At 51.5% G+C, this 70,000-nt stretch overlaps 1 protein-coding gene and 2 long non-coding RNA genes across 9 annotated transcripts; 1 reads left to right on the forward strand and 2 right to left on the reverse strand.

The window, feature by feature from the left end:
• Positions 1–15,000: 15,000 nt before the first annotated feature.
• LOC125108126 (uncharacterized) lies at positions 15,001–23,961 on the reverse strand. The gene is made up of 3 exons (XR_007129811.1): positions 23,816–23,961; positions 15,316–15,443; positions 15,001–15,123 (listed from the first exon to the last, which is right to left on the reverse strand). It is a non-coding gene; the product is annotated as an uncharacterized LOC125108126 (long non-coding RNA).
• A 55-nt stretch (positions 23,962–24,016) lies between these two features.
• On the forward strand, positions 24,017–46,700 carry HDAC11 (histone deacetylase 11). Of its 7 annotated transcripts, none has more exons than XM_047743606.1 (11): positions 24,017–24,151; positions 25,149–25,297; positions 27,508–27,638; positions 38,594–38,710; positions 39,666–39,708; positions 41,446–41,522; positions 42,568–42,630; positions 43,669–43,765; positions 44,627–44,805; positions 44,938–45,144; positions 45,514–46,700. In XM_047743606.1, coding segments are annotated over exons 1-11 (1,098 nt in total). In that variant the 5' UTR covers positions 24,017–24,149; the 3' UTR covers positions 45,547–46,700. The 7 variants fall into 7 exon arrangements, with proteins under 7 accessions (XP_047599562.1, XP_047599567.1, XP_047599568.1 ...); XM_047743611.1 differs by lacking the exon at positions 24,017–24,151 and adding an exon at positions 24,162–24,266; XM_047743609.1 differs by lacking the exon at positions 24,017–24,151 and adding an exon at positions 24,252–24,350.
• Positions 46,701–53,451: 6,751 nt separating this feature from the next.
• On the reverse strand, positions 53,452–55,868 carry LOC125087513 (uncharacterized). The gene is made up of 3 exons (XR_007123451.1): positions 55,793–55,868; positions 55,227–55,473; positions 53,452–55,035 (listed from the first exon to the last, which is right to left on the reverse strand). It is a non-coding gene; the product is annotated as an uncharacterized LOC125087513 (long non-coding RNA).
• Between the last annotated feature and the right edge of the window lie 14,132 nt (positions 55,869–70,000).

Consider the following 70,000-nt stretch of genomic DNA (forward strand, 5'->3'; position numbering starts at 1 on the left):
TGGGATCGAGCCCCGCATCGGGCTCTCTGCTCAGCAGGGAGCCTGCCTCCACCTCTCTCTCTGCCTGCCTCTCTGCCTACTTGTGATCTCTGTCTGTCAAATAAATAAATAAATTCTTAAAAAAAAAAAACTAATTCTCATCACAAGGAGAAATTGTTTTTTCCCCCATCTCTTTGTATTATATCTATATCAGGGGATGGATGTTAGCTACACTTACTGCGGTGATCGTTTCAAAATATATGTAAGTCAGACCTTTATACTGCACCCCTGAAACTGATAGGGTGATGCATGTCCACTGCATCTCAATAAAACTTGGGTGGGGGGCGGGGGGGAGATTGGTGCTCCAAAAGAGTCCTTCCCGCTAGATGGCAGAGAAAGAGTTGGTCTGCTTTCTTCCAGGAATTAGGTGGAAGTTTCACCTGTCCTAAAGCAGTAAGAGTCCGTGGAATGCAGAGGATAAGACCCTGGGGCAGGAGCTGGGACAGTGATGTATGGGTAAGCAATCGTTCCATAACAAGCCATTCCCAAACATGGAGGCTTAAAAAAAATACAGTCACTTAAAAAAAAAAAATTACTTACTGAAGACTTAGCCATGATGCCAGGTCCGCTGGGTGGTTCGGAGCTGAGCCAGGCTTGGCTGATCCTAGCTGCAGTCACGTGGCAGTTCGGCTGGGCCGGCAGGTCTGGCCTGACAGCTCTTGGGGGACGGGAGTAACTGGGCCACGTGTCTCTCATCCTCCAGAGGGCTAGCCTCAGCTTGTTCACACAGTAGCTGGGTTTCAACAATCAGAGATGCTTGCCGGGCCTCTTTTGGCCAAGGCTGGCAACTGGCAGCAGCATCGTAACCACCAAAGTAAGGTGTAAACCAGCACAGACGCCACTCTTGATGGGAGGGTAGGCCCCTCACACCACAAGAGGCACAGATATTAGAGAAATGCAGATCAAAGCCGCAGTGAGATGGGACCTCACATGAATCGGGACGATACTATCAAAATGACAGGAAATAACCAGTGTTGGCATGAATGCGAAGACATTGGAGCCCTCCCACAGGGAGGCTGGCGGGAATGTAAAACCGCGCAGTTGCTGGGGAAAACCGTAGGGTATTTCCTCCCTCCACAAATTAAGTATAGAATTACCGTATGACCCCGCAATTCCACTTCTGGGTATGTACTCCGAACACAAGAAAGCAAGGTCTTGAAGAGACACCTTCAAGGTATCCTCCCTCACGCTCATAGCAGCATTCACAATAGCAAAAGGTAGAAGCAAATCAAGAGTCCATTGACAGATGAATGGATAAACAAAATGTGGCCTATAAATACAGTGGAATATTATTCAGCCCTAAAAAAGGGAAGCTGGCACATAGTATAACATGGAGGAACCCTGAGAAGATTATCTCCTGTCTTTTGGTGATGGCTATTCTAACAGGTGTGAAGTGCTATCCCTTCTGGTTTATTTTAGACAGAAAGAGAGAGAGAACGTGCGTGTCCACACGCACAAGCAGTGGGGAGGGGCAGAGGGAGAAGCAGGCTCCCCACTGAGCAGGGAGCCTGACTGCAGTCTCCATCCCAGGCCCCCGGGCTCATGACCTGCACTCTGGCAGATGCTTAAGTGACTGACTGAACCACCCATCCTCCCTGGTTTTGATTTGCATTTCCCTGACAGCTAGCAGCGTTGAGCATCTTTTCATGTCCCTGTTGATCATTCATATATCTTCTTTGGAAAAATGTCTATTCAGGTTCTTTTTTTACCCTGTCCCTGATCACTCCATATAAAGTACTCCCAGTTCACTCAGTTTCAACATTACCTTATTTAATCTCTTCCAGAGCTTATTTACCTGCTCTGTGTCTCTCTCACCCAGAACAATACTCCTGGAGCGCAGGAAGCAGTCTGGGTTTTGTTGTTGTTGCCCATTTCTGTATCTCCAGTAGCTACGAGATGCTCACCAAGTATTTGTGGAATGAAGGAATTTGACCCTCAAAGCCCTGCGAGATAGGGATCATCACCTTCATTTAATAAATGAAAAAACTGAGGCTCAGAGAGGCCAAGTGATTTACTGGAATCACAAAGCAGGTAAATGAAAAATTTGAGGTCGAAAGGCAGAACATCTGATACAGTATGCCATAGCTAGCTGGTGGAGAAATCTCAACTTGATTCTTTGTGGCGAGGGGATATATTACCAATGATCCAATCTCACAAATTTAGATAAGCATGAAGAGTGTGATTCACTTGCAGAAAGATCAGGGTGAGCATTGCCCAGTAACATGCCCTGACTCTGAGACACCTATGTGGTTCCTTCTTGTTCCCCACTCCTGCGCTGTGTTACACCCAGTAAGTCACTTTCCCTCTCTGGGCAATTCCTCTACCTGTACAATGAGGAGCCAAGGGAAGGAATGGACAGGGTCTGAAGGTGCTCTGTGAGGTCTGTCTCGGAAGCCCCATTTTCTTTTGCTTTACCCAGGGACCAGCTTCCTCCTTATCTGTAAGTGAGCAACACCTGAGGGCAAACCACTTCCTGACTTGGAAGGTCATCTCCCTGACTCCAGGGCAAGGCTGCATTCCACAGCTCCCTGGGCCTCAGAGTAGGAGCAAGAGGTGCCCTGATGATCTTGGCCAAATTCTACCCTAACGAGGACTGGTGCCTCACTACTCACTTTTGATTACACTGACTTGGGGCAGCACAGGAAACGGGTCTTGTTGGGGATGGGGGGGCATTCTGTCCTTGTTGGGTGTAGTAAGGCAAAATGTGCTCCCCACAGACCAGATGCAGATCCCTGGGAAGGGGCAAGCCCATGAGCTGTTGTTAGAAAACCCCTGCCCAAGAGTCTACTTCGAGGGAGGGCAACCTCAGTAGGAAGGCCTGGAGGGGTATGTGATTATCAGATAGGGCATAGTTCGGGATTTTTTAAACCAGAAAGTGAGCAAAACCTATGAGATCTATCTAAAGGATGGGGAGACCCAAGTCCCTAGAGCTGGTGGGAAAGGGGCAGTTGTGAGAAAGAATAAAGCCGTTTCCTGTTTATATCCCACCTGCTAGGCCCCACAATGTGTTCAAAAATCCAGTCGCGCCCTGACATTCTTCCAACCCATCTTAGAGCTGGACACGATTAGAGGATTTGGGGTTGCAAAGACCAAAAACTGACTCTGGCTGACTTAATCCCAAAGCGGGGCTTTTCTAAGGATTCTAGGAGTTCTAGCAGGTCTGGGAGCCTGGAGGAGCAAGCTTGCAAATGGGCTAGAACCCAGGGTATGGTCGGGCAGTGGGATCTTTAGCGGAGGTCCTGCTGCAGGAGTGGGCCACTCTGCCTGTCCCCATGCTGGGACAGTCAGCATAGCCTCTATCCGTAATCGCTGCTTCCCGCTGAAGGATCCAATCCTGGGTGACAGCATTGGGTTGGCCAAACCTAATCCCGTGCCCTTCTATGCTCTCCTGGCTGGGTTGGTGGGAAAGGAGGAGAATGTAATGAGTGCTACAGCTCCAGAGCTCCCCCCGCCACCTGGTCCCCAATCCTGGCGTCCCTTGAGGGTTTTTTGGCAACTGTGAGGCAGCTGTATTTCTCCCAACAGCCAATACTGCTCCCTTCAATCCCTGATGCCCTCCCGGGTATTGCTCCCCAAGGCACTCCCGAATAACCTGCACACAAACATGCCTCTCAGAGACTGTTTCCCTGGGAACCACCTGCAACAGCCAATGTGGCTCTTCATCTTCACTGGGGGCGGCTCCATGTACTCTCATCAAAAACCCGCTTCCCAGGCGTGGTAGGAAGGACCCTTCATTCCCCAATGCCCTTCTACTCTTCCCGCCTTTGTTACAACATCTAGGTATTTTAGCCCTGCAGGCTGGGACCCAGCTAAACGCATATTCCAGAATCGTTTGCAGCTGTGGCCATGTGATTAAGTTCTGGGCAACACTATGTAAGTAGAGTCACGTGATCTGCTCCTGGCCAAGAGTGTATAACAGAGTCACGTGAGCCGCTCCTGGCCAATAGTGTGTAAGCAGAGTCACGTGAGCCATTCCTGGCCAATAATGTGTAAGCAGAGTCATGTGCATTGCTCCTGGCCAATAGTGTGTAAGCAGAGTCATGTGCACGGCTCCTGGCCAATAGTGTGTAAACAGAGTCACGTGAGCCACTCCTGGCCAATGGTGTATAAGCAGAGTCATGTGCCCCGCTCCTGGCCAATAGTGTGTAAGCAGAGTCATGTGCCCCACTCGGGCCAATAGTGTGTAAGCAGAGTCATGTGCCCCACTCCTGGCCAATAGTGTGTAAGCAGAGTCATGTGCACTGTCCTGGCCAATAGTGTGTAAGCAGAGTCACGTGAGCCACTCCTGGCCAATAGTGTGTAAACAGAGTCACGTGAGCCACTCCTGGCCAATAGTGTGTAAGCAGAGTCATGTGCCCCGCTCCTGGCCAATAGTGTGTAAGCAGAGTCACGTGAGCCTCTCCTGGCCAATGGTGTGTAAGCAGAGTCATGTGCCCTGCTCCTGGCCAATAGTGTGTAAGCAGAGTCACGTGAGCCACTCCTGGCCAATAGTGTGTAAGCAGAGTCATGTGCCCCACTCCTGGCCAATAGTGTGTAAGCAGAGTCATGTGCCCCACTCCTGGCCAATAGTGTGTAAGCAGAGTCATGTGCCCCGCTCCTGGCCAATAGTGTGTAAGCAGAGTCATGTGCCCCGCTCCTGGCCAATAGTGTGTAAGCAGAGTCACGTGAGCCTCTCCTGGCCAATGGTGTGTAAGCAGAGTCATGTGCCCTGCTCCTGGCCAATAGTGTGTAAGCAGAGTCACGTGAGCCACTCCTGGCCAATAGTGTGTAAGCAGAGTCACGTGAGCCACTCCTGGCCAATAGTGTGTAAGCAGAGTCATGTGCCCCGCTCCTGGCCAATAGTGTGTAAGCAGAGTCATGTGCCCCGCTCCTGGCCAATAGTGTGTAAGCAGAGTCATGTGCCCCGCTCCTGGCCAATAGTGTGTAAGCAGAGTCATGTGCCCCGCTCCTGGCCAATAAAGCAGAGTCACATGAGCCACTCCTGGCCAATAGTGTATAAGCAGAGTCATGTGCCCTGTTCCTGTCCAATGGTGTGTAAGCAGAGTCATGTGAGCCACTCCTGGCCAATAGTGTGTAAGCAGAGTCATGTGCCCCGCTTCTGGCCAATAGTGTGTAAGCAGAGTCATGTGCACGGCTCCTGGCCAATAGTATACAAGTAAAGTCTGTGAGCGCTTTCTGGTCTATGCCCTTAGAGCCAGGGTGCTTACCTTCTTCTTGCATTTTTCCGTTTCCACAGTCTGGAGGGAAGGGATGCTGAGGGAAGTGGGAGCGTCTGTCTTAGACCCAAAGAGCCATGCATGGAGGATGCTAGAGCAACAATTAGAGCCTGCATTGTCCCTGAGCTGGGTTACCTGTGCTGGACCAACCCCACCCCCGCTTCCCAACAGACTTTTATGAGAGAGGGAAGTAAAAGTCTAGCTAGTTTAAGCTGTTACTTCTGGTGTCTCTGTTATGGGCCAATATTTTACACTAATCGATATAGAGGATTCAGCAAAAGGAAGATTGGGTATTAGAAGGGTCTGATTCAGGTTCTGATACCCGAAACAACATGGACTGGGCCCTTTGAGGACGTCCCTTCCCTGCCAGCCCCCAATCTTGAGTTTCCTTCGCCCTGCACGAAGTTCCAGCACAAGCAAGGCTTCCTAGGAAACCGAACCGCGATTAGAGGGAATTCAGATGTATTGACAAAGTGATCAACTTGACAGTCCTGGATGGATGCTGAGGCTGGGGAAAAATTGGAATTAATTACCTTAGATGCCTGCTTGGCCTAGTTTACCGTTTCCATTTCAAGTGGGAGGTAATTAAACCTTATCCCAACAATCAAACATGTGTTTACAGGCACAGCCGCAGACCTAGGAGCAAACAAGAAAAGGAAAAGAGAAACCTCAGGTAGGGACTGGTGGGATATCATTGAAAAGACAATTTAACAACAAAATTAAGGCTAACTTGTGATTAATATAGCAGTTTGGGAATACAAATGAGGTTCCCCTCTAATTTTTCACATTTAAACAGACTTGAGTCTGCATATTCCTAGATAAGTTGTTTCTCTTCCTGAATTGTTGGAAAACTGAGTGATTAATTACTCAGTCTAGCAATTCGAAGGAATTTCCCCCTCCAGCCCACTCCCCCTCCAGCAAAGGAACTCTTGAAAAGAGAGCTGGACCAAGCCTGTGGCAGGGCCCAGTTTTTAGCTGGTATTATTTCTACCCCTGCCACAGGGTGTTTCTGTTGAACCTGATCCTCTGCTGATGTTCTCACTGGTCTGGATCCTCGAACTGGCCACAGTGCTGTCCTACACTGTTCAAGGCTGTGGCAGATACTCTTGTGGTCAGCCACTGTCCTCAATTCATGCTCAGCATGCCAGGGTTCCTAGTTTTGGTGCAATTCAAGGCTTCCCTCCACCAACACAAGACAGATCAGGCATTGAGTCACTATGCCCCATGGTGTGTTCTTCCTGTCCATTCTTGCAAGGGGGTCTTTAGACAGAACACCCACTCTGCCAGACAGGTTTCCTACAGTGGAATCTCTAGATTCCCTTTTCCTGGTGTTCATCACCAGGACTGAGGCCTTGGGACTAGCCCCCAGCGTCCTAGATCCAAAGGTTTGGTGGAGGAGGCGGCTGGAGGACATAAAGGAACTTTGCCTTATGTGGCGGTTAGGTTCCAAAGCCTATATGTAAGACTCAAAATGCAGGGGCGCCTGGGTGGCTCAGTGGGTTAAAGCCTCTGCCTTCGGCTCAGGTCATGATCCCAGGGTCCTGGGATCGAGCCCCGCATCGGGCTCTCTGCTCGGCGGAGAGCCTGCTTCCTCCTATCTCTCTCTGCCTGCTTCTCTGCCTACTTGTGATCTCTGTCAAATAAATAAATAAAATCTAAAAAAAAAAAAAAAAAAGACTCAAAATGCATTGTAGTCAATTTACCCTTGAAAATTCCTGAAATTAACAGAATTTAGGGCCCTTGGAAGTTCCAATCTAATCATTAACTTTTTCTCTTTTCCTTTTGGCCATGGTCTTATTTTCTTTGGGATGATGGAGACCAAAGACTAATTTGAATGGGTGGGAAGTGGGGAAGTGGTAAGGAGTTCAGAAGAGCTCTTTCTCTTATGTTTGATTTATTGCAAGTAAAAGTGCATATGATGTAACTCCTGCATGTAAATGGTAATGTACAGTGGGCTATGTAGTCATGGATGGCTTGTGTTAATTTCACAATAACTAGATGAGGTCCATAGTATTATTTCCCATGCACTCTTCATAGATGTGGGAACTGAAGCTCGGAGAGGGCTCATAGGTAGCCGCCAGTCTCGAAAATGGCCACTTGGTGTCTCTTCCTTAGCTCTGTTGGCTTATCAGATGGGTCTGGACCCCTCTGAACCCAGGGCAAGCTCAGCATAGGCTCAGGCTGGGACTCCTACAAAGAGTGCTCTTTGCTCCAGGTTCAGAGCAGGGGCTCTTGGAGGCTGTCAGATGGGGCTAAGTAGCAATCAGGGGGACAGAAATCAGGGACATGTCTCTGAGGGGGTGGCAATGTGCTGTTGTTTCTGTAGATACTCAACAAGTGAAAAATGGGGATAAACAGGGCAGAAAGGCACACCAGGCAGAAGGAACAGGAAGAGAAAAAGTGTAGAGGCTGGGAAGCAGAGCCTTTTTCCTGGGTGTTAGAGTGTGGCTGAAGTCAAATGGGTGGGGGAATGTTGTGGGCTAGAGAGCTAGGAGGGGGTCAAATGAGGGTTTGACTTGAGTGCCAGCATGAGGGATGAGCTTGGTGGGGGAGGGCATGGAATACAGCTCACATTTCTTTTTTTTTTTAAGATTTTTTTAAAAATTTATTTATTTGGCAGACAGAGATCACAAGTAGGCAGAGGCAGGCAGAGAGAGAGAGAGGAGGAAGCAGGCTCCCTCCCGAGGTGAGAGCCCGATGTGGGGCCCAATCCCAGGACCCTGGGACCATGACCCGAGCCGAAGGCAGAGGCCTTAACCCACTGAGCCACCCAGGCACCCCTACAGCTCACATTTCTAAGGTCCTGCTCAGGTTGCCCATGGAGTGTGGCTATTGGATCCCAAACACTGATGAGAATTGTCCGTCTTGAGGTTTGCCTGTTTAAGGCATCAGGGAGCAGGCACTCAATATGTAGGAAGTGCGCGTGAATCCATCAGAGATGTCCGGCTGAGCCACTGGAGGCTTTTGTCTTCATTTGAAGCCTCTCTCTGCGTGTCTTAGCAGATTGGAGCAACACATCCATCAGTGGCAGGTGACAGAAAATCTAGCTCAGACCAGCACAAAGGGAGTTTAGAGAGTGGGAGAACTGGCTTCAGGCATGGTTCAAACCATCTGGGGTCTCGTCTCCCTGTCTCTGCACTAGGCTTCCTGATGAGGTCTCACTCTCAGCTAGGCTCTTCAGAATTGGTGGCAAAGCATTCACCCACAGCTCCTGATGTACGTTCCTTATACCCTGACTTAGCAGCCTCCCGTGAAGAAGCTCCTTTTTCTAAGAGATCCAGCAACAGTCCCAGGAAGGGATCTAGGTGGCCCAGCTCAAGTCACATACCTGTGCCTGACCAACCACTGACTCCCCATTCCCCCTTTCCAAGCCCCAGGCAGCCACCATCCGATTTCCTACTACATGATCCAGCAATTCCACCTGTCTCTGTTTGACTCCTCTAGGGACCTCATGTAAGTGCCATTGTACAATATCCGTCCTTCATGTCTGGCTTATTTCACTTTGTACAAAGTCTACAAGTTTCATCCTTGTTGTGATAGGTGTCAGAATATCCTTCCCTGTTAATACCGATGAATACAGGGTGCCTTGGTGGCTCAGTTGGTTAAGTTAAGCAGCTGACTCTTGATTTTGGCTCAGGTCATGTCCAGGTTCTGGTATTTGACTCTCCACTCGGCGGGCGGGGAGTGTGCTTGAGATTCTCTCTCCCTCTCTCTCCACCCTTCTGCCTGCTCAAGTTCTCTCTCTCAAATAAATAAAATCCTTAAAAAAAAAAAGACCGAATAATAATACTTCATTGTATGGATATACCCCATTTTGTTTATCAATTCATCTGTCAACGGACTTTTGGGTTGTTTCCACCTTTTGGCCATTGTCATAATGATATGAACAGGAGTGTACAGTCATCTCTTCAAGACCCTGCTTTTTCAGTTGTTTTGGGTCATATCCATGGGTGGAATTGCTGGATCATGTAGTAGTTTTATGTTTAATTTTTCTGAGGAACTGCACTACTGTTTTCCATAGACACTGCACCACTTTACATTCCCACCAGAAGTGCCTGAGGTTGCAAGGTCACCACACCCTCATGGACACCTGTCATTTTCTGGCTTGTTGTCATTGTTGTTTTAATTATAGCCATCCTAATGGCTGTGAGGTGGTATCTCATTGTAGTTTGATTTGTATTTCCCTAATGGTTAGCAGTGTTGACCATCTTTTTGTATGTTTTGTGGCCATCTGTATATCTTCTATGGAGAAATAACTATTCAAATCCTTTTCCCAGTGTGAATTTGTTTTTTGGGTTGTAGGGGTTCTTTATATATTCTGGAAACAAATCCCTTATCATATATGATTTGCAAATATTTTCTCCCATACTCTGGGTGGCTGGGATAGATTCTCTAAACAAGAAGCTTTGCTAGGCAGGCAATTCCATGGACATCCATCCCCCCAGTGCAGGCTTCTAGAAGGTAGGAGTCAAATGCAGCCAGGAGACACATAGAGCCCAAAGGCACGATGGGAAAGATCCCATCCAAACTGATACATGTGATTACCTGGATTAGTTAGGTCCCCTCCCAAGTGGGAATCTGAAAGCCCAGCTTGTCCAAAGAAGCACTCCAGCTCTTTCTGGAACCAAGCCCAGACATGACTCTTTCTTGGTACTTTGCAGATTTTTTTCCCCTAAAGGATCTAATTCCTTATCAGTTTATAGCAGGCAGAATTGAGATTCCAGATGAAAATTTCACTTTGTGGAAGAATTCTGAAAAAACAGGCAGCCTCAGGCATTTTGTTTCTTACACAGATGTCTTCCCAACTGCACTGCCATCACTATTTCTCATATTTCGTGATGTCACATACAGTAGGTTTTTAATAATTGTTCAACTTTGTGCCACATTTTGCAGTCTGTAAGGGAATTCTAATGATATCTTTTTATTTGTGCTCACCTAGTCTTCAGAGAAAACCAATCACGGATTAGCACATCCATTTTATCATTTAGGAACCTGGGGCTCAGAAAGGGGAAGTGACTTATCCAAGTTCACAAAAGCAGATCTGGGATTCACACCTGGGTCTGCCTCACCCTGAGCCTCTGCTCGGAGTGCTGCCTCTAGCTGCTTCTGTAGAGCAGAATGGAAAAGAACTGTCTATTTGGGGGTAGAGCTGTCAGACAAAATATAAGATGCTCGGTTAAATTTGAATTTCAGTAAAACAACCACCGAAGACTTTAGTATAAGTACGACCATACTGCATGCATATACTCATACTAAAAAAGTATTATTTACTAAAATTCAAATGTAAATGAGCATTTTGTTTTTATTTACTACATCTGGTAACTTTAACGTGGGGAAGACTTTTAGTGGTCACTGAGACTCAGAGAGGGACCAAGATTTACCCAAGATCACACAGGAAGTTAGTGGGGAACCTTGGACTGGGTCCAATCTGCCTGATCCTCCTGGGGAGGTTGGGAAGTGCTTGGAAGTCCCTGGAGCAGGGGGTGGTGGTGAGAACAGCTGTGCTCTCTCAGAAGACGGCTTGCTTGCAAGCCCCGTCCCCTCCCCAGAATCCTACTGGGCAAAACCATGAAGCAAATCCCTGTGTGGAGGACATGAGAAGAGCGAGGTCACACCAATTTAGAGATGATGATGTTGATTGAGATTTCCAAACAGGGAGCACAGGCTGCTCGGGAAGCAGCTAATTAAGCAGGAGACTCCAATTAAGAAGCAATTTGAGTGTTTGCAGCAAAGCCCAGCAGCAGCCCAGCGTAGCAGAGGGAAGCAGAGGCACGGGTTCTTCCCTCCTGCATGATTAGCTCACTGTGAGATCTCAGATGGGTTATTTAACTTCCCTGGGCTTCTGTTTCCTGGGCTATGAAATGAGGGGATGATGCTGGTTGACATGTAGGGAACCTGCTGGCCCCCAAACTGGCAATTCCGAGGGAGTAGGAGTCTTCGTTCCAACACTGCACACTAGCACTCTTGTGTCTTACTGGCCTCTCTCCATTCTACCCAAGGCCAATTCTTTTCTCATCTCTTGTGGATGAGAAACTCAGAAGTGGGAGAATTGTACTTTTATTTTTTGTATTCTAACTTAATTTTTCTTTCCAGATCTCATTCCTCAAGGGTGGTGAATCAAGCATTCCCCTCTTCCTATTCCCATGGTGCACCTATATTCCAGGAGGATTAAATGCGATGTCCAGTATGTACTGGGGGCAGGTCAGCAGCCTCCACTAAGATGTTGTCTTGGTACCTTCTGGGCCTTAGGAGTAGTCCTTGCTGGTTGCTATGGTGATCATATTCCCATCTGCCGAGGATGCAACTACAATCGATTGATTGCAATAAGGGCCCCGATTTTTCCTGCTTCCTGCTTCCATCCTTCAGTAGGGCCGTCCCATGCTGGCCATAGGCTTCCCCATGGAAGAAGGGGGAGATTCGCTTTGGCAAATGGAATGGAGGGAGATTTAGTACACGCAGAAGCTTGACAAAGCCCTTGATCATCATGGCTTTGTCTCTTGGTATCCTGCCACTGCCCCGAGGATGTACCCAGGCAAGCTGGTTGGAAGGAGATAAGAGATACACTTTATGAGTTCACAGCAGACTAACTCAGAAGGCTGAGTCATCCCAGCCAAGGCATCCTAAGCTGAGCTTAGCCAAGATCACCAAAACTTGACCCAAATTAGCAGAACCACCAAAGTGATCCACCAGCTCACAAGAAATAATGAATATTTGTTGTTTCAAGCTTTTAAGTTTTGGGGTGATTTGTAAGACAATGATAGCTAATGGATGCATGGCTTTTCCCTATACTTCTATGCCTGCACCCTGGAAATGAGCCCTTCTTCCCAGGCCCACTGGGAATGTTGGCATTTTATGTCATAGATAGGAGCAGTTCTCCTATCAGTTAAGGAGCCTTATAATCCAAGGCACAGGAGGTCCTATCCTGTAACAGTAGGCAAGGTCCTCCTCTGAGGGTCTGGGGAGATAAATAGGTTTAGTATTTATACAATGTAATTTGATCATGTATACCAGGGACCTTTTTTTTTTAATTTTTCAGTGTTCCAAAATTCATTGTTTATGCACCACACCCAGTGCTCCATGCAATGCGTGCCCTCCATAATACCCACCATCAGGCTCATCCAACCCCCCACCCGCCTCCCCTCCAAAACCCTCAGTTTGTTTCTCAGAGTCCACAGTTCATCTTCCCCTCCAATTTCCCCCAACTCGCTTCTCCTTCTCAGTGTCCTATGTGTTATTCCTTATGCTCCACAAGTAAGTGAAACCATGTGATAATTGACTCTTTCTGCTTGACATATTTCACTCAGTATAATCTCCTCCAGTCCCATCCATGTTGATACAAAAGTTGGGTATTCATCCTTTCTGATAGATGCGTAATATTAAAAAATGTATATGTGGACCATATCTTCTTTATCCATATAAAGGACCTTATAAGGACCATATAAAGGTCCTTATACCAAGGACCTTGAAATTGTCCATACCTTGGGTTCAATTTAGCTAAAGAAGTAATCTGAAAATAGGTGTGGGGGGGAGGGAGAACCCTATATACAAATGGATTTTAATTATAATGTTATACTAGCAAAAACAAAAACCCCATCTAAATGTCCAACAATATATTACATTCAGGTAATGATATATTATGGATAGCCATTCAAAACCATGTTCACAATGAATTCATAAACAACATGGGGAAATCATGTACTATGCTGCCAGCTAAAAAAAGCAGATTATAAAATTACACAGGATACAGTATCACATATTCAAGAAACATGGAGAATGGTAATAGTGCTAAAATTTTAGTAGTAGGATTATGGCTGATTTTTATTTCATTTGTATATGTTTCTGGATTTTCTGTATTTTGCACAATGAATACATACCACTTTTATGATCTGAAAAAAATTTTTTTTTCTCCATCAGTGTATATATGAGCCTCGGTATAGCCAGCAAGACACAAACCAGAGGGAACTGGTTCCTCGGGTAATGGAGGAGTTGGAAGTGAAATAGGTGACAGTGAGGTATCCCATCGGTTAGCCCAGGAGGAAGTCAGTATCATTCCTCTGGATAAAGAGAGGCATCAGTGTTCTGGGTTACGTGGGAGCTTGGATTGTCTGGAAGGAGCTAGAATCATGGGAGGAGCCTTCCTGGTAGGAGCAAGGGCCACAAAAAGCTACAGAGGAGAACCACCCCCCCACGTTGTCAGAGATGTCGCAGGGGATGAAGAAAAGGAGAAATACTTTGGCTTCTCTTTTCTTCCTACCTTCACTGTACTCCCACGGCTTCCACTGGCGACCTGTGAGGCCAAAAGGCAAGAGAAGGGAAAAAATGGATGTGAGCACACATGGGAAACTGACCAACGCAGTATAAATAGCTCATACGCAGTCAGTGTTTATTTATACATGGGCCATGCATAAATAGAAAACTCCTAGAAAAAAAGATCGCGGGAAATCTTCATGACAATGGATTTGGCAATGATTTTTTGGATATGACACCAAAAGCTCCAGCAGCAAAGGCAAAATAGATAAATGGGACCACAGCAAACTTAAAAACTTCTGCACATCAAAGGACACAGTCAACAGAATAGAAAGGCAACCTATAGAATGGGAAAAAAAGTATTTTCAAATGGTATACCTGATAAGGGGATAATATCCAGAATATATATAAGGATCTCCTACAACTCAACAATAACCAATTTAAAAAATGGGCAAAGGACATAATTGACATTTCTCCAAAGACATACAAATGGCCAACAAGCACATGAAAAGATGCTTAATATCACTCATCATTAGAGAAAAATAAATTGAAACCACAATGAGATATCACTTCATGTCCGTTACAATGGCCACTATCAAAAACACACAAACCAACCAAGTGTTGGCAAAGATGTAGAGAAATTGGAACCGCTGTGCACTCTTGGGGAATGTAAACATTGCAAGCCCTGTGGAACTTCCTCAAAATATTAAACACAGAATTGCCATATGACCCATCAAATTTCACTTCTGGGTATATATCCAGAAGAACTGAAAGCAGGATGTTAAAGAGGTATTTTAGTAACAGCATTACTTGTAGTACCCAAGAGGTGGGCACAACACAGATGTCCATCAGTGGAAGAATGAATAAAGAAAATAGGGTATATACATATGATGGAATATTATCTGGACCTAAAAAAACAAGGAAATCCTATCACATGCTACAACACGGATGAGCCTTGAAGACATAATGCTCAGTGAAATAAGCCAGTCACAAAAGGACAAATACCATATTATTCCATTTCCATGAGGTCCCTGGTGTGATCAAATTCATCTACACAGAAGGTAAAATGGTGGTTTACCAGGCATATGGGAGAGGGAGAATGGGGAGTTGTTTTTTGCTGGGTAGAGAGTTTTGGATTTATAAGATAAAAAGTTCTGGAGTTCTGTTGTATGACAATGTGAATATATTTAACACTACTGACCTGTAAACTTCAAAATAGTTATAATTTAGTTATTTTTTTAACCACAATTAAAAGAAAAATTGAGATGCTGGTGACCAAACCTTGTTCAGTTTTAGAATGCTTCCCTCACCCTCCTCTGTTGCCAAGTCACTGCTACTTTTTAAATTGAACTTGCCAGTGTTAAGACATGGACATAGATGGGTTATTTCTACCAAATCTTTGGTGTCAGTTGTATCAGTTAGGAATGCTTTTCAGGCAGAAATAACAAAAAGTTCATTACTCGATGGCTTAAAGACAAGGGTTTATTTTCTTCATGCTACTAGAGATAAACACTTGCTGGCAATGAGTCAGCTCTTCTTATCTTTGAATGGCCATTTAATCCTTAGTAATCCTGCAGACTTCAGCGTAGGCCTCCTTGGCCAGGACTGTGTGCAGTAGAGCCTGGAGAAATGAAGGAGTCACCTGGGCAAGGCTCATTGCTGCCCTGAACAAAGCTGGGGTATTGTCAGCAAGGGGCAGGAGAAGGGAAAGGTGAGGAGAGCACTGCCAGGTCTGCCTCATAGGACCAGAGATATCATATAGGCTAGACTCAAATGTCACCTCCTCAGAGAATTTTTCCTTGACCCCACTCACACATTGATTGTCTGTCCTTCCCGATAGTGGGTTATTAGGTCTTGAAGGCAGAGATTCTTATCTATCTTGTTGACTCCTGTATTCCCCAGTGCCTGGCATGTAGTAGATGCTCAATAAATATCTGTTGGCTGAAAATAAGATCAGCATTGGGAGAAAAGAAGAAATAGCCTGAGAAGTCAGTGGAGGGCTGTCAAGTGGTGGTTCCTGAACCTGGCTCCACATTAGAACCCCCATCCCCTAAAGTGCTTCTAAGAAAAAAAAAAGATGAATAAAACAAAGCAATACTTGGGCCCTACCCTCCAGAGATTCTGATCCGATGGGTGGGATCTGGATATTGGTGTTTTCTTAAATGCCTCTTGATGATTCCAGTGTGCAACCAGGATTGAGAGCCACAGTGCTATAGGGTCGCAAAGCAGTTTCGAGGACAACACTGGAACATGAAAGTTATGGTAAAGTAGTAAGAAGCAAATTTATGGAAAGAAATTTCATACGGGTGGTGACAAAGATGGGTTCTTCAATTAAAGACGTTGAGGTGATTGCTTGACCATCTGGAAAGAACACTGGATCTTTATTCCTGGTACCAGAATAAAACCCACAAGGATCCAAATTTTAAACATTATAAAACAAGACGGAGGAAGGGTGAAAATCGTGAAGTTACGGATAAATTTATAATTGTGGTGGGAAAGACCTTACTTAGCTGGTTATAAGCCTAAAAAGAAAAGGTTAGTAATTTTGAAAACATAAACTTGATGTCTGAATGTCATGGAAGACCATAAATGAAGTCAAAATACAAGGAACAAACTGGGAAAAAATGTTTACAACATGCGTGCCACAAAATGGACTACATTTTCTTAGCAAAGAACCCAAATCAATAGTATGATTCTGACACCAGTTCTAATTCTGCTCATCAATTCCAGCATATGGGTGTTTTCCCCACACCACTAAGCAATTCGGAGACACCAGATGTGTGTCCTACAATTCAACTTAATTCTGACACTCACCCAGAGAAAGCCTCAGATCCCACAGGTGAAAGGCTCAGTCTGACAAGACTGCCGGCACTTCAGATGCCAATTCCAAGTCCAGGCTGTCACCTGCCTTCTGATAGACTAGCTATAAATCTGAGGTTCCCATGACCCCTCCTTGTGTTTGATTGATTTGCTAGAGCAGTTCACAGAACTCAGGAAAATTTCCTTACTAGGTTAATGGGTTATTCTAAAAGGACATAACTCAGAAAAAACCAAATGGAAGAGATGCACAGGGGAAGGGATGGGGGAGGGGCAAGGTGTTTCCATATCCTCCTCTCCAGGTGCCTTTCCCCCCAAATCTCCATGTGTTTGTGTGCCCAGAAACCCTACAAACCTCATCCTTATGGGCTTTTATGGAAGCTTCATTATCTAGGCATGATTGATTAAATCTTTGTTCATTGGTGACTGAATCCAATCTCTGGCCCCTTTCTCCTCCTTAGAGGTCAGAGGTGGGCCTAAAAGTTGCAGCCCTCTAATCACAGGGGTCCCTTGGTAACCAGCTCCCACCCACAGGTACTTTCCAAAAGTACCCTCAATAACATAACAAAAGACATCTTTAATGGTCCTCATTGCTTAGGAAATTCCAAGGGTTTTAGGAGCTTGATGCCAGGAAAGGGATGAAGACCAAATATATAAAAATATACCTATTTTTTCACAGCACCACAAATAGAAAACCTGCAAACAACCTAACAGTAAAATGGGCAATGGGTTTCAACAGACAACTCTGGGAGATGTTCACCTGCACTTGAAATGAAAAGAAACTCCTGTTAAAACAACAGAGTCCTATGAACCATGAGAGACTATGGACTCTGAAAAACAATCTGAGAATTTTGAAGGGGTGGGGGGTGGGAGGTGGTGGCACCAGGTGGTGGGTATTGTAGAGGGCACGGACGGATTGCATGGAGCACTGGGTGTGGTGCAAAAATAATGAATACTGTTATGCTGAAAAAATAAAAAATTATTAAAAAAAAAAAAACAACAGAGTCCTAAGTATGTATCCAAGAGAAATGAAATCGTACCTGCACACAGAAACGTGTACATTCATGTTCACAGCAGCATTATTCCCAAGAGCCAAAAAGTGGAAAGGACCCAAGTATCCATCCTCTGGAGAATGGATAAGCAAAATGGGGTCTATCTCCATGATGGAATGTTTTGCCATAAAAAAAGAAGTGCTGACACAGGCTACAGCATGGAAAACCCTTGCAAACATTACGCTAAGTGAAGTAAGGCAGACACAAAAGCCCATAGAGGGTAGGATTTCCTTTTTGCAAAATGGCCCCAGTAGGCAAATCTATCCATGCAGGGAGTGGATTGGTGGCTGCTAGGGGCTGGGGGAGGAGGAAATGGGACAGTGACGGTTAAGGGTACCAGGTTTCTTTCTGGAGTGATGGAAATGCTCTCAAATTGATGCTGCTGATGGTGGCCCAACTCTAAGTACACTAAAAACTATTTGAGTGTTCACTCTAAGTGGATGGATTGTAGAGCATGGGAATTATATTTCAATGAAGTTGTTGAAAAACACCGAGATAGGACTTTTCACTCCTCCGTTTTGACAAAATTAGGGACTGTGTAGGAGGACAGACTCTTTCATATATTGTTGAGACACGTGTAAATTAATGCCATCCTTTTGAAGGGCGTTTTGGCGATTTCTACCAGAATTAAAAATTCATATATCTGGGGTGCCTGGGTGGCTCAGTGGGTTAAGCCTCTGCCCTTGGCTCAGGTCATGATCTCAGGGTCTTGGGATCGAGCCCCACATCCGGCTCTCTGCTCAGCGGGGAGCCTGCTTCCCCCCACCCCACCCCGGCTGTCTCTCTGCCTACTTGTGATCTCTCTTCATCAAATAAATAAATCTTTTTAAAAAATGTGTGTATCCTCTGACAGAGTGCTTCCACGCTAACTGGCCCTACGGAAATATCTATAGTGTGACTCGGGCTCACCAAGGAGCTGCTGGGCCACAGTTAAGAGGCAAGAAACTGGAAAGTGATATACATCGACAGAGAATGCACTCAGACAATGGAAAGAAGCATGGCCATTAAAAAGGCGGCAGTAGCTTAGGCGATGTTGATGCGGAAAGCTCTGCAGAGATGTGTTTTAGGTGGGAAACTGGCAAGGCGCGAAAACAGTGGGCAGAGTGATTCTGTTTTTATCAGTCAAAGCCAGTCTACCAAAGTATTCAGGAAAGAAATGCAAAGAGCGATCACATCCAGGGAGAGGGACTGAGATAGAAGAGCAGGTTTTAGTTTTCATTTGGTAATCTTTCGGGACTGTCTGAATTTTCTAAATGTGGGCCTGCATTAGCTTTATTTTTAAAACGCCACCAGGATTATCTGTGTGGCCATATTTCGAGTCGTTTTCATTTTCTTTGTGCTTTACAGTCTTGAGAATCTTTTGTAATCTTTGGCATTCCAGAGTTGTGTGTGATGGGTGTGTGTGTGTGTGTGTGACACACTGCTCTTCCCCCAAGAGGACCCACACAGAGCTCAGGACTTCCTCCCACCCTCAGGAAAGGCAGTAAGATGGGTGGGGAGGGGCATTTCAGTAAGCTTTGGCCAAGCCTCTCTGCAGAGACAGCTCCCACCTCCTCCTCAGCCTGCCCCTGTGATAGGAAGCCAGCTCACAGTGAGGGGACAGGTTCAGGTGAGGAGGCAGGGACAGAGAACAGAGTCTACTCCTCTCAAACAGCAAAGTGCACACATGGGAATGGGTCCAACAGGACGCCCAGTGGATGTGGAAGGAGCTGGACCAGGGCCTAAATTCTAAATGAGGGCTGCAGGGGCCTCTGAAGCCTGGTGTCCAGAGGGCCCAGATCCTGAGAGCCACGGAGGGCTGGAGCCATGCGTGTGTGTGTACCCATGTGCATACGTGTCTGGGAGGAAGGGGTTCCAGGGTCTGTGTTCCTACATGCATTCGTGGGCTACCCGTCTGTGTTTCATGCATGTGGCAGAAGCAGATTTACTCTGCAACTCCGGGTCCCTTGCTTACACAGGCCTCCTCCAAGCCTCTGTCTCTAATTTATATTCAGAGTTTTGGTCTTCCTTTTTGAAAACCAGTCCCCACCCCCCCACCCCCACATATAAACATGGGGCCCAACAAAATGGGGATCTGCCCTGGCATATTTATTTCGTACTGTCCCATGTTCATCATGACTATGTTTCTGTCTCCCTTCCTTTGTCCCCCTCCTTCTTGCTTTCCCTCTTTCCTTTCCTCCTTCTGTATTTGTGCTCTAGAAACTTCCCCTTCTGTGACAGAGGGACAGAGATGAAGGAGACAATCCATTCCAGGGAGGTTCAGGGGTCTACAGGAGCGTATCGTGGGCCATCCCCCTTCCTCCTTGGACCATCAGGAAAACGGAGAGTGGAAGAACCGAAGAATCAGCAGGGTGGCCAGACGCAGGCTGGGCCATGGGGGAATGCGCTGTGGGACCATGTCTGTCTGTAAGCATCTGTGTCTGCACCTATCTGTGCATTTGTGTGTGATGCTGTGGGTGTGTGCCTGTGGCTGTGGGGTATGTGTTTCCCTCCATGTGTGCCGCTGAGGGAGAACCTGCATGCCCACGTGCTGTTTGTTGTTGGCCTCATGTGCCTTCGAGGGAGAGAGTCCAGGCAGCACTGTGGGCTAATGAGTTCTCATGGCTGTGCAACTCCCTCAGGGCCAGTCCTCACTGGCAAAGCAAACCACCCTTAGGAGCCCAGAGATGGGAGCAATGATTTCATCCTTCCCCAGGGTGTCCAAACATCTCTACCGATCTCAAGGGGCCCTGCCAACCTGACCTGGCTGAGCCCAAGGCCAGGGGCTCTAACAGATGCAATGATTTCTCAATGTTTGGGCATCACCTGGTCACTTGGCTGGACCAGCTCCTTGACTTGTGTTTTGGATGGTAGACGCAGGTAGCCAAGCCTGGGTATCAGGTTGCCATGGCGACTGCCCTACTAAGTACTCAAGACCATCAAGATGCTTACAGGCAATACTGGCAAGAAGGGTACTTTTCAAGCCCAACCCATTTCTGTTTCAGAGTTGGCTCAGAGAGGGCTGGAGAAATCTTTAAGGTCATCTAGAATACCTGTGGTTATTCTCTGCCTAGGCTCCACCTCTCAGATCCCTTAGCCACGGTTTTCACCTGTTCTGTGTTCCCCCAGCAAGGCCAATCCCTGTGGATGCCATCACCTGGGCTTCCTTGGTTTTTGGCTCCCAGTTGGGTTCAGCCAGTGGGAGGCACTGATGAGCATCAGAGGGTGGGAGGAGAGAAAAGTTGGGGTATTTCCCCTGACCTACTCCCAGTTTTGGCAGTGACTGTGTCTCTAGCCACAGCTTTTCTCGGGGTACCCGTCACCCAACACTAAGGCTCTTGCCGCTTCCAGGAAACCACTCCTCTCCTCCTCACTTCAGGTTTAGGGGGTAAAGCCTCCCCTCAGCTGCCAGCCCAGACACTGTACCATCCCACTGATTTCCTTATGACAGTGCCCCCCAACCCCACCATACACTTGGGGTAAATTACCCCTTTGCTAAATTCTTTTCATGAAACCCTATTGACTGGGTCCTGCCTCTTCTGTTGGGACACTGCTTGGTACACATTTTCCCATTGTGGTAGGAATAAAACATACACTACATTCTCCTGCTCCATCTGGCGTCTAGTCTTCAAACTTGGGGTTTCCTCTGCTCATTTAAGAACCATTTATTTCTTCATCAATAAAACAAGTAATGAAACACATTGTATATGGTTAGCATGCTTGGCACTCTTAAGGCTTTAAAAAACACTAGCCAGTAACATTATTATTCTTGCCAAGTCCTGGAATGCAAATAGCAGTGCTTTCTTATTAAGGGGCCTGGTTTTAATACTGTGTCAACTTAATATTAACTAATATTAAATATTGGATCTGTGCCATTTATTAGTCATCTTTGGTGCATTTCTGCAGTTAATGTTGTCACTGTATGCCTGCATTTTTAAAAAAGGAGTGTTAATGTTCATTCACTTGAAGATGAAACATATTCTAAGATTGCACAAAAGGGGGAAAATTATAAGTATATAATGTTCGATAAATCAGTGTCTTGTTATATCACATTTTTAAAAAGATTTTATTTATTTATTTGACAGAGACACCGCAAGAGAGGGAACATAAGCAGGGGGAGTGGGAGAGGGAGAAGCAGGTTTCCCGCTGAGCTGGGGGCCCAATGCGGGGCTGGAACCCAGGACCCTGGGATCATGACCTGAGCCAAAGGCAGACACTTAATAACTGAGCCACCCAGGTATCCCTCACAACAACATTTTAAAATAAGATTTACAGGGGCGCCTGGGTGGCTCAGTGGGTTAAAGCCTCTGCCTTCAGCTCAGGTCATGATCCCAGAGTCCTGGGATGGAGCCCCGCATTGGGCTCTCTGCTCAGCAGGGAGCCTGCTTCTCCCTCTCTCTGCCTGCCTCTCTGCCTACTTGTGATCTTGTCTGTCAAATAAATAAATAAAATCTTTAAAAAAATAAGATTTACAGGATTAAAAAGTGGAAAACAGGGGCAGCTGGGTGGCTCAGTTGGGTAAGCGGCTGCCTTCAGCTCAGGTCATGATCCCAGGGTCCTGGGATCAAGCCCTGCATCGGGCTCCTTGCTCATCGGGGAGCCTGCTTCTCCCCTGCCTGCCGTTCCCCCTGCTTGTGATTGCTTCTCTGTCTCTCACTTGCTTGCTCTCTCCACGTCAAATAAATTAAAAAAAAAAAAAAGTAGAAAACAACTATCTCTTCCAAGATGCCTTCATGACCAGTGTCTAAATCGGGGGGCACCATCACTCTCACCCACCTCTCAGCCTGTGCCTTTCACAACACTTATATTTTGCAATTTATGATCACTTCCTAGTTTGAGATTTGTCTCTCTCACTCCACCATGAGCTTGACTAAGACATTCAGATCTTGCCTATTGGGTTCACAGCTGTGTCCCAGTGCATGTCTTGGTGAGTGGCCATTCTAAGATGCTGTAACAAAGAGGCCCCAAACAATAGGAATAACCTAGTTAATTTCTCCCACAGGTGATGGTGTAGGTCAGTGGCCCAGGCTGGTATGGTGGTTTGAAGGTGTTCCTAAGCCCCTGGAGCTCCTCAGACCACCTCACTTCTGAGCCACACAGGGGACAACTTAAAAAACCCTCTTACCCAGAGCAATCAATCCTACTCTGTTTGGTTGTGGCTTCCCGAGTCCAGCCTGCCCTAGACCCTTGTTCTCCCAACAACAGGCTTATCTGTGGGGTGTTTCAAACCACAGAGCACGTTGCCTGAGATGAACTTCTCACGGTGAAACAGGTTTGCTACGCACAGGTTCTTGCCTGTTGTTATTAAAGATTACTTTTTTTCCTTCTGTGGCTACAGTTTACAACTGTCCACATCCCTGACCCTAGGCAGAGTTATTTCACCACTCTGTGCCTCAGTTTCTTCCTCTGTAGAATGGGGAGAACCGTTGTTCACCTCCTAGGCTTGTTACAAGGATGAAGTGATCATAAAGCTCTTAGAATTGAACCCAGCAGACAGGAGGTGCTCTTTAAATAGTCATCAGCATTACTATCTCTTTAGATGGTCTCAACTTCCCCACGAGGTAGGTGAGAAGGCATCACCTCATTTTCAGATGCAGAAACGAAGGACCAAGGATCTAAAGCAAACTTGCCCAAGGCCATGGTGCTGACAGGTGGCCTTGTCTAGGTTTAACCCAGACCTGCACCTCAGCTCAACTCATGAAAAAATCGGGGTGACAGCAACCCCTCCTAGGAATTGATTGCGAGAATCCAATGCCATCATAAAATCAAGTGATAGGCACTTGGAGGGCACCGTTCAAACGTCTGTGCCCTTCTCCTTCACGGTGGCCCACTCTGTCACGCACACGAGCGCCCTCACGGAGCCACCAGGGATCCCAGCTACCCTGTTCCTGGCAGCCCTCGGGTCAGCTGCTTGTTTGGCTGGAGGGGGCAGCTGGGCCAACAGAGGGGCCCATTGTCTCTGTCTTCTGGGGCTCTGTTGTTGCAGCCTAGTCCCAGGGTCCAGCCCCAAGGCACTCCCAGCTGTCGCTTGGGCTTGTTTGATCGGGGTGGAAGGGACAGGGAGCGAGCTCGGATACCCGGCTGTACCCTTAAGACTGGATCTCCAGACCGGCTCTGCTGACGAGGAAACTGAGGCTCAGAGAACCCAAATGACGTGTGGGTAGTTAGTCTCATCTTGGGGTCGCCAAAGAGGGGGAGGGGAGGGCACATGTGTGGCCTCAAGTCGGAGAAGTCATGGATTTCATTAGGTCACAGACTGCAGGGCCAGAGCACCCCATCCCATCTTACTGGAAACGGAGGCCCCAGAGCGGGGACGCTTGCCCAAGGTCACACAGCGCTCCTGCCGCAGAATCAGCGGGGAAACCGGGCCTCAGCCCTGAAAGAGAGCAGGGGCGCGGGTCGACGGGGGGCGGGATAGTGGGTGGCCCCCTCCCCCGGGGCGGAGCGATTCCGCACGTTCCAAACCTCCGTGACGAGCCTGGTGAAAACTCGGGCGGCCCACCCCCTAGGGGGCGTGGCTTTCCGAGTCAGCTGAGATTCCATTGGGCCTTTGTCTGCGAAGGCGGGACTTCGCGCTTGATGGCCGTTGGAGGCGTGGCCTCCTAACTGCGGGCGCGCTCACTGCGGGACTCCATCCTTCTGTGACGCTGGCGAGAGCGCGGGCGGGGCGGAGTCAAGCCCGCCGGAGCTCCGCCCCCAGCGGAGACGGCCGAGGTCGGGGGCGTGTCCTGGGCGGGGCCGTGCCCCGCCCCGCCCGGTCGCGGAGCAGTGGCCAGCGCAGGGAGGGCCCGGCCCCGGGATGTGAGTGAGGCAGGGGTGGGGGCGCGGGGTTGGGCGCCAATCCAGGCCCCCGGGGTTCCCAGGGGTCCCCGTGGGCGGGAGCGCTAGTGCGCGGGCTACCCGGCGGGCTCGTCAGGTGCGTGCCCAGGTACGGCCGGCGAGGGGCCGCTCAGGCCGAGTGAGTCCAGGCCGGCCCCGCGCCACTTCTCTGCGGTGCGAGGTGCGGGCCACCGGGCTCCGACCTGGCCTCCGTCCCGCAGGCGACATGCGCGGGTCTGACGTCTGTCTTATCCCGGGCTCCGCCGGCTGTGCGGAGGCCCCTCGCCCTGGCAGCAGCTGGAGCCCGGTTTCTGGTCCCGGTGCGGCGGTGGCTGCAGAGGTGTAATGGGTTGAGAGTCGGGGCGGGTGGTGAGCTGCGCGGCAAGGCCGAGGTGATCTCCATCCCTGGCTGCGGGTTGGGCCACAGCCTGAATGAACCCGGACTTGCTGTTTCTGGGAACCGTCACCCCCACCACCAGTTCTAAGGGATAGGGCGCTTTCTGTGCTCAGCTGTTTGGATGCATTATCTCGCGACAGCCCCATATTTTACGGTTAAGGAAACTGAGGTCTAGGGCCACGAGGCTGTTTAGCGTGATTGTTATAATGTGGAAGTGAGATGCGGAGCTTTTGCAGCCAGGTGGACCTGGGTGAACTTTGGCTGCTGCACAGATCTGCAGTGTGACCTTGGGCACGCCTGGTTCCCTCTCCAAGCCTCTGTTGCGATGGTGGTGCCTACCTCCCAGAGCTCCAGCGAGGTTTGGGTTGGATAGTGCTGGGAAAGAGCCAGTGCTCAGTAAGGAGCTGCTCTCATGACTGTTGTTACCGTTGCTAAATGGCGCTCTTCCTGCCACCAAGGGAGAGGCAGCTAGTGGTACTGGGTCAGGGCTGTGGGGTTAGTACAGTGGGGCGGCAGGGAGGAGGAGGATGCTTTCCACACTGAGATTGCCCCTCTCTGTGTCTGTCCCTGTGCACATGGAAGGCCTCACGCAACTCAGCTGTACCAGCATGTGCCGGAGTCGCGCTGGCCCATCGTGTATTCCCCACGCTACAACATAACCTTCATGGGCCTGGAGAAACTACACCCCTTTGACGCAGGAAAATGGGGCAAAGTGATCAGCTTCCTAAAAGGTATGCAAGGCCTTATGAGACCCTACATGTGTTTCTTCCAACCCACCTCCCCCACCCCAGTCCCCGGCCCCTCCCGGTGTCCTCCTTTCACAAGCTGCCATCTCCCTGGTCCAGGCTCAGTCCTCATACTGCCTTCCACCCATGGTGGCAAAGGGGCTTTTGAACACAGGCTTGTCCTGTCTCTGTCCGTGGAGGCCCATAGAAGGGGAGCTGATGAAGGATGGACACAGGGAAGCTGAAGTTTAGAGGAATCCAGTGCTTGGAGAATCCAAGAGGTAGAGAACCTTTGCTCCAACCCTGCTGATTACAGATGGAGGAAATTAGAGCCCAGAAAGGTTAGGGAACATGCCCAAAGTCACACAGCTGCTAAGTGGCAGAGTGGGGTCTGGAATTCAGAGCTCTAGGCTCTCACCTTTCACAGCTCATTCCACTGAGTAAGGTGGTACTCTGGAGTATGGTTTCAACTTCGGTTTGTAATCCAGGGGTCTGGTTTAGGTGGGAAATTCGGGCATCACAGTAGGCTAGTGAAAGAATATTCTCCCTTTCTCCTGCATTAGGGGTTCTTTAATTGACAGAAGTAGAGAATGTTACCTGGCATAGGATAAGGCATGGGGAATCTTTAAATCACACAATCCTGATCGCACCGTGGAGAAAGTTTCACTTTGGGGCTAAACTGTCTTTACTGAAGCCCATCTCCCCTTTTAACAAATCTAGAGCAAGCCACAGCCTCTGCACATCACAGAAAATAGAATCAAATGATAGATTAATAACGGTTTGTTTCTATCATACATGTATTCTATTTTTGGTTAACTTCTATTTATGGCAACTGATACTGATTTTCCATTTACAACTGTGACCAGAATGAGTATTCAAAGAAAACTCTTTAAGTAGAAAAGAATACAAGTGGGGAGCTAGGACTGTGAGAACCCCGGCAAGGTGAGTGGGGCCAGCCTGCTGCTCATCTAGCTGGTCTCTTGCGTTCTTGACTGTAGTCCTTCATGCTCTGTTTCCAGCAGACACGGCCTGAGTCACTGTCCCCATTGCCCTTTCTCGGGATCCTGTATTACCCAGCAGCTCAACATAGGGTTCCTTGTCTCCCTCCTCTCTGAGCTGACAGTCCTCCTGAGTTATTTCCTTTCTCCTCTGAGGATGTGGGTGGAAAGGAGGCAGGGGCCACATGGTGAAGGCCTTGGGAGCTACCAAGAAAAGAGCTGGCCCTTTGCCCGAAAGCGATGGGGAGCCATGGAATGTTACTGGGGCGAGGAGAGTAGTGAGTGCCTTCTGTCTGTGGAGCTATATTGGGTAATGTATGGAACTAGTTGGCTTCTACCGGTTACACATTAACACAGTTTCCTTAGATAATGACCTTGTCCTTTTGATTTCCCTAGAACCTGGAGCTGGATGGTCCTGTTTTCACTGTGCCCTAGAGCACTTCCTGCTCTTGGCTTCAGTGTCTTCTTTTGCAAAACAGAGCAAATCTTGTCTGGTGGTTGTGAGGGGTGATAAAATACTGCAGTGTTTCCCAAACATCAGTTATTTGCAAACGGCTATTGGGACCTTGCCATTTCCTCATACCACCTGCTCCGTTATTTACTTCATATATATATATATATATACACACATATGTGTGTGTGTGTGTGTGTGTATACACACACACTTTTTTTTAATCGACTTAGCCTGTGCTTAAAAAAAAAAAACTTAAATGAACTTGTTTTAAAAGGAAACATTATATCATCTAAATGGGAAAAGCCAGTTTCACTTGCCATAAATAGGAAGTCATGGTTAAAAAGTAAATGCAGGAAAACTGTAATTCACTTCAGGCTGCTTCCTGTTGCCTGGCAGTCTGCGAGATTGCTGCTTTTTGGGTTAAAAACAGGGAGATGAGCAAGGGTTTAGGCAAGCCTTAAAGACAGGCCACACCACACGGAGCCTCCCATGATGTCACCAGAAGATGCAGGGAGAATCCGGAGAATCAAAGTGAGAGCCAACATTACCGGTCCGTGTGTGCCACCTACCTCGACTGCTACGCGCCCAATGTCTGACGCTCTTGGGCCCTCAGGCCTGGTGTTGTCCACCCTGGCCCAGGAGGCGACCCATTCTCGCAAGCCAGAGGTTGCCCACTGCCTCCCAAGGCAGGACTATAGCAGAGACTACGTCTGCAGCCCTGTTGGAGGAGTGGTCTGGAGCCAGGTCCACCTTCCAGTCATCAGGGAAGCATGGTGCCCACTCTGTGGTTTCAGAAGAGAAGCTTCTGTCAGATGGCATGCTGGTGGAGGCGCGGGAGGCTTCGGATGAAGACCTGCTGGTGGTGCACACAAGGCGCTATCTCAACGAACTGAAGGTACAGGGGGCCTGGGGTGAGGGGTGGCCAGAGCAGAAAGGCAGCTCAGCCTGGGGAAGCACAGCCTCAAGGGGCCCCATTCCTGCCCCTCGTGCAGGGGGGGAGCATGAGAGTCTGTGGTCCCCAAGAGAAGGAGAGAGTGTCATAATAAAACAGATACCAGGATGGGCTAGGCTGCTCCAGGCAGTAGTGAGCTCCCTGTCCCTGGGGATATGGGATCAGAGATGCTCATTTGGTGGGGTTTGAACCTTCATAGGTGTTTTGGGCCTCTACCTTAGTGCCTTTGAATCTGTGTCCTTTATTTTTATTTATTTTTTTAAATTTATTTGACAGAGAGGGAGAGAGAGAGAGACAAGCAGGCAGAGGGAGAGGGAGAAGCAGACTTCCCACCGAGCAGGGAGCCTGATGTGGGGCTTGATTCCAGGACTCTGGGTCATGACCTGAGCCGAAGGCAGATGCTTACCCAACTGAGCCACCCAGGCGCCCCTCAATCTGTGTTCTGTGAACAAGCCTCAGAGACCCTTGCTGACATGCTGGGTTGAGGGGACCCCCAGTCCCTTGTCCTATCCAACCAAAGCTGTCCCATTTAGGTCTATTTTTATATTGCGCTGAAGTATAAGACTCTGCTGTACGAACTTCTACTGCTAAAGATTTGTTGAAAACTGTTGGGCTAAAAACTCGTGTGAAACTCCCTGGAACCAAGTAAGGAGTGTAAACAAGTTGTCAGACAGGTGGTGGCGGTGTGTGGGGGTCAGCTGGGGAGCTCCTGCCCCTTCCCAAGTGGGCGGCTTGCTACTCAGCTCCACTGTGGGCCCAGCGTGGCCAGGGTCCTGGCTTTCGAAGAGAAGTTCGAAATTCAGGTTAATAAAGCAGCAGTCCCAGGTTTCTTAATGTGGCCACTCTCTGAGAATTTTCAGTACCCCCTGCATACCAAACCAGGCATATAGACTACCTGCTTGTGACTTCTTTCTAGAAGAGCTCACAAAGCTTTAATGAGTGCTTGTGAATCTGAGGCCCCTAGGTGGGGTGCTCCCCTGGAGGGGAAGCTAGGCTGGGGGGGTTGCATCAGAACCTGGTACTGCCAGCCCACTCTGGCAGGGGGATGGTCACAGATGCCACAGGTTCTCTGCCAACATTGTGGGATCCCAGATCCCTGACCCCCAGCTCATCCTAGACTCAGTAGACGTCAGAAGTCACCAACCGCTCCCCGTGCGCCCCCTCCCTCCCTCTCATAGGTGGAAAAGCCTAGGCCCAGAAAGAGGCTCCACCTGCTCAAGATCACCCAGGAAGTCCAACAGCCAGCCCTCAGGGAGACCCCAGGCTGGGCATCTAGTCAGTCTTCCTGGTTCCTGGTCACAGTTGCTACCTACCCTCCTCCCTAGCTCTGGCCTGAGCTGTGAGAATTCTAGATGGAGCTGTGACAGTGTCAGCTCATGAAAGATTACCAGGAAGAGGTTGAAACCTGGCTCCTGGGAAAGAGAGGTGTGCAAGACCTTGGCAGGAAGCCCAGTTCTTGGCTGCCCTGGTTTTCTAGGGCCCAGACATGCGTGGTCACAGTCCACAACCCAGGAGCTGGACCAGGAAGACACACCTGCCAGAGTCCAGAGGGTGAGGCTGTGGAGCAGGGACAGATGGCAATGGGGCAGGGCAGGGAGAGACCAGAACAGAAGGGCGCCAGGGTGGATGGCATGTGAATGTACCAGGATAAGGCTGGGGGTAGGGGGGAATAGACTCCAGGACCCCATCTCTTTGAGGAGCCTTCAGGAGAACCGTGCAGGGCTCCCTCTGTGCTTGGCCTGGGGCCCCCCAAAAGCCTAAGGCAGCTTACTGTGTATAAATAATAATAAAGTGTCAACAGCTGGAGACCCAAGTAGAAAATTGAGTCAAGGGCAGGAGGAGAAGTCAGATATGTCAACTGAGAGGATTAGCCAAGATGCTATGATTGAGCTCCTGGATTTGCCTTGGAGCTCCCTGGCAGCAAAAGCAAATGGAGAAACATGAGGATTCCCACAGCACTTACTAAGGAGAAGTACTCAGTCATTCAACACATCTATATCAAATACTGACTGTGTGCTGGGTACAAAACGAAAAATAAGCAAGTTCCCCTCGTCACATGGATTTGTATTTTTGTTGTGGAAGACTGAGAATAAAGAAATAACCGCACAAGAGCATTTCACAGAGCCCCAAGGGCTGGGAAGGAAAGAAAATGGAGGGTAGCTGAGTGAAGGGTGAGGGTGACCGGCTGGTCTGGGAAGGCCTCACAGAGGTGAGGTTTGAGCTGAGACAAAAGAATGAGGAGTAGGTGACACTGTTGTGGAGCTTTGAAGGAAGAATATTCCAGAGCCACACACCAGGAGGGGGAGGGGACTTTGCCTGCTAAAGGGGAGAAGAGTGCTTGAAGTGGCATGATGTGGTCAGGGAAGCCAGAAATGTCAGGCTACATGGGGTCTTGTGAGCTGTGGCAAGAGTTTGGATTTTGTTCCCGGCACTGTGGGAGAATGATACAGTGTGAGGTACCCTTGGTGAGCACGTGGACCCAGCCCATTTCAGGCATTTTGGCCTTTAGGGACCGTGGCTCAGGAACATCCCCCTTGCCCCCACTCATCCCCTGCCCCCCCCCCCCCATCTGCAGTGTTTCTTTTCTTTTTTTCTCTGCTGTGGGCACCTGGGATAGTGCCTTGGAGAGTTCCTGCGGGTTTCCCCAGTTGTTTTGTGTGTGCTGTGGGACGTAACCCTCTCCCCTGCCCCACCTCACTCTGCCCCTCTGTTCCAGGGCTCATGCCTGGCCCTGTCCTGGCGTGGCCTTCAGGGCTTAATAATTCAGGCATTGAAGGAGATGCAGTAGCCTGATGTTTGGCAGGTGATGTCCGTTTAGGGAAAGAAACATTTATTGAGCACCTACTGTGTGCAAGGCCCAGAATTGGCCCCATTGAGGGTGGTGGTTGGATTGGGCCAGTGCCGGGTTTTTTGCCTTCCGCTAACCCCAGTGACAGTCTGCCTGGGGTGTGGGGTAGCTTGATGTGAATCCGACTTTGTGCAGTGCTTGGAATACATTTATCCAGCAAGTATTTTTTTTTTTTTTAAATCAAGTAAGTATTTAATGAGCACTGTGCTATGTTCCAGCGAAGACAGGCTAGAACTAAAGAGATGGAGTCCCTCTCCTTAGGGAGCTGGCATTTAGGTGGGGAGAGTCAGTCCATACACACGATAACAATCAAAGCAATGATACAGTGTGTTACAAGGCTCTCAGTGCTGTGGGCAAAAGTACAGCAGGAAAGGGGGTGGTGGGGACAGCAGTTTGAAATAGGGAGGCTTACTGTCATGTGATCATGGACTGAGAGCAGTGAGGGAGTGAGCTATGTGGGCATGTGGAGGGAGGGCATTCCAGGTAGAAGCATGAGCAAGTGCAAGGGCCCTGGGGCCAGGGTATCTCCAATGTGTTCTGAAACACTATGTACCATGGGGATGGGAGGAAGTGGAAGTGGAGGGGAGACTGGCAAGGAATGGGGTCAGAAGACAATCAGGGGCCAGACCACACTGGGCCCTTTGTACCGCTGTGGCTTTGCTCTGAGGGATGTGGGAGCCAAGGAATGTTTTAGGCAGAGGGAGATGATCTGATCTAGGTTTTAGCAGGGTTGCTAGGCAGCCTGAGATGAGGCTATCAAGACAAATGCAGGGAGATCAGTGAGGAAGGAGGTTTCCACAGTAATCTGGTGAGAGGCCCTGTGCTCTCAGACTAGGCTAGAAGCAGCAGCGATGGATTTTGAGGGAGTTGTAAGATACGCAGTTTGTTATGAAGTTGAAACAATAGAATTTTCTGTTATTCACACTGGGTATAAGGCATGCAAGAGAAAGAGAAGCCAAGGACACCTGAGCCTCAGGAAGTCTGGGCACCTCTTGGGCCTAGAACATGACCTCACAGCCCTCAGAGTCCTGTCCGGAGGGAGACAGACCTTAGCAGCAGAGCATTGGGGAGGAGGGAGGGGCTGAAGTCTCAGAGAGTCTCTGGGGAAGTGCTCCCCAACCCTGCTGCTGCCTCTGATTTTTTTCTCTCTTATCTCTTCCTCCCTAAGGGGACTCTTTTCTCCTTATTTATGGTAAAATTCAGATAGCTAACCATTTTAAAGTGTAAAATTCAGTGGTCCCTGGGTGGCTCAGTTGTTAGGCATCTGCCTTCAACTTAGGTCATGATCCCAGGGTCCTGGGATCCAGCCCTGCATCAGGCTCCCTGCTCAGTGGGAAGTCTGCTTCTCCCTCCCTGACCCCCATTTGTGTTCCCTTTCTTGCTGTGTCTCTCCCTCCGTGTCAAATAATTCAAGAAAATCTTTAAAAAAAAAGTATAAAATTCAGTGACATTTAGTATATTTACAGTGTGGTGCGAACATTGCCTCTAGGTCCAAAACATTTTCTTCACTTTGTCTATTTCATCTTTTGTTGCTTGTGCTTTTGGCGTCACATGTAAGAATCCATTGCCAAATCCAAGGTCATGAAGATGGACCCATTTGTTTTCTTCTAAGAGATTCAGTTTGTGTTTAGGTCTTTGATCCATTTTAAGTTAATTATTGTATATGGTATGAGGTAAGGGTTCAACTGTAGTTTTTTGCATGTGGCTCTCTGGTTTTCCCAACAATCATTTGTTGTTCCCCATTGACTAGCCTTTGTACCCTTGTAGAAAATCAACTGGCCATAGATTAGTATAGATTTATTTCTGGACTCTCTATTCTATTCCATTGATGCATATGTCTGTCCTATGGCATTGTCACATTGTTTTGATGACTGAAGATTTGTAGTAACTTTTGAAATTTCAAGTCCTCCAACTTTGTTCTTTTTCAGGTTTGTTTGTTTTTTATTTTTATTTTTTTTTAAGATTTTATTCATTCATTTGACAGAGAGAGAGATCACAAGTAGGCAGAGAGGCAGGCAGAGAGAGGGGGAAGCAGGCTCACCGCCGAGCAGAGAGCCCGATGCGGGGCTCGATCCCAGGACCCTGAGATCATGACCTGAGCCGAAAGCAGAGGCTTAACCCACTGAGCCACCCAGGTGCCCTGTTTTTGTTTTTTAAAGATCCCTTGAGATTCCCTATGAATTATAGGATCAGCTTCTCTATTTCTGCAAAAAAGACCATTGGGATTTTGATAGGGATTGTGTTGGATCTGTAGATGAGTTTAGAGAATATTGCCATCTTTAAAATATTAGTTCTTGCAACTCAGGAACATGAGATATTTTTTCATTTATTTAGACCTTTAAGTTTTTTCAGCAGTGATTTGTAGTTTTTAGGGTACCAGTCTTGGACCTCCTTAAATTTAAAGTTAAATTTATTCCCAAGTATTTTATTATTTTGATGTTATTATAAATGGGATTACTTTAAAAATATTTTATTTATTTATTTGAGAGAGATTGAGCACTAGCGGGGGAAGGGTAGAGGGACAAGCAGACTCCCTGCTGAGCGGGGAGCCTGATGCAGGACTTGATCCCAGGACCCCAGATCATGACCTGAGCTGAAGTCAGATGCTTAACCAACTGAGCCATCCAGGTGCCTCTAAATACTTTTTAAATTTCCTTTTTGGATTATTTATTGCTAAGGTATTGAAATACAACTGATTTTTGTGTGTTGATCTTAGATCCTGCAACTTTGCTGAATTCACTTCTTTAGTTTAATAGGTGTGTGTGTGTGTGTGTGTGTGTGTGTGTGTGTGTGTGTGTGTGGTCTTTAGGGCCTTCTGTCGCTAACATTGAGCCATCTGTGAATAGGCATAGTTTTACTTCTTGCTTTCCAATTTTTCTTTCCTAATTGCTCTGGCTGGAACTTCCAGTGTGAGGTTGAATAGAAGTGGCAAAAATGGGCATCCTGTCCTGATCCTGATCTTAGGCTGAAGATTTTCCATTTTTTAGTACAGTGTATGAGGTTAGCTATGGGATTGTGTGTGTGTGTGTGTGTGTGTGTGTGTGTGTGTGTGTGTTTGTGCACGCATGCATGTGTATATGATAAATGCCCTCTACCAGGCTGAGGGAGTTCCTTTCTATTCCTGGTTTGTTGATTAACTTTTCATGAAAGGGTGTTGGATTTTGGCAAAGGCTTCTTCTTCATCAACTGAAATGATCATGTGGCTTTTCCCCCTTCTCTCCTTTTGCTCCCGCTTTCACTGATGGAAAGTTCTGACCCAAATGAAGCAGTTGGGGCTCCAAATGGGGTTGTAGCCATCTCTCCCCTGAGAGCAATTCCTGGCTTGGATTTCTGAGGGTAGTGTCCACCTGAGGAAATCAGGCAGCTGAAGAATAAAGTCTTGCAGAGCTGAGAGTATGGAGCGGACTGGGGGGGTGGGCCCCAGGGATGTCGTCAACCTCAGGTATGTCCTGCTATCTGTGGGGTCCCCAAAAGGCTGGCTGGGCATGGAGGCCATGGTACCTGGCCAGGCCCTGAGATGTGGAAGCTTGTAGGCCATGTCTTTTGGTGGGCAGGGGCCATTAGGCTAGGGCAGACCTCCCTTGTTCATGTCATTCATTCATTCATTCATTCAACATGGAGGGGGACAAGTTCTTTAGAGCAGTGGTTCTGAAACTTGCTTAAGCCTTGGAATCCACTGGAGGGCTTGTCATAACATGGATCACTGGCCCCACTTCCAAAGTTTCTGAATTAGGAGGTCAGGAGAGGAGCCTGAGAATCTGCATTTTTCTAAAGATTTTATTTATTTGAGAGAGAGTTTGCATGAGCGGGTGGGGGGAGGAACAGAGGGAGAGAGAGAATCTCCAGCAGACTCCCCGCTGAGCAGAGTCTAACAATGGGGCTTGATGTCATGACCCTGAGACCATGACCCAAGCTGAAACCTAGAGTCAAACACTTAACCCACTGAGCCACCCAGGTGCCTCAGCAGTCTATGTTTCTGGCAAGTTCTCAAGTGCTGGTGCTGCTGGTCCAGGAACTACACCTCGGAGAGTCACTCCCTAGAAGCTGGGGCCACCAGGGAAGGGGGTGCAAGGGATTCCCGAAGGGCCAGCTTGGTGGTGAAACCTGTAAGAGCAGGTGGGGGGCAGAGAGGGCAGGGGAAGCTGGGGGTGCCCGTGGGGGTTCAGCAGAAGCGTGGCCTCGCCTGACTCCAGGAGGGATCCCCTTTCCTTGTGCCATCTCAGGACAGAGGGCTGGGCTGTTCTAGCCTCTTATCTGCCGGTTATTATTTGGGGCTCTCCTGGGTGGCAGGGTGAGGTGGCCTCCTCCGCGGAGTGTGAAGGTAGGGAAGGTAGCGAACTGGGCATTGTCTGGATGGCAGGAATGGGTGTTTGCCTGCCCTTCCTGGCCCTGGCCCCCTTCTGGAAGAGACTGGTAACAACAGAGACATACTGTGATGTCAGGTAGAGACAGGTGTTCTTCAGAAAGATGAGGCAAGGCTGGGGGCTGTGGGGGGAGCCCAGATGGGGGTACTTCAGATGGGGAGACAAGGGTAGGCCTGGTGGATGGGAAAAGTCCTCCTTTTAGGTCTGGTGGGGAGGCACTCCTGGTTCATGGATGAGGAGGTAGGAGGGAAGTAAAGGGCCATGTCCCAATTCACACAGCAATGGCAGAACCTCTAGTTGGACTACTTTGATGCTGAGGAGGACTGCTGAGCCCTGTCCCCACCCTAGAAGCTTCTAGCTCATCTCTCAGTGTTCTTGCCTGGGGCCAGGCTCTCCCAGGACAGGAGCTTCTGGCAGATCTGCTGCTGGGCCACAGGTCCCAGATAAATTGTTTGCCCTTCCTCTGTGGCCCCTCCCCACCCTCTCCATCCTCCAGGGCTCAGCCCCCCTGCTCCCCCGCCCCCTGGTTTATTTTTTAGCCTGGTTGCTGGTGGCTTTTCTAGAGCACTACCATCCAACAGAACTTTCTGACATGCTAAGAATGTTCTAGAAGCACTCTATCCAGCAGCCACCAGCTACATGTGGCTATTGAGCACTTGAACTGTGGCTAGGGAGACTGAGAAACAAAATTCTTGTTTTGTTTTTTTTTTAATCAAAGTATGGTTGACTTTTTTCGTTGAAGTAACAAAATTCTAATTAAACACTTTTCAAATTAATTTAAAAGTATAGCCAAGTAGCCACATGTGGCTGGTGGCCACTGGATGGGATGACATGAGTCTAGACCATTGCTGCCTTATACAGAAACCACGGGGCCCAGGAGAAGTCTACACCATCTTTCAAGTGGATGCATTGGCAGACATCCACCTTGGCCAAATCCCAGACGTGCTTCTGGTGACTTTACACCTGGCCCATGTACAATTCATCCTCTAGCCTAAGAGGTTCCCAGTGTTTCCCAGATGACTGCCCCCTTCAAAGGTCTCTTTGAGTTCTATAAAGATGAGCCAAGCCAGCCGACGGAGATTGGTGGCCAGAAAGTTTGGGAGGTGGAGTGAAGCAAAGTTCGACAGGATTCTTCACGATTTAGAGCTTTTAACGTGCCAGAGTGTGTTGTGAATTTCCAAGGGGTGGACAGCAGGAACAGTGTTTTCCAGACTTCTTTGACGTGGAACCCTTTCCTGATGGGAGTGCTGAGCTGGACAGGTGCTGTGGAACACAGTTTAAAAGACCCCTTTGGGGCGCCTGGGTGTCTCAGTTGGTTAGGCAACTGCCTTCCGCTGAGGTCACGATCCTGGAGTCCCTGGATCAAGTCCCGCTCAGCTTCTCCTGCTGACCTCTCCTCCTGCTCTCTCTCTCATCCTCTATCTCAAATAAATAAAATCCTTTAAAAAAAAAAGACGCCCTTCTCGTGGCTTTTGCATCTCGAGCGGATCTCTCTGGAGTCCAGGATAAGGTTCCATTTTCTTTACATCTTTATTCCCTGCTAGCTTGTGAGGGAGAGATAGAGGGAGGCAGGGACTTAATGTGTTTCCCTCAGTGGCTCACTTGTTTTTATACCATTTATTCAGAGAAAACAGTGGCCCTGTGCTTCCCACGTGCCAGGCCTGTGCTGGGCAGTGGGATTGGCATGCTGAGCAGGCAGAGCTGGTCACCTTCTGCTCTCTGGGTCTGCCCCACCCCCACATGTACACATGCATATACACACACATATACACATACACACATGCATGCACGCACACATGTACCTGGAGGGGTCTTGGAGCTTTCCAACCATCCTGGTCTCACATCCAGCACCCCCCACCCACAGACCCTGCGGTGCCCTCCATGTTACAGCCAGAGGCCTGGGGCTTCAGGAAGACTGGCTGGGCACCTCTCTTTTCAGACCATGAGTGGTCTGGGTTCCATGGGCCACGCTCACCAGCTCCTTCACTTGAGCGAGCTGTCCCTAGCCTGGGAGGGGTGCCCACACAGCTGGTCAGTGCAGTTTGAGGCAGCTTGGGTGCCCAGCCCACCTGGGACCTGAAAAACGTCTTCCCTGTTGGCCACGGTGGCTGCAGTGGCCCCTGCAAGGGTTGATGTGTACCTTGTCCTGCACTGACCCCGAAGTGCACTGTCCGGCTAAGGAGCCTGCCAGGACCTTCCCAGGCAGGCATGTCCCCTTTTGTCTCACCCCATCCTTGGCCTCTCCTGTTCCCTCTCTGCTGGTTCCTCCCCATCGTTGAACAGGCTCGGGCCTCCTCTGCCCTAAATTTCCTCTCCTGGTGGGAGAACCCAGTGGCCATGCTCCCCATTCTCAATACCTCTCTTTGCTTGTTCCTTCCTGAAACTTCTCTGCCCAGCCTCCCGAACGCCATCCCTCTGCCCCACCCCCAACCTGTCCCAGGACAGCCCTCGATTATCCCAGTGGGCTACACTTCTGGGCCTGGCCCTTCACGGTTGGAGTCTTGGGGTTCCAACCTTGCATCCTTGACCCCTCTGTCTTCCCCTCCCCCTTGTGCTATCTGCTAACTGTACCCCTCTCACCTCTCCCAGACCCTCATTATCTCTCACTTCCTCCCAGGGGCAAGCTGCTGCTTCTGTTTATGTTCCCCTAATTGGTCCTCCTGCTGCAGCCAGGACAGCTTGGGAAAGCGCCATCTCATGGCTCCCCACTGCTGTGACCAGGCTATCTGAGAATATTCTCTGGCAGCCCAGGCCCTATGTGACAGGCACAGCCCAACGTCTTGGGAGCCTGTACTCACTTTCCAGTTGTCTTTTCACCTTTACCCCGACATCTGGGCAACTCCTGTTCACCTTCAATCTTGGCTTCAAGGTCACTGCCTCCAGAAAGCCTCTCTGCTCCCACCCAGACACAGACGACATTCTCCTTTAAGGCTCTGTCGCAAATAAGTGTCTCCCAGCTAGGCTGCAAGGCCTGTCAGGAGGACAGGCCTGGCCCTGCCTTGGAGCCTGCTGCCTACCAGGCACTCAGTAAATATTCACAGAGAACCCTGGGCCCCTCTGAGGCTCTGCCTGGGGTCAGGGGAGAGCAGCGGATGTAGATCCAGGAACATTCTCAACCAGGCAGCAGATCGTTCAGGACCTGGGTGAGTGGACATTTGCTCAGGGTCCAGGGGAAGACTGTCCTGGAGCAAATGCCTTTTGGATACCCTAGACTCTCCTGTGTCAGTAGCTGAGATGAGGGCCTGGTACCCCTTTTGAATGGAGGTCCAATTTCCAGTGCATGAAGAGGTCATGCTGGGCCAGAGGAGATCTTCCCAGGTCAGGGCCTCAGTGTCTCCCCCCACCCCGCACCCCGTTTTGTACAGGGAGCAGGCTGGGCTGGTCCTGGGTCTGCCCCCCCATCAATGGTAGTCCTCTGTAGCTCTTGTTCTGGGCACAAGGGGGCAGCCAAGGGCTTTGGAGCACTGAGGAATGTGGGCCAACAGCTTTAAGGAAACTCATCTTTACTGAGCCCAAATCTGGGGCGGGGGATGCTCTCTCATTTCTGATGAAAGGAATTGTGTTAAACTGGAAGTTTACCCAGGGCACCTTGAAACCGGCATTACAAGGAATCTGATTTCCCAGCAGCTGCCTCTGAGGTCTGGGCACAGCAGTGGGAGGTCAATGGCCTGCGTCTCTTTTCACAGTGGTCCTTTGCCGTTGCGACCATCACAGAGATCCCCCCAGTCATCTTCCTCCCCAACTTCCTCGTGCAGAGGAAGGTGCTGAAGCCCCTTCGGACCCAGACAGGAGGAACCATCATGGTAGGTGGGGAGGCAGGCGGAAGGAACTGCTGGGCTTGGGACCCCCAAAAGTCTCTGGGCTTTTTCCTACCCTGGGCTTCTCCATCTGGACTACACTCCTCCCACTTTGTAGTTGAACAAAATCCTGAATATTTGTCAAAGCACAGGAACAATCACCCTTTCTCCCAAAGCCTTTCCCACATGAGCCAGGACATTGAATTCCTTGTTCCTACCCCCATTGACTGCCTATTAGAGTTACCGTATTTGCTGGTATATAAGATAACCAAACCCCCATGACTTCAGTTGTGGGTGATGCTCCCCTCCCCCTGCATCCTGGGTGTGTCAGTAAAGAACACTTCCAGCAAAATTAGGTTTCATATCCCCTATGTAGCTGTCTTTAAAGCTAGCCGTAGGCTGCCAAATTAACTGGTGGTAGAGGAACATTAAAGTTTTAAACATGGGATCTCATCTAGAGCTGGACCAAGACCTATTGATTTTCTTTTCAGCTTTGCAAATTTGTCCCTTTTTTTGTTTATTGGGGTTTTTTGTTTGTTTGTTTATTGCAATATTACTGCCCATCCCCAAATGATGATTTCCTACAGGATTTTGGTATTCAGTCTGCTGTATTTCCATAGGCACAAAATTGTCTATTTTCCTTTGAAAGCCCTGTTGAGATCGTTGTCAGCTCCTGGGTGATCATAACTACTTAACTTCGATTTCTTCCAGTTTCTTGGCAAAATTGCCAAGGGGCTTATGCACTGCACATCTCATATGCTAGCCAATCTGGTCCTTGATTCAAAGACTGAGTCTGAGCTTGCTGGAGGATGGGTGCCTCCTGAACCCCACCTCAGAGATCAGCACTACCTCAGAGCTGGCTGGACACAGTGTTTATGGAATGAATGGGGGAAGCTGGGAATGAATGAGCAAGTGGGGTTATCGATTGCCTGTGCCCCTCACCCTGTGCTTGTCTCCAAAGGCAGGGAAGCTGGCCATGGAACGAGGCTGGGCCATCAATGTGGGTGAGTGCCCCGGCCGGCCTGCCCTGCTGGGTCCTGGGGGCTGGGAGGGCCAGGAGGAATCTAAAGGCAGCCCCTGTGAGTTGAGAGGCTCTGGTGCCTTATTAAGTGGGACTGGGAGAAGGTATGTGGCCATCTGGTGTCTGGGAGGGACCAGCTAGTCCTTCTATCTGGGGTGGGATCCTTATTTAAAGAAGTTCCCCAGATGGCTTCCCTACCCTGCCTTTGCATACTTCCAGTGATAAGGAGCTCACTCCCTCTAAAGCCTTCAGCATTCCCTAGGCAGCCCCAAGTGTGGCTGAAACCTGGAGTATTTCAGAGTCTTTCCTGAAAAACTCCATAGGCCTCCTGGGGCCCAGGATAGTCTGCATAATGGGCAGACAGGCCCAGGGTTAATACCATGTCCTTCTCAGGGGCTTGAGGGCCAGCACTCTGCAGTCCACTGGACTCTCCCCCAAGATTGGCTCAGGGGAAGGCTGCACACATATTCCTTGTCCTGTCTTCATCTGTCCCTCATGGAGGCACAGCAATTCACAGTTAGCAAACCTCTTTACTGTCTGGCCTCTCATTTAAGCTGGGTATTGTTGTTGTCGGTACCATGGTATGGATGAAGAAATAGGTATGGGGAGAGGCCTGGTGGCTTGCTCAGAGTCCTGGAGCAGAGAACCCCTACCTTTGGCTGTCTTGGTACTGCCAGATAGCCAGCATTAGGCCTGGCCTAACAGTGATGTTACGATAACACCACTAAACAGATAATTGAAGACACGTGCCTGTGTGGCTGCAGCAGGGTCCTCATGAAGACCCAGGGAGCCCCTTCCTGCCTGGAAGATATTATGACCTGGTAGAGGTTAAGAGCCCAGGTCTTGATCCAGCCTGGGTTTAAATCTTCGTTCTGCCATTAGTGAGCTGTGTGATCCCAGGCAAGGTGCTGGTTTTCTGTGTGCCTCAGTTTCTTCATCTGTAAAATGGACGTGATGGTAACAGTGCCCCCACTTGGGGCTGTAGGGAGGTTTCAGTGAGCTCTGTGCCCCCTTAGGAGTTCATGATTGGCTATTATCTTACTGTTAAGATCCATTGACAGCCTCTTCGTGGGAGAAGAGGCAAGTCCTTTGTAGCCGTGGGCCCTGGACTTGAACTGCTGGCTGGAGCAGCTGTTGGGCTCAGTTCTAGAGGCCCCTGAAACTCAGGCTCTTGTTTGGGCTGCAGGGCAAGGGTTTCTCGAGTCGGGGAGAGGTTGGAGCCTGACTCTGGTGCCCAGGGCCTCCCCATTGCCATGGGCAGCCATGACCAGCAGATGGCGCCCTTCCGGGCGGTGCCTTTCTACAACCTGCAACATGTGGGCGGTCCTAGGATAAACGGGTCTCCCAGAGCCCCACAGCCCCATCATGGCATGGGATGTCCCATGGAGGCAGGCATGGCCTTACAGAGGCAAGGGACAGTTTTTTGCCTTGGGCAGGATGAGCTCCTGGCCCCTGGCAGGTTGTGATGGGCCTGGGGGCTGACTTGTTGGGACAGCCCGAGAGGTTTCTTGCTGTGGACAGAGATGGCTGTGATGGTACAGCTGTCTCCTGACTCGGGCATGGCGACACTCTCAGGTGCTTGGTTCACTTGGCCAACCTGGAGTTCCAGGAGCCTGTCCCTGGGAGCTGAGTGGGCGTGGGGCTCTAGGCAGGAGGTAGGGGTTGGAGGAGGGGGAGGACGGTGCCGGGCCCTGACCACACCACGTGTGCTCTCCCGCAGGTGGCGGCTTCCACCACTGCTCCAGTGACCGGGGCGGGGGCTTCTGTGCCTATGCGGACATCACACTGGCCATCAAGGTGCGCCCGAGAGCATGTGGGGCCTTGCCTCCAGGAGCCCTCCCTGGAATGCCCCTGCCACCCCCCACTGGGTGTTCTTCTCCACATTACAGAGAAGGAAGCTGGGTTCCAGGAGGGGAGGAAGCTGGGGGGTGCCCATCCAGGCTGGGACCGGACACGTGCTCTTCTGCGTTGTCCCTGCTGCGGGGAGATAGTGAGGCCTCCAACAATGGTGGGGTCAGGAGTGGGGTGGCCCATTGGTCAACAATATAGGGAGCACATCATTCCACTGGAGGGAGGAAGAGTGGGACACGATGACGGGGATGGCTGGTTCTGGCAGGCTCAGCCCTGCACCAGCCACCACTTGCCCTCCTCACCTCATTTACTCCTCCTCTGCACGGAGGAGGAGACCCAGACTGAGAGAGATGAGGGGCAGGGCGGGCACTGGCCTAAATCTCTGTTGGGTGGCTGAGCTGCCTTTAGCCACCCTGTGCCTTGCCTGGTTCTGGGCATCAGGAATGGGGCTGGCATTCCCTGTTCTCAGAGGGCACACAGACCAAATGGGGGAGGGGAGGGCAAGCAGGTCAGCAGACCCTGGCCATTCAGAGAAGGGGACACACACATACACACACACACACATACACGAGACCTTCTGAGAGGGTAGGGAAGGGGAAGGAAGGCTTCCCAGAGAAGGAGGTGTGAGAACTTGGCCTTGTAGGCTAAGACAGAGAATGCAGAGAATGAAGTTCTAGGCACAGCCGTGAGGGGATATTCCCCCCTCAACCCCTACGTATTTCCCTAGGAATCTCCAAGGCCCTACTACCCTGCTTCTGACCTCCAACCCGCTAGGGTGCAGCACATGCTGCCTCCTCCAGGGGGTCTTCCCAGACCATGGCCACATGCTTCTCTCGTGCTTCTCCTGGGTGGGTGAATTCTTTGCCTGGTGGCCTCATTGCCCACAAGTGTGTCTGGCCTCCTGCCTGACCCCTCACCAACTAGGAATCCTCAAGGGGCTATGTCCTCTGGCCTGTCTGGGTCCTCACTTCCTCCTTCCCTCCTCTGGTAGTTTCTGTTTGAGCGAGTGGAAGGCATCTCCAGAGCCACCATCGTTGATCTCGATGCCCATCAGGTGAGTACCCTGTGGGGGCTGCGGTCTTGTGGCCCTGCCTCCCAGGCCCCCCTCAGCTCCTTCACACAGCCCCCCACTGTGGGGCTCCCTTCCCCCTGGGAACATTGCCAAGCTCCAGGCTAGGCCTCTTCCACTCCCACCCTCATCTGCCTCTCTCCTCGCTGCCCATCTTCTGCACCTTGGACTAGAAGCAGAGGGCTGTCTTTGTCCCTCTGCCCTGCTCAGCCCAACCAGGCACTGGGTCTTCCTCATTGCTTCTGTCAAACCCAAGGGTCCTTCCTCCCTTCTGGTTGCCCAACACACCAGGCTGAGGCTCTTCCTAAAGCCCAGTCTGGCCATGCCCCTCTCATGTTCTGAAGCCTGCTGTGGCTCCCTAGTGCTTCCTGGTCAGTTTGGGGTGCCACCCCTGCAGATAGCTGAGGACTCCTGTGGACCTGCCCCTTAGACAGATGCTCACATGCATGATTCAGGGTTGTTGGGGCTCGGGGCCACTACTCAAGAACTCACTGCCTGGGGGTAAAGCAACAGAGTCCTCAGAACTCCAAATGTTGGGCTGGCTTCTCTGGTCAGACAAGGCAGGACCTGAAATGGGCTCTCAAAGACCTCCCACACCCCTGCTATTGTGCCTTTGTGCTGGTGGGTGCCCTGCTTTGGGTCGGGGGGTGGTGGTTGTTGTCCAGTGACAGCAAGCTCCGGAACCAAGTCATACCTGCACAGCCCTTTCCAGTTTGCCTTGCCCATCTCTGACCCCCGCTGATCCTACTGCAGATCAGCGAGGGTGGTAGGGTTAGAATTCCTTTCTAACTCCATGGAGAAGAAGCTCAGAGGGTTGGGGCTCACTCAAGGTCACACCAGAAGACCATGGGGCTGGGATTTGCGGTTGAATTCCAGCTCTGCTGCTTAACAGCCAAGAGACCCTCTGCCTCCAAGGGCCAGCTGAGCTGCCCAGGCACGTGGGCTGTTTCCTGGGGTGTGTGCGGGGGTCCTGGCCTTGGCGAGGGCACCTGCATGTGAGCAGCTTCCATGCCTTCCCCATAGGGCAATGGGCACGAACGGGACTTCATGGGTGACAAGCGCGTGTACATCATGGACGTCTACAACCGCCATATCTACCCTGGGGACCGCTTTGCCAAGCGTAAGCTGCCCCCTCTCCCTCAGCCCTAACTGCACTCATGCTTGGATGGAGCTCTCTCTCCTGAGTGTTCCCTATATGCTGGGCTCCCCAGAAGTCACTTCAGTTGTCCTCAGCTTCCCTGGGAGGGGGTGGTGGCTCCCATTTTATAGACATGCAAACTCAGACTTAACTCACTTGACCCATCCAAGATTGCATAAACCTATCCAAGAAACAACACATGTGGGACCTTATACTAGGGTAATCACCAGAAGAAAAATAGAACCCCTCCTCTGTAGGTGTTAGTCTGGTAGAAAACAGGGAATGACAAAAAAGAAACAAGAGGAAAAATAGGATAAAGAGAAAATGCAAAGTAAGATGGCATAAACCAGGTCAAATATAATGGTGGTTAAAATAAATGCAGGTGGGTTAAACTTACCAATCAAAAGGCAGAGATTCCCTGATGCACTCTGAAAACACAGTGCCCTGGCCACTTGGCAAATAGGGGACATTTATGCAGGAATGGGACTTTTATGCCTGTGGATCTGCTGAGGGTAATTCAGCCCCAGGTGTGGCCCAGGGGCCCGGTTTCTGAAATGAGTCTCGAAGGTGCTGGATTTGGGCCTGAGGGCACAGCAGGGTGTCCACATTTCTGGACAGAGGCTCAAGGAGGCAATGAGATCAGATGTCCCCCACATGGGTCCCTAAATCCCCAGGGCAGAATGCTTTAGCTGAAGTCCCTTCTCTCCCTTGGCCCTCCCCCCTTGCATTCTGGAGCTCCATTTGGGATGGAAGAAGGCTGAGCAGTGCTGGGGACCTTGACCCTCCTGAGCCTGGGTCCCAGCTTTGCACCCCACCCCCCCGCTCTTCCTGTTTCTCCCTCAGAGGCCATCAGGCGGAAGGTGGAGCTGGAGTGGGGCACAGAGGATGACGAATACCTAGATAAAGTGGAGCGGAACCTCCAGAAGGCCCTCCAGGAGCACCCCCCCGACGTGGTGGTGTACAACGCAGGCACAGACATCCTGGAGGGGGACCGCCTGGGGGGGCTGTCCATCAGCCCACAGGTGCCTCCCGACCCAGGGGGATGGGTGTGGGCCCCCCCCCAACCGGGGTGCTTCTCCTGATGTGGGGGAGGGGCCGGGCAGGACTTCCTGGACAGAACCACAGGACCCAAGCCCTCCCGCTTCCCTCCACAGGGCATCGTGAAGCGGGACGAGCTGGTGTTTCGGGTGGTCCGTGGCCGCCAGGTGCCCATCCTCATGGTGACCTCTGGTGGCTACCAGAAGCGCACAGCCCGCATCATCGCTGACTCCATCCTTAATCTGTACAGCCTCGGGCTCATTGGGGCTGAGTCCCCCAGTGTCTCGGCACAGAACTCAGACACACCCCTGCTGCCCCCTGAGGTGCCCTGACCACGCTCTTGCCCTTCTGCTCTTCTGCGCGGCTCCCTGCCTGCCTCAGCCCTGCCCGCCCCTCAGTGCTTCTCCTTTTCTAACCACAGGGGTGGTGGGGGCAGCAGCCAGGAAGTGCCGAGGGGCGGGGGCCTGTCCCTGACTGGGCCGGCCTTTGGGGCGGTCCCTCCACTCTCCCCACTGGGTGTCCCTCTGTGGGTAGGGGCGGAAGACAGGGCCTGAGTCCCAGAAGACCTCGTGTGGGGGTCATGGGTCTAACCAGGCCCTGCAGAGGTAGGTGGTTTCGCCAGGAGGGAGAACGGCAGGTGAGGCTTTGGGGGCACAAGTCATAGGATTTGTTTCACCCTCTCCTCACAGCAGGAAGGGTACAAGGAGCTGCGGGCGCCCGTGTGAGTGGGGCCAAGAGCTGGGGGTTGCAGGTAGGCCTCTGGGGGTGTGGGGTCTGGATTCCCAGCCGGCGGGAGCCCTAGGCCTGGATGTGAGGGGTGGCCGGGTAGGGGGCGCCAGTGGGTTTTCTCATCTGGTATTCCCCTTTCAATAAAGCAAGCGCTGGACCTACTTTCCCGGGGCTCCTTGGTGGGGATAAGGGAAGGGTAGGATCCGAGGAGCCCCAAATCCATGCTTCAGCCATTGTCTTGCCTGTTTAGGGAAAGTAGCAGGTTTTGGAGGAAGAACATTTGGCTCTGTGATGGGCCTCAGCACCGGAGGCTTGAGGGGCTTCCAGCCCCAGTGGGGAGGGGACAGAGGAAGATGAGGCCCAGAAGAGGACCTTGGGGATGGGGGCAGGTGGCCAAGCTGGGACCCGAGGCCCCAAGTAAGGACCGAGGTGCTGGTGGCCAGGCTAGAGTTCCCGGACAGAGGGCAGAAGTCTCCATCCTGGCCTGTAGGTTGTATGGGTAGGAGCTAGGGCAGGGCCTTGAGTTGCGGGGGAGGGGGCTATAGGCCCCACTGGCCTCACCCAAAGTGCCCAGGCCCTGATGGCGCTTGGAGTCCAAGGTCCCAAGTGGGCCCTGACATCTGGTCTTTGAAATGCTGCAGACCCTGACCTTGTTCTCTGCTCTGATCTGAAGGGGACACTCAGGGTCCCCCAGGAGGCTGGGTGCTGGGGGTGGTATCCGCCCCTCATTCCCTGGGTGTGTTCTTAGACAGTGATCACAAGTGGAGGGTGGGGAGGGAAAGCGGGCCAGCTGAGGCTTCCCTGTGCCCGACCAACCCCACCTGGGGGACTGCTGTTCATTTTGAGGGTACTCTTGCATTATCTCACATACTCCCTTGGTGCTCTCTCTGCTGGAGAACGGGGGAAGGGTTTCAAAGGCATAAACATCAAAAAGACTGACCTCCTGGACTAGACCTCGAGGCACTAACCGCACACTTGGACTCCCACACCTGCCCCCCGCCCTTGCCATTGGTTTCTCTGCACCTGACTGAAGGTACCTAACATCCCCTCATTTCCACCTGGGGCCTGCAACATCTGGGGGCAGGCATTGGGCTCGCTTCATCACCATTGAGCTTCTGTTTGTAGAGAACCATAAAGGCTTTTCTCGACCAGATTGGCTGCTGTGTGTTCTTCAGGGGGAAGCGTCCTTACCTCCTTAGGATTAAAGGAAGTAAAGATTTAAAATTCACACAGTGTGAGGCCTGACCTCGAGAGCTACCCAATAAATGCTAGTATTTTCATTCCATTCTTGGAGTCCAGTGAAGTAGGTCATTGTTCCCATTTTACAGATGAGGCAACTAAGACCAGACAAGGCATTCGCCCCAGGCCACATGTGTGCTAACACCCAGGTTTGAACCTACCTCTGCCAGATACTGAAGTATGTGTTCTCGGGTGCCTCAGATTTGGCAGGAGTGAAGGAATGAGGTAGGGGTTGTTGATCTCCTGATAGAGGAGGGCCCAGGGTCTGGTAATTATGTGTGGGGAAGGGAGGCAGGTAGGGCTGGGCTTTGATGGTGGCTGTGCACAGGTGGGGTACTGTGGGGGGTGGTTTCCAGCCATGGCCTGTGGTTAGAGCATGAGAGAGGAGCACGGGGATGGGCTGGGCTGCGGCAGAGGGGTCCTGGAAGTGGGGAGAGCAGAGCCTGTCCTCAGCCTGGTTGAGTGGCCAGGGCAACCCCAGTGTTAGTGGCATAGCCTGGGCGGGAGCAGGATGGCCCCCAAGTTTTCATGGCAGGGACAAGGACGGCAGGTGATGAAATTGGAGGGTGGTGGGCAGGAGTCCAGTTCAGCCTTGTGCTGGGGGTAAGGAGGGTGATGAAGGCTGACAAGGGCCAAGCCCTGTTCCAGACTCTTGGGCGGGATCAACGTCACAGAAGTCTGAGTTAAGAGCTATTTTATCTCTGTTCTACAGATGTAGACACAAGGCATAAAGAGGGTTGGTTAGTTGATTGAGGCCCACAGCTAGTGAGCAGAGGAACAGGGTTTGAACCAAGGCTCCAGAAATATAAGCTGCTTCCTTATCTGTAGGATGGGGCCTTACCTGAAGGTAGTTCCAGGAATTAAATGCCGTAATACAGGCAATGCACTTAGGGTGACACATGGCATTTTCTTAGCCCCTGGAAATGTTAGTCCTGAGGATGATGATTCTCCTAAAGTCCAGGTTATTAAGGATAGTTGAGGTGAAGCATTCAGGATCTGATCTTAAGATCCATGCAGTTTGCTATTTGCACGTGACACCCCAAGTTCCTTGGCTCCTGCCAAGGAACATACCAACTAGGAGGGTTACTGAGGGTCTCGCACAGCAGCTTTGCTGATCCAGGGGAAGGTGGGAAGGGCTCTGCAGCCTAGGGCGAGAGGACAGACATCTGGGGACAGACATCTGCTCTGGGGACAACTTGGGGAGCAGGCAAGCTTGGGAAAGCACTGTCCAATGGGATTCCACCAGCAGCCCTGATGCCTGGCAAGGTGTGAGATTTCTGCAAAAGACCCCATGCATAGCTGCTTGGAGATCTAGAGTTCGGACATCTGACGTGGGATGCAGAACAGCCCTTTCCAGCCTGGTGCACAAGGGCATGGGCAGACCTTGGAGCCCGAGCCCACTACATGGGAGCTCTGCTCTACCTGGGCCTGAATGTAGGGCCTTTGGGCTTGGCCGCTCTGAGCCTCCTTCCTTAGCCATCCTGGGGAGTCACAGTCCTGAGCCCACAGGTCTGGAGCAGGTGTGTGGGGTGTGACAACGGCAGCAGCTCAGAGCCTCCGAGTCACCCTCCCTGCTTCTCCCCAGAGACCCTAATGCCATGCCTGCCTGGCGGGCCAGCTGAGGTCTGGGGAGAAGAGGTTTCATCCGCCCGAGTCACAGCTCTGTTCTTCATTGGGGCCAGCTGGGGGGCACTCAGACGGACACTGGAAACAGCAGTGCCCAGCTGCAACTAAGCCATCCATGGGAATGCCAGAAGCTAGGCTAACAGAGCCGTTGTGGCGGGGGCGGGGGGGGGGGGGGAGGGCGTGGCCAGAGGCAGAATGAATGTCCCAGCCCACTGTCTTGGGTATAAACAGAGGTGGGGCCCTTCCAGCCTAGCAGGACTCCCCAGCAGATCTGAAGGAGAATTCCAGGACCCTCCCTGGCTCCTCGGCCAAATGCTTGGGGTTTAGGGCCAGGATCTCCTCCTGGGAAGCCCACACTTGAGTTGGTTTTATTTCGCTCAGCCAACACTGCCAGGGGACACACTGCTCTGGGCCCAGGGCCAACATGGTGAGGCTCAGTGCCCTCCCCTGGGAGTGATACTGTCCTGGGATTGGTTTTGAGGCTGCAGGGCACAGCAGTTAATGCTTAGGCTCCCATCTCTCACCAGCCTGGCTTTGAGTCTCACCTTCTCCCCTTGCTAGCCGAGCGAAATGTCCTCTCTGCGCCTCAGCTTATGTATCTGCAATACATATGGGGCATATGGGGGAGATAGTACCTCCCTCTTAGGCTTGTCATGAGGATTGAATGAGCTAGTAAGGTGCTTAAAGCAGGGTCCAGCAAGGAGTTGTCGATCTTAAAAAGAAGTCCGCTATTTTACCAGCAAAAGTGAAAAAAAAGGGGGGGTTATTTGAGAATGGCAGACATTTGCAACTTGGGACAAACAAGCTATGGCAAAAACCATAAGCTGGTCCTTAATAAAGGAGAAGAACGAAATTTTATGGAGAAGGGGAGGCAATCGGGAGGGGTTGTTCTGAAGGAAATCCCAGTCGGAGACAAGCAAGAGTTAAGGGCGCTTGACTTAAGAGTTAAGGACGGTTTTCCACTGGCTGAGTTGCTGGGGTAGTCAGTCTCTTGTAGGAGATGCAGTGTGCATCGTTTCCTATTGGGAGCTGTAACTGATGGTTTTTCCTCTTGAGGGTTCTTCTGCTGGGGTCTGAATGACAGGGCTTCCTGTAATTGATATCTAGTGGGGTGTGTGAGGGCTCCCCCTGCTGGCCTCTTGGGGCCATGCTAGCGAGGTTTTCCTTTATTAATTTTCAGAGTAAGCACTCAGTAAAGGTTACCCATCATCATGATCGCTGTTTTAAAAATGAGGAGACAGGGGGGCACCTGGGTGGCTCAGCGGGTTAAGCCTCTGCCTTCGGCTCAGGTCATGATCTCAGGGTCCTGGGATCGAGCCCCACGTCGGGCTCTCTGCTCAGCGGGGAGCCTGCTTCCCCCTCTCTCTCTGCCTGCCTCTCTGCCTACTTGTGATTTCTCTTTGTCAAATTAAAAAAAAAAAAAAAGAGAGACAGGGACCCAGAGGAGTGAATATCACATGGCAGGCAATCGAAAAGCCAGGGAATGGACCCAAATCCACCTAACTGCAAAACCAGTGCCCTTTTCCCAAATCAGACCTGGGGCCAAGGTTTGGAATGAGACTATCTTGGGGAGTGTAGTGTTTTGCAGGCCACCCGGACCTCTCAGTCCCTCCCTGGCTCACACCCTTACCAGCCATCCGGGGAGAGACAGATGTCAGCACCCCTGTGTCCAGATGAGAGCAGGAACCTGGAGGGGCAAAGCAGCCTCCTTGGCCCATGGATGGTGGGGGCAGGGCCAGGCAGCGGGCAGTGTGGCAGTAAGTGGGTAAGCAGCCGTGTGCTGGAGCTGGAGCTGGAGGGAAGGACGAACAGCATCCACGTCCTGCCCTTGAGATGCTCTTCAGCTGGAGGACGCACATTGGGCTTTCTGCAGCTTGAATGAGGCAAGCACAAAGTGAAATTTTTTTTTTAAGATTTTATTTATTCATTTGACAGAGATCACAAGTAGGCAGAGAATCAGGCTGAGAAAGAGGAAAGGAAGCAGGCTCCCTGCCGAGCAGAGAACCCTACGCTGGGCTCCGATCCCAGGACCCTGGGATCATGACCCAAGCAGAAGGCAGAGGCCTTAATCCACTGAGCCACCCAGGTGCCCCACAAAGTGAATTTTTAAAAATAAAACCAAGCGGGCACGGAGACGTGCTTTATGAATTGGCATGTGCACAGCCAGAGCGGAGGGTCCCTGGGATGAGCTGTTCCACCTACTGGTTGCGCAGATGGCACACGGAGGCCCAGCCTCGTGCCCCTGCAGCTGGATGGGACGCACTGGGGTGGAGGAGAGGGAAGGCTGTCCCTTTCCAAGGGCCTGCTCAGATCCCAGCCCGGTGCAGGCAGTCCCCACCATCACTTTGACTGTAGGAAATGTGAGCCCCACGGAGGTCTATTGAGGAGCCTGACATCCCCGGCAAGCAAATGAACCAGAGTCCAACCTCCAGGCTTCCTCCCGTCAGTCCTATAGGAGGTGGCAGGAGGGAGGGACCGAGGGGCCGTGTTGAGCACATACAGAAAGTATCAGGAAGAGGACCTGGGGAAGCCCTCCCACCACAAGCCACACAGCCTCCGTGCCCCTCTCTCCCCTCTCTCTGTTCATGCTCACAGTAGCCTCCCTGGGCAGGGACCTTGAGCCTCATTTACAGTCTAGGAAAGCAAGGCTCAGAGAGGCACACAACACTTGTCCAAGGCCACAGCTGGCCAAGTGGCAGAGGTTGGGCTCTACCACCCCCCGCGTGTTTTTCTCTGCATTCCCTGGTTGTTGTGAGGGTTAAGATGCTGTTGACAGGACAGGTAGGAGCCATGAGCTCTGCCAAGGGGGTCTCTCGAGAAAGAACGCAGGCGGTGGACTTGGTAGCCTTGGACTCGAACCCGCCTCTTCTACCAGCCAGCAAAGTGACCCAGGACCAGTGGCATCTGTTCTCTGAGGTTCACTTCTCCCTCTCCAAGGACAGTGTGAGATGATGGAAGTGGGGTTGGCATATAGTTTCCGGGTCATTTGAGGACAGAATGAGGATCCAGAGAACGAGAGCGTGGGAGGGACCCTCCTGACTCACCATCCAACCCCTTGCTGCACGGACAGGAAACCGGAGACCTGGAGACGTGGGGGCCTTGTTCCATGCCAGAGCTGGGCCCCTGGGAGGCAGTGTAACACGGTGGCTAGAGCAGGAATTAGCTTCCCAGCTGGGCCACTTCACTCCAAGGTCGTAGGGCTTTTCATGAGACAAATCACTGCCCTGAGCCTGAGTCTTTCCCCTCAGAAGCTGCGCTGGCATAAGCAAGTGCTCAATTACTATTAGCTAATAATACTATTCCGAGGGGAATGAGGCCGGACGGTCTCACAGCCAGAGCTTTCCAAAGACCATCGTAATGGCAGCCAACACAATGCAGCACTTCCGGGTTCATGGCACAGTTCAGGCACCCAGCCGGCAGGCGTGTGCTACACTGCTTCATCCTCGTACAATGGTGTTTGCCGCTGAAGAGAGGGGGCGCAGGGACGGTCTTTCTCCTGACTGGGGTATGCTCCCTGGTTCTTCCCAGAGCCTGGCGCTGAGACACGGCATGTGCTCCACCCTTGGGCGCCCCGTGGGGCGTGACTTCCCCCTTCTGGAAGGTGGGGGTGATGGAGGGTTTGCACAACAGGGGGCCTTCTGGCTAGGCTGTTTCTGCGACTTCCCGCCCCTTTTCTGACTCTGACTGTGCCCTGGCCTTGGAGCTCTGGGGAAGGTGTCACAGGCAACGGGGGAGGGGTTCCTGCTGGGCCAGAGGCCCACTCCCTTCTGGGACCCTGGAGCCAGTGCGCTCAGCCTGCTGGTCGTCTCGGTAACCGATACCCAGGCGGCCAGACAGAGTTATGGTGTGTGGCTGGGAGGCTATTTTGTCTAATAGGCTAAAAGGCCTTTGGAAATTCCTGGAGCCCATCTGGTCCTAGTTACACCACAATATTGCTGTCTCTTCAACTCACAGACAAGGGAACACTTTTTTATTTCTCCTTTCGGAGCTTAGGAATGTGTCTTAAGTGCAGCCTGCAGCCGCCCATTTGGTCCCAGAGTTCCTTGTTCGTGTACCAGACCCATCATCCCTTTAAATGCCCACTGCCCCTTCCTCTCAGCCTCCCCCCACCTCAGACAACCCCTCCAAATCCTGAGGGCAACCGGAGAGGGCTGAGGCCTCAGAGGCGAGCCTGCCTGGCTTTGCGATGTGCCCCTGATGTCTGTGCTTTCTCATCCATGGACCCAGAGACAGGGACTCCAGAGACGTGAACACAGGCCTGGCATGGGGGAGTCCCTTGGTAAATGCAGGTTTTCCGATGAGCTCCATGAATTGGAGAAAGTTCCTTGACCAGCTACAGGTGCCACTCGCTTCTGTAAAATGGGAGCTGTGACTCTAAGGAATGTTTGTAAGCTTTTCTTTTTCGCCTGGCTCCTGTCCACCCACTGAGGCTACCCCAAGAACCCAGAGGCAAAACAAATAGAGACTCTGCCTCTACAGAAGCTCTGAGGAGTCTGGGCAGGGGCGCCCAGGCGCTGCCTCTCCCTGCGCTGGAGTACGTGTGTTTCTTCCCTGGACTTCTGGTCCCCATGGGTCCCTTGGGGGTCCTGCTGGCTGCAGTATCCAGAGGCTGGGGACAGCTGCTCCGTGCCTTCTTGCTGACACATGGCCCTCCCGTCCTGGGCTGGTTGAGTACCCTGGGCAGTGGTTTGGGGCAGCCGGCACCCCCATCCCTTCCTTGAGGAGCTCCTGCTCCTCTTTCCCTAGGCTGTAACAGTCGTGGTCCCCTGCTCCGAAGGTAGAATGTGATGAAAGTTCAGATCCTCCTCATCCAGCCCCTCCTTCCAGGCCAGACCAGGGCTGTATTTCCTCACCCTCTGAAGTTGGATGTGGCCATGAACTTGTTTTATGAACTGTGAGCTCAGGGGCTTGTGGACCTCCTGGGTGGAAGCTTTCTGAGCCAGTGGGTGATTCTCATGACCCTTTGTCATGGTGATGGTGGGATCATGTTTTAGTCTCAGTCCCTTAAAGCCCAAGGTGACTAGAGGGATGGACATTCAGTGCGAGTAAGAGATAAATCTTTGTTCTTTAAGCTACTGAGGTTTTGGGTGGCTTGTTATGCAGCAGTAACTTTGACTGCTCTGACTGACACCCATCCCCTCTCCATGATCACAGAGGTGATTTAGTGATGCAGGGTTACTCAATATGGTCCAGAGTCCTTAGCTATACTTTTTTATTTTGGGGGATGCCTGGGAAAGGGACCTTGTTTCTTGAGTTATAGAGCAGTCATATTTTGACCACAAAGATAAATCCAATCTAAGGTACGGAAGACCAAAATGAAGGCAGAAAAACATACGACGCGATGGAGAAGGAGAATTCTGGTGACATCAAGGCAGAGCTGCCATGAACAGCTGTACAAGTTGTGCATAATTCTAAAGGGTGTTATTCACACAGTTAACAAGATATATTTGTGTATTTATCAGGACAATTTCCCAGCAGATGGCAGTCAAGTGTCTCGAGGAAGTGGAACTTTTCTCTACTTGGCACAAATCTACTATACAGGCTAAAAGCCACACTGTGTCAAGACCCCGATCTCAGTCCTTGAGTCCCCAGAGCTTCCTGAACTTGAGCAGTACTTGGTAGTGTTGATTCTCTTGATGAATTCCCTTTGCTGTTAAACTGTGCTCCCAACAGAATCATGGACACTCCAGTCACCAACAAGAGGCATCAGACTCATTTTCCACTCTTCAGAACAGACCTTAAGTGCTTTTAGAAATGAGTCCAACAACAAGAGAGGACACAGAACAACCATTAAAAGCAGGCATAACAACATACCAGGTGGAGGCCATTTGTGTGGGTGCAGGTAACCTTTCCCCTCTCAATAAGACTCTTACTCTACCTAGACTCTTACCCTACGGTGCTGTGGCCTGAAAAAGGTTTGTGGTCGTAAATTTTTTTCTTACGGACACAGAGAAGATATTGTGTAGACTTCATTTCCTCATAAGTGGTTAAATTATAACTGTTGTTGCTTAAAAGGACAGACCAAAATTATCTAGAGAGTTCGCACATGTGTGGCCTGAGCGAGATAAATAATGCATCATTGTAAAAGAAAGGCTGGTGTCCAGTGAGGTCCAGGCCCCCTGCTATTCCCAGTGCAGGGGGGAGGCTGCACCTCCAGCGGGGGCCCTGACCCCACACCGCCCTGCCCAGGAAAGCTCACTCCCACAGCTCTGATGCCAGGACTTTCCAGGAAGGGTTTAGGAGAGGCGGTGGGCTCTGATATCAGATGATCAGGGGTGGGGTCTTGGGGCTGCCTTTTTTAACTGGATGACGCTAGACCAGCACTCTCCCCTGTGGAGGCTCAGTTGCCACTTCTCGAAAATGGGACTGCTGACAGCCACCCGAGGGGTTGCTGGGAGGGTCCAGTGGGCATGGGAACTCCCAGCGTGTCGTAGGGGCTCAGTGCACAGTGACTGGGGCCTGGTGGCTTTCTTGTCGCAGCTTGCCCTGTTGTCTGCTCCTCCGGCAGACCAGGCGGGGAAAGGAATAGGATCTGCTCTCCCAGGGCCTGTCGGCACCCAGTAGGTGCTCCAGAAACACTGCATTCCAGTTGGGAGGAAATTGGTGGGTGCCTTTTGGGGCTGTGAGGGAAGGGCCAGGAACCGTTTTTGCCAGGCCAGGCTGGGAACCCAATTCCCTATCCCACTTCTGGGAACGGTGGGGCTCCAGTGTCCCCTCTGAATCCGTGGGGACCCCCATCCCACAACTGAGCGGGTGCTCTCCATTCCCTACTCCCCTCCAGCCCCTTCCTGGGTTTCCCAGTGAGTGTTACCTGGCATCAGCAGGACACAGAGAAGGGAGCTCCCGGGTCTCGCCAGCAGCCCTGGGCCAGCACAATTATTTTTCCGCCGGGAGTTTCCAGGGAGCTGCTGGCAGCTAGGCTGGGGGGCTTGGGGGAGAGGCACCAGTGGGCGTATGAGGAGCCAAATTCATCTCCCCTCTCCATCCACTGGAGTAAACTGGACGGCAGTTTCCTGATCTTGGATGAATGACAGCCTTCCTGGTCTCAGGTTCCTCGTCTGTAAAATGGAGATAGTATCAGCCTGTGAGGAATGAATAAGCGGGTTCACGCAAAGCATTCAGAACAATGCCTGGCAGGTAGCGAATGCTCTAGAAAGGAGTGGCCACAATTGTCATGATGGTAAGTCACTCCTGCTAGGCTACTAGTCTGGACTCTGGCTCTCAGCTGCAATGATGCGGGGCTGTCATTTCCCATCTCTGAGCCTCAGTGTGCCCTTGTGTGTGTGTCTGTGCTGGAGGCTGGGAGCCTGTGTGAGGTCCCCTGTCGGCATCTGCGCCACCCCCTCCCCCTGCCCTGCACAGCGTGGGTCACCTGACCTCTGGGAGGACCCACCAGCTCCTTCAGCCCCAGAAACAGCCAACCTCGGGCCCCCCCGGGCTATTGCTGTGTTCCATCACCCTTTGCGCAGGAGTGAAAATGGAGGCCTGAGAGGGACAGGGCTATCTGCTGAGCGGATGTCAGGTCCAGTGTAACTGAAATATGGTCAGCCAGGTTCCCTTGGGCCCAGCTACAGGAACAAGCTGTCCCGACTCATCTGGCTGCTGTCCCTTACTGTTGTTTGCAGACAGAGCTGTCCTCAGCCCCAGCCCCACCCACCCCTTGGCTCCCCTTGCTCCTTGGCCTGCATGGCCCCTGCTAATGGAGGTCGTGCTAGGTGACCAGGGGAGGACCCTGCTGCTCCAAGGCCCTCCATTCCTCACCTCCACCCGAAAACCAGAGGACGGAGCTCTTGTTCTCTGAGTGCCTTTCTTACCCAAGGCCTTGGAGAGAGAGGCCTGGAGTCATGGTGTTAGAGGGTGTGGGGTAAGGGGCCAACGCTGAGCATCAGGAATTGCTGGCACATGGGAGGCAGAAACAGACATTGCCATTTTATGAGCGGAGTGTGCATACGCAGCAGTGGGAGTGGGGGGGGCCTACCACGGCCCCAGCCTTCCCACCTTCTCCACCACCCCCCTGCCCTGACTCAGAGAGGGTCTGGGCTGAGCAGAGCAGTTCCTGGGCTGTGTGGATGGGCCACGTTCCCCAGAATGGGGCAGGGCTGCAAAGCAAGCTGCAGGGGCCCTTGGGAAGGGGAGGTGAGATTTAGAGCTTTGGCTGGGGGAGCTGGTCCTGGCCAGGCAGATCCTGGGTGGGGCAGACCCTAGTCTAGGTGGGGCCCCGTGACTGTCTGCTGGAACGGAGGAGCAGCAGGGCCGAGTCTTCTAGGCAGCAAGGGAAATTGAGACAGAAGCTCGGTTACAGGGCATGATGAACATGCCCCCCCACAGCCCCCCCGGAGGTGGCTACTGTGTGGACACTCAGGCCCCACGGTCATTGTGAATCCAGGGCTCAAGGCCATCGACTTCTAACCTTACCTGCTGATGGAAAGGCGGCTGCTGCCCTCTACATCCCTGGTCAGGTTGGCCCCAGACCCCAAACAGGGAAAAGGCTGCCTTGAGGGGCATTTGAGACTGCGTCCTGGGTTCAAATCCTCCCCGTGCCACTTCTTGGGCTGTGTGACCTTGGGCAAGGCCCTTTTCCTCTCTGAGTCCCCATTTCCTCTTCTGCAGATAAGAAAGTAATGCCCCCAACCTACAAAACTTGGCCACCGTGTCTACCAAAGCTCTAGTACGCAGTCGGGGCCTCTGTGCCTTTGTCCTCTTCCACCTTCCCTTCTTGGTCCAGGGGCCCGAGGAAGCAGGCGGTGGGTGATGTTTGCTCTGGCAGCAGTTCACAAGTCCCTGGCAACCTAAGGCCAGGCCGCAGCTGCCTCTCCCAGACGATGCCAACCCAGGGACAGATTCTCTGCCCATGGGAACTTGGGTCCATCCCAGGAGCATGGGCCAGATGGTGGGAAGGAGAGAGGGCAGGGTAGGGGCTTGGCCAGGGCTCTGCCAAGGTCTCCTGGTCACAGGATGGAGAGCAGGTCCTGCCTGCAGAGTCCAGAGCCAGGGGCTGGCAGCCAGGGTCGAGCGCAAACAGTGCTGCTCCCCAGCGAGAGCTGGAAATGGGAGCCTGGGGAAGCCTGAGGGCAGTGAACAAATATTTCCCCAAAGGATGCTTGGAACAAAGCCCACTTGGGGAGCTCCCTATGGGGTTTGGACTTGTGGAATGCCGGATGGGAGGAGGGAGGCGGCACCTGCTGACAGAGAAGAGGGTGTCCAGCTGGGGTTGGCAGTCAGACCGCAGAGCCAGGGGGCTGGGACCAGGCGTCCAGGCTAGGGGCCAAGGCTCCAGGGGTCTGAGCTCTCTCTTTAGGAGGGCTGGAAAGACTCAGCAGGCCCCAGTGCCACATCTCAGCACGGCCTTGTGCATGCTAGAAGAAAGTGACCCCTTGGCAGACACGGCTGGCATGCCCTGGCTTGGGGAGGGCGGGGGGCTTCTGGAGCCCAGTATCCCAGTATCACCAGCCACAGCAGCCCCAGGCTGTCCTCAGAGAGGGTGCCTCCCTTCCTGAGGCTGGCCCTGGAGCAGCAGCCTCCTCGGTGGGGGGTGGGGAAGCTGGATCACAGTGCCCCTGAGGATTTGGGCCCCACGTCCCTTCCTCCCTCCAGCAACTTTAGGCCTGGTGGAGGAGGTCGGGTGACCTGTCTCTCTTGGACACCCTGGACCCAGCATGCTGGAGGTCCTGCCCTGGGGTCCCATAGCAGCAGGGCTAGACTGTTTACAAAAGCCTGTGGTGACTTAGGACAAGAGGGAAGTGAGCATGGAGCGACTTCTTATTGGATTCCAAGGCCTGCAACAGGAGCGGCTGAGTGGCCCATGGCCCAGGTGGGGACAGAATTGTGTCCCTCCTCCAGGAGGCCCCAGCCCTCCAAACATTCCTTCCTGCCCATAAAAGAGCTTTGCAAAAATGCAAAATAGTGCTTCTCCTCTCATTTGCTTTTTTGTTTCAAAATAGTAGCTATTTTTCACAAAAATATGTTGTTTGTTATTTAACAAAATAACTCAGTATCTTAACAATTTTTCCTTTTTAGCTTCTAATACAGTAAATATTGATAGTTATAACTCACATAAACTAAGATTCTTTCTCAATGATATTTAAGAGTGCAGAGGATAGGGTTTCCAGATAGAATGTGAATTATGTCCTATCTAATATCTGGGACATACTTAATACTAGAAAGATTATCTGTGATTTATCTGAAATTCAAACCGAACTGCACATTCTGTATTTTTATCTATGCACCAAACCTGGCATCCCTATTAAAACATCCCGACAGCGAAATATTTGAGGAGCACTGGTATAATATACCAACAGGTGATATACCACGTCATAATTCCAAGATTGAGGGAGAGCACTAGGCTGCTGTGCTTGGGGACACGGGGACATTGGGTGAGCATGGAGGGGAGAGAGCTGAGACAGAAGGCTCTGTGAGTAACAGGGCCTGGGGCCTGGACCACAGTTTGGGTGTTGGAGTCCCAGCAAAGGAGGGAGGGGGACATGGTCTCCTATTGCCTTCGGATCTGTTCTGGGAGGTAGAACATTTCTAGATCTAAGAAGTGGGGCTCAGGGCAGCTCAGGAACTAGCCCAGATTTGTGCAGCTCGTGTGCGGCCATCAGGAGCAAACCCCGTTGGGCGTGACACCAAAGTCCACTCCTGGCCTTTCTAGCATCTTACCCAGCTGCAGGACCAGGACAGGCCCCACAGGGCCTGTTTGGTGGTAGAGTCAGGGCAGGAAACCTCCCCTCTCTGGGGGTGCGGGGAAGGCCATGATGGGGGCCAGGGTTGAGGGACAACTGAACAAAGGCCGTTTGTGAGAGGGAGGTCTCCGGCTGGCCCCATCGGGCACGTGGGTCATCAGTCTGGGAGTACAGGCACGGGTTAATCCAGGCTGCATGCCAAGCATGGAATTCCTGCTGGAGTGGGGGTGTGGTTCTCAGACCACATCTCCGTGGTGGGGTGTTCATGGCCATCTGGCCTGGAGAAGTGAGAAAGGGACCCCAAGGAGTATCTTTCTGGAACTATAGGGCAGGGCCAGAAACGTTCTTATCCTCAGAGACTTCCCTCCCCCTGGGGAAGACTGGGGGGCTGGTGGTTGCCTGGGATGGGACACACTCAAGGGGAGGACTCCAGTTGATATGATGCCTATCAAGTGGGCTGAGAACTCCAGCCACAGACCTGCCTTGGTGGTCAGAGTGCCAGGGGCCACTGGGGAAGCCGTCCCTTGCAGCTGATGACATGCCAGGGCCAGAACGGGCCAGGGGCAGGAGATAGGACTGGTTTCTCCTGGGGACAGTCAATGGTGGTCTGGTATCAGCTGTGCATGATTTAAATCCGTCATAAACCCCACCAAAAGGCAGTCTGCTTTTTATTAGCACCAGGCTCTGGAAATCCTAAAAAAAAAAAAAAAGGATCAATGATAAAAATACTCCTGCCTATTGTAAACAATGGTAGTAGATACTGTTAAGTTCTAATTATATAGATGCGTGCTTCAAATTAGCATGTTTTGCTGATGTACAGACTCCTGAGATGTGGTCACCCAGACACGGGGGGCTCAACCATGAGCATGCGTTCGGAGGATGAGTGTGTGATGGTTTGGAAGCATTCAGGCAATGGAAAGTCGGCTTAGTGTCTCTGACTGCTTGTGGCCCCACCTGCTCTTGTGTTAGGCAGTGGATTTGAAATAATCGATAATCGCACCGTGTTTCTGAAGATGGAAGGAGTACAACCTGACCTACTTCAGTTCTTTCCGTGGGACCACAAGGAGTTTTGATGTAGGCTTAAAATTTAATCCAGTGAAAAGAAATACGCAAACTCGGAGTGAAATGCTTTTTGCTTGGTAAGTGTACATTTTTGTTCATTTATAAAACATTTCCATTTTTGTGATTACTACTGGAAATGCTTGTCCTGTCAACAACAGGGCTCTTGAGCACGGATCCTGAGTGTCTGACATGCTAGGTCTGCCACCGGGTTGAAGCAACCACAGAAAGAGCTGGATGGGGTCTGAGAAATGAAGCCCTAAAGAAGGTGACTCTAAACCCCAGGTCAGAGTAGGAGGCGAGGCTGGGGTGGAGAGGGGTGTGCTGAAGGCACAGCTGAAGTAGGAGTAGGTAAGAGGTCCAAACTGAGGCTGTGGATGGCCAGGTTCCAGATGGCGCCCAGACAGGATGGGGGTGGGTGTGACTGGGAGGAGTTTACCAGAAACTTCTACTCCCACTTTCTATACATCATATCTCTGTTAATATGACCCATGGCTGCTCCTGCTTGGTGGACAGCCCTACCACTCTGGGACAGCAAATGATGACTGCTCTGCCAAACCCTAACTCTTTCATTCTTTGTCTGCACTTATTTGTCTAATGCCAAGGGCAGGACTGGATGGTAGAGGGGGCCTAAGGGCGTGAGCAAGTTCCAACTGAATGCCCCCCCCCCCCCCACTGTGGGCACCCTCTCTGCCACCCTCTGCAGACTAGGCTCCTCTGGGGCTTCCCACCCTGCTCTTCTCCAACCCTTTCCCTCTGGTTTCTTCTTGGATGTCTTCACTCTCCTGTCCCCAAGGCCTTGCCTTGATCCTCTTGCTTTCCCCACCAAGATCTGGAAATTTCTCTCAATCCCACATGTTCCTTTACCCTTTCTCTCTTAGATTCTGGTCTAGAGCACTCCCAAACCTGATTCTGGTCTAGAGCACTCACTTGAGCTCCAACCCCAGTCCTGGACAGAACCCTGATGGACAGTTATACTCTGCATGTCCATCCTGGGCTCACCATTGCTCTCCTCTCTTCTCCCGGATGTCCCCAGTCACCATGCTCAGCTAGTTCTGCCTCTGTCATAGCTATCCAATGTCTCACCTCTCCAGCCCCCAGTCCCCGCTCTTACCCTGGGCTTGGTCACTATTATCATACCTGCCTGCTCCGTCTACTCCACCCACTGGCCCCCATTCCTCATCCTAAGCACCACTTCCAGCTCATTCCTGTTGGTCTCGTTGTCAGTTTCCTGCTGCACTCTCACCCGTGGGCTGGGCTCCGTGAAGAATCCACAGGCAAATAAAGACGTCCTCCCCTCCCTGAGGAGGGTCTCTCCAACAGTGGAGTAAAGAGAACCAGCCCATCCCACCCTCTGTTCACCCATCTCTCCTCCTTCCTTCCTTCCTTCCTTCTGTCCCTCCGGCCATCTCTCCCTTGCTCCATCCCCCTTCCCATGACTTTTCCTCCCTTCCCCTCCATCCCTCCATTTTTCCACCTGTTCCACTCTCCATCCTCCCTTCCATCCCTCCATCCTCCCCTCCATCCCTCCATCCTCCCCTCCATCCCTTCATCCCTCCCTCCATTCTCCCCTCCATCCCTCCATCTCTCCCTCCATCCCTCCCTCTGGCCACTTACTTATTCATTTTACCACATTTTGTGCCAGGCCCAAGGCTGGTTGTGGGGGCTCAGACATGACTCAGGTGTGGTCTCAGGGAGAGGGACAGTAAGAAAACATGGTGATCAGAGCTGGGAGAGAGGACCCATGGGGCTAGAGGACTGATGCCTAAGCTGGGTTCTGAAGGCTGACTAGTTTACCAGGGAAAAAGGTGAGGGAAGGGCGTCGAAACAGAGGAAACAGTATCTGCAAAGGCAAGAGGTATGAATGGTGTGGTGTGCCCTACCTGCACAATCTAGCCAAAGGGGCAGATGCATGGGAGATGAGCAAGCGGGTAGGGGAGGGCTGAGGCATTTCCCATGGGCCTTGAAGGCCAGCCTGATGCAGTCAGACTCCGTCCTCAAGGCACTGCCGCTGAGGAAGATTTCTAGGCAGGAAATTTCTGTGGGCAGGTGCATGTTTCCAGAAGAGCCTTATGGCCTATGTCTGGGCAGATCAGAAGGGTGCCAGGCAGGAGCAAGGCAGAGTGAGGGGGGGCACAGGTTTCCAGGTGACCCAGGGGAGAGACAGTAAAACAGGAGAATGGAACTACAAGCAAAAGAGCTGCCCTCATCCTGTTGGCAAAGGACCAGTTGTGGGGCTGGGCAGACGGTAGTGGGGACCCAGGAGCAGAGTGGAATGGGGATGGGTTGTGCAGGTGTGTCACCACGTCTTTCTCCGGGCATCCAGTCACCACTTACACAGTTAGGTTTTCATTCCATGTCTGTGATGCAACACGGGTTCAAGTCCCAGCTCAGCCACTTAACTTTGCCTTACTTTCCTCCACTCTAAAGTGGGGAGATAGCTCCCAGGTAAGGGCTCACCAGCTCAGCAGTTGTTGAGGGGTGCCAGGGAGGGAGAGAAGGGCTTTGGAGAACCATGCAGACCCTGAGGGCACATGTCCCATCTAACGGTGGGCTGCTGCTCTGCTCCAGCCATGGGAACCCAGACCAGACCAGACTGTCTGACTTTCCAAGAGAATCCAGAAATACAGATCTGGCAGTATCCTGCGTTTCAAAATATCTTCTCAGACAGCAAAAAATGTATCTGAGGCCCAGATCTGGGTTGATTATGGGTTGATCTGGGAAGATTAGCTGGGTCATGCTGACGAGTGCCTCCTCCCCTCTCCCTCTTCTGCCCTCCCTCCATCCTTCCTCTTCTCGAACACATGCCTCGGCTCTTCTGTGCTACGTCTTCTCCCCGCGCCCAAGCGGGGATACTAAGGGTGGAATCACTTGTTTCTTTGTGCAGAAAGGAGCACACACGAATAGGACCCCAAACAATCAGAATCAGGGTCTCAAGCCAATATTCACACACTCATGTTCACAACAGCCAAAAGCTGAGAACAACTTGTGTCCATCGACAAATGAATGGATAAACAAATAGACATATGATGGAATTTTCTTCTGCCTTTAGAAAGAGGGAAAATGTGACTCGTTCTACAACGTGGATGGACCTCGGGGCCATTATGCTCAGTACAAGTAATCAATCACAACAGGACAAATTCTGAGCGATTCCCTTTATATGAGTTTCCCTAGAGTTGTCAGATTTGTAGACACGGGAAGCAAGCTGGTAATTGCCGAGGGGCTGGGGGAGGAGGGAATGGGAGTCAGTGTTTCACGGGGACAGAGTTTCAGTTTAGGAAGAATGAAAAAGTCCAGAGATGGATGGCGGGGAGGGACACGCAACAGTGAGAACATCCTTGGCGCTCAGCTGCACCCTTGAACATGGTTAAGATGGTCAAGTCTCTGTTATGTGTATTTTGCTGCAATTATTTTAAAGAAGTGGCAGTGATATTCACATGGGGCAGGCCAGGGAGGCTGGCATGGTGTCGCTGGGGCCATTCCTGGTGTTCCCAAACCTCCCAGGTGCCTACCTCTGCAGCAAGATGAGAGCTCTGCCCAGCCAGTGAGCACATCTAGTCCCACTGGGGCAGGGACACGGTGCCGTCCTGCGACCCCTGCACACAGTCGTGGGCCTGGCATGGGAGGTGCTAAGGGACGCTTGTTGACTGGAGGAGTGAATTGGTATGGAAACAAGGTGGGCAGGTTCAGCCCGGGTCATCATTTTCTGTAGAAGTTGAATTTCTAGATCGTATATCAAAACTGAAGTGTGTATGTATGCTTTATCAGATTAAGAAAGCTACTTTGAGAGGTTGACTTCACGAAATACATTTTTTGCCCGTACCTTTTGAGACGATCATAAGATTTTTCTCGTGCTGTGGGATAAACGATATTTGTATGCAATGTATTACCTTTTTAGAGATGGCTAGATTTGGTTTATTGATGTTTGTTTAGGAATTTTTGCCTCTGTGCCTCTGGATGAGACTGGCCTGTGCTTTTACCTTGCTCATCCTTGGGGGAAATTGATTTCTCAGCACACCCCTGCCCCGGAGACTGAGGACCCTGGGTAGGGTGGGGGCCCGGCGTGAGCATGAGCGCATCTGTGTAGCCTGGAGGGCTCTGGAGGTGGGAGGTTCATGATGTGTGTGGTTGGTGGCCACCGGCAAGTCACTGAGGGGATAGAGACACACCTCCCCCCAAGTCAGCACAGTGGGCCGGGGTCTGGGCGTGGTGGATGGGGACAGGGTTTGGGGGCAGAACCTAGAGTGCTCAGACAGGAAGAATGAAGTTCAGGCCACGGTGGACTTAAAATCTCCTCCCCTCCCCATCTCTTCCCTCTAGACTTGGATGTGGCCTGTGGCCCTGGACAGGGTGGGGAGGGTGTGGCCTGTCTTCCCTGTTCTCCCTGCCCTCTTTTGCAATCTAGCCTGGGGAGGCGGGAGATTGCAGGGAGGACGGCCAGCCTCTCTCAGTCCATCCCTGTTGCCTCTTGGGCTGCACTGCGGGCCATCAATGCCAACAGCATCCGTCATGCGACCTCCATCTCCACCAGCACGTTTCTGGGCACATGGGATCCTTCCTGAAGCACAGGGAGAGCCTTCTTAGGGGGACCCCTTTTTGCAAAGAGCCCCTGGCCCCAGTTGGATTCCTTCCAACCTGCTCATTTCCTGCCCGCAGCAGTGTGCCCTGATGTTGTGGTTCCCCCATAGCCCCATAGCCAGGCATCCCTGTAGGGCAAGGAACTGGCAAGGATATCCACCCCTGACCCGCTATTGTAGTGCCCATCAGTGGGCTCTGGCAGGCAGTCCTCATGGCTGGTCCCTGCCCCACCCCATCTCTCCCATTCTCTTCTCCCCTGTACACACACGCCCAAGACCCAGGGCTCCTGGCCCACTGTAAGAGATGATGTCCAAAATGGGAACGAGGCACCCCATCTCCCGTCCTTGCAGATTTACCCAGTCCCTTGGCAATTTGGCTTTTGACAGGGCTTTACTTTGTTTTGGGGTGGGGGAAGGGAAGCTTGGTTCTTGCCCCAATAGTAAGAGTTCACTTCCCCTCTCCTCCTGGGTGTCCACATATGCAGGCTGATGGGGTGGGGCACAGGGGTTCCTGGGTGATGGCTGGAGCTGCAGGCTGGGTCTCTCTTCTACTGGCTTCTGGTTTTCTTTAAAATGTGGGTTTTGGGCTCTTCTTGGTTCTCAGCTCTGGGTCCTGGTCACTAGCTTCTGCTAAAGCAAAAGTCTCAGCACCCAGGGCAGCTGATGGGCTTACATAAGTGGGTGACTTGCCCACGGTCACATGGGGTGTTCTCATCAGATCGGGGACCAGCTTCCCTCCTCTGGATTCCCAGACAGGGACAATCCCTCCATCATTCCCTCTTGTCCTGACAATTAGGGATATGAAAGATGACTTGGGGCAAGGATTTGAGTGCAAGTGGTTTTTCTGGGCGATGCTTTCAGAAAGCACCGTGACCATGTGAGGCAGGGGAAGGAAAAGGAAGAAAGCCCACAAAGGGTATGTTTGTGAAAGAGTCACCATCGGAGACAACAGGGACTCAAGCCAACAGGGGATTCTGTAGGGACTGTGCAGGGCACACCTCAGAATCGCCCAGCACGGGCTGAGGAAGCTGGGGTGTTTGCCCATCAGTCCTACCCCTTATTGGCTGAGGCTGCTCCTGGAGGCCTTCACAGCATGGCAACTCAGGGCTGCCCCGTAGGCCAGGTGCCCTCCCGCCAAAAGAAGCCACCTGCGTACAAAGTGACCACGGAGGCTTCAGTTCCCTCCCTCTAGGGGCTGACAGGTGACAGGCGGGGCACAGAGGTGTCTGCTACAAGACCACTCTCCAGCCATCCCTTTAGAGTCTCAATAAAAACAAAACCAGACCTAGAGTGGGGTGGGGACATCACAGCTTACCACACAGCCCTGTCATTGATTAACTCCTTATGCCTCGATCCTAAGTGTGTGCGCACTTGATTTTCCACAGATCAAACAGAATCATGAAGGTGGCACTCAGATCAAGAAGCAGAACCCAACCGGCCCCCTGAAAATCGCCTTGGTGGCCCCTCCTGTTGCCACCTCCTTGAGGGCACCTGGACCTGCTCCTAACTTCTAACAGCAAAAGATTCATTTTGCCCTACTTTAGGACTTCCTAAAAAACAGACTCCTCCGTGTGTAATCTTTTGGGCCTGACTTGCGCTCAGAGCTGTGTGGTGAGCCCTGTCCCTGTTGTTGCTCGTGGCCAGAAATCGTGTGTTTGCCCTGCTGTGGCGGGATCCAGCTGTGTGAACACACGAGGACCCGCATATTCATCCCGCTGCTGCTAGACGTCCGAGTGGTTTCCAGCTGGGGCAGTTATGGACGGTGTTGCTCTAGGCACTGTCTCGTCCGGACTTCTGGAGGACACATGCTCTCCCCCTTTTGAGGCAAAACTCAAGAGTGGAATTTCTGGATCATAGTACACGCATGTGATCAGCTTTAGCGAATCCCACCAAATAGTTTCCTAAAATGATGGGACCATGTGAACCCCCCACCCCCACCCCTGCGGGCAGACAAAAATTCCAGTTGCTACACTTCCTTGCCCACACTTGGTCTTTCCATTGTTCTCCTTCTGTGACTTCATGGCTTTTTTACAGTCTCCATGGGGGACCACCCCCACCCCCAGCCATTGCTCACATTTCAATGATGAGAAAACTGGAGTCTCAGAGAGGGGAGTCCCTCACCCCACATCGCACAGCTTGAGGGTGGCAGGCTGGGAACTTGAGTCAGAGTTCTAGCAGATTTCCAGATGGGAAGTGGTGAGTAGGGTTGGGGCCTCCTCCTCCCCTTGAAGCTGTCCAGCAGCCCGGAGATGACATCCTCTCCCTCCTGTCCGTTCTCTGACTTGCTGAGGGGAAGCCATATTGCGCCATGTGTTCTTATAGGAAGGTTAGGGTGAGGTTTGCTGGAAGACACCCCCCCCAACCCCGCTGAAGACTGCCCACCAGGAAAGGCAGATGACTGACAAGCATACAGGGAGGACACTGTGGTGTGCCTCAGGGCAGTGGACAGCTGGAGTCAGGCTGCCCACATGTGGTCTAGCCTCTGCTTCTCCTGGCAGAGCCGAGGGCTCGTGATTGTGACCTCCAAGCCTCCCAAGTTCTTCATATGTTCAACAGGCCCAGTGGCAATGCCTGCCTGGAGGGTTGGCGTGAGCCTTGCAGGAGACGAGAAGGGAACACACTCTCACTGGCTCCCTTGGCCCCCCACGGGAGACTTGGAGCAGTGCAGCCAGCAGGGGGTGGGGGGGTGGGAAGGAAGGGAGCTCTCCTCGGAGTCTGTGGCATTTGGCACTCTGGGCAGGGCCTGGAGTTGAGAGGGGCGCTGGGATGCTGCCTGCACGCCCACCCCCTCCTCCCACGTGCTGGCATGTGGTTTTGTTCAGCTGGAGCCAAGCTGTTGGGGGGGAATTTCCATGAAAGAGCCTGGGAACAAGGCCCCTTTGTCTGGCCTGGGGTCTGCCAGCTCCCTGGGCCTGAAATTGTAGGTCAGACAAGGCTGACCTACAGGCTGACCATCCAGGGGCACTGTCTCTGATAGGAAGTAGGCCAGGGCTCCCCTCTTCGAGATGGGAAAACTGAGACAGAGAAGACAAGAGACTTTTCTAGGAAGCTGAGTCTGTCAGCTAGAAGCCAGCTCCCCTCCTCTGCCCTCCCTAACCTCAGATCCTAGTGGTCCCTGTGTCCCTCCAGGGTCTGTGCTGGTGCAACCACTTCTCTTTAAGTCCCATGCTGCCCCTGCCATCCCTCCCTCCTTCTCCCTCTTCTAGAGTTTTAGAAAGCTGGCTGACTGCAGCCACATTCCCAGTTATCAGGAATAGGAGCCTGCAACAATCACTGTCACTGTCACTCCCTGTCACTCTTCAGGGAGTTTGTTGTCCAGTTTACAGCACAGGAGTGCTGATCCTGAGACAGAGTGAGCAGGCAATGTGGCCCTACAGTCGGGGTGGGGGTGGGGAGAAATCAGGAGGGCTCCCAGGAGGAGGTGATGTTTTAGCTGAGACTTGAAGGCTGAGAAAGAAGCAGCCAGGCAAGGATGTGGGGTCAATGGGGAGAAGGAGGGGTTTTCTGACAGTGCCCCAGCAGGAGCAGGAGCTGGAAGTTTGCAGAGACAGAATTCAGGCAGGCAAATGGAAGAGGGGAGGGAAGAATGTGAGAAGAGTGTCAAGAAACAGCTCCTATCAAGAATGGAGACGCAGATGGGAGCCAAACCACGGTAGGGCCTCGCTGGCCAGGCTGCTGCGCGTGAGCTTTACTCGGAGGCCCCCCGGGAGTCACAGAAGGGCTTCAAGGCAGAGAGTCACATGGCTAGACTGTGCTGAAGAAATCAGGGATTTCCAAGAAGAAACAATATTTTCAGGGGCAAAAGCCATAAGCAGAACTTTTGTAAAAGAGGAGAGGCAGAAGGCCAACAAGCGTAGGACAAGACGCCCATCCCTGTTAGTGACGAGGGACACGGAAATTAAAACTGCCCGAGATACCATTTCACACCTACTGCAGGGGCAAATGCCAACAAATGTTTCTGAGGAGGTGCGGCAGGCAGCAGCAGCTGGCAGCTCTGGTACAAACACTCTGAAACAAGGGTTTGGCATGAGCTGGTGAACTTGAACATGTGCACACCCTATGAGTCAGCACTCCCTCTCCTGGCCGCTGGCCCTGGAGGACTGAAACAGATGTCACAGGAAGACTGGTACAAGGAGAGCTACGGCAGCCCTCTTTGTCATTTGAAAGAAAACCCAGAAAACAACCAAAGAGTCACAGGCAAGACAGTCCCTCGTGTTAGCCAGCCAGTGGAATACTATACAGCACTGAAAAGAAACGAAGGTCAGCTACAGGCACTGTCAGCCAGCTCCCATCCATGTGACCGGGATCATTGGCAGGATGTCCGCTGACAGTGAGATCAAAAACAGCTTGATCTCCGTAACGATTTGGGGATGCATCAACGGGGGAGACCTTGTAGCCAGGGCGGGGTGCAGGAGAGGATTTCTAGGTCCGGTAGTCTCTGTCTCTCAGAGTCCCCAGCTCTGGTATTTTCTCACAAAACCGGAATCCGACTCTGGGCTCGTGTGGCATTCCTGCCTGCTGGCTTCGCATTTTTGCAATGGGCGGACCCTGCTTGTTTTATTATAAGTCACCAACCGCAGGCGACGACTCTCCTATCAGACCCATGTTGCTTCCACGGTGGCTGCGGCTGGCCTCTGGTACCCAGCCTAGCATGAGTCGATGAAGTGTGAAGTCCAGGCCTCTCTGGGCTCGCACTGGTTGGACTGCCCGGGGCAGGAGGGGGAGGGTCCCTTGGCCGAGAGCCAAGCACTGACAAGCTTGATGAAGTCCCCTTGTGACTGTTGGGGCTTTTACAGAGAACATGTTTTAAAAACATGCACCATTATCTGACAGTGTCTGAATCCAATGTAGACAAAATCAACTTAAAGTCCAAGGCTGCAAATTCACCCACCCCATCAGGGCCATTCATAGATTTCTTTCCAGCATCTGGCAACAGCCTAAGTTTCCATTTAGAAGTTCACCCTACCCCTTTAGGCTTTTAGGGAAGAGCCAATCAGCACAGCCCATTCCTCTGGCTGCAGTGATTGGTTCAGATCTGAGCACCTGACTTCAACCCCTCCAATCTGAAAGGTCTTTAAATTGAGAGGATTAGTACTTCATTTGTCTGGACTTTAAGGATTGTAGGCTGGACTCCTGGGATGTTTGGTTACCAGAAGAGCATTTTGGCAGAAAAAGGAGGAGAGGAGAGGAGAGGAGAGTTAAGGGACAAGGGAAGAGAAACTTGTTCCTGGAGACATTTGAGCACCTGGATCCAGCTATGCTTGAAG

This window comes from Lutra lutra, chromosome 1 (genome assembly GCF_902655055.1).
Source record: "Lutra lutra chromosome 1, mLutLut1.2, whole genome shotgun sequence".
Lineage (NCBI taxonomy): Eukaryota > Metazoa > Chordata > Mammalia > Carnivora > Mustelidae > Lutra > Lutra lutra.

Bases quoted from the DNA above. Each gene is read 5' to 3' on its own strand.
- HDAC11 (XM_047743606.1), top strand. The intron at 44,806-44,937 runs GTGCCTCCCGAC...TTCCCTCCACAG, and splicing joins GGCTGTCCATCAGCCCACAG to GGCATCGTGAAGCGGGACGA. The intron at 45,145-45,513 runs GTGCCCTGACCA...TCCTCACAGCAG, and splicing joins CACCCCTGCTGCCCCCTGAG to GAAGGGTACAAGGAGCTGCG.